Below are 69602 nucleotides of genomic sequence, written 5' to 3'. Positions count from 1 at the left end.
GAATTCATATTAAACATCTAAATGAAAAAGAAATTTGTCTCACCATCTCAGACCCTTGCTACTTGAGTTTGAACATTGCCGTGTACGTAGTTCATAACAACCCATTATGATGTTGAGGCAAGTAACTTTTAAGTTCATCTGCAATGTCGTACTGAACCATATCAATGAGACCTTTGTGTACAGTCACTGGTCTCATGACAACCTTTATCGATAAATTCTAGGGGGTTCTCTCATATTTTCTGTTCATTCCGTGACTTTTGAGACCATAAACCTCTCTGATTTTGTGGTTTGAACACGTTGCTTTCCCCTGATTATATGAATTGTTCAAATAACCAGTCATAACTGTTGACATTTGCGTTTCAAATATTTTATTCGTTGCGGCTACTCGGCAGAATTCACTGAACTCTATAGAGGTTCTTAGCGTGTTCACACGCGTTATTTTAGAGGAGGAGGAAATAACTTTAATGTGTCCTGAGGAACCCCTCCCCACCCACTCTTGCTTTAGTGGGCGGCAGGGGTCGCGGGCCGCACCCACGTTGGGACGGGAAGCCCGTGAGCCTCCGCCCTTTCGTGAGCCCTCTGGACGGCCCGGAGCTGGGTCTGGTGGTCGTCGCTTTGTAGGGCGTCCACCCAGTCTTCTTCTTTAGTGAACACGGTGCCGCTTAACGCGGAGCATTGCCAGAGCATGTGCGCTAGCGAGCAGTAAGATTCGCCACAATCCGGACATTGCGGCTCTACTTCTGGTGAATAACGGCTCAGTCTGCCTCTCGAGGGGAACGACCCTGTCTGAAGCATTCTGAATATCGATGATTGTGGTCTAGTGAGTTTAGCGTGGGGGAGCGGGAAGGTCCTCCTCGACAGCCGATAGTGCATTGTTATTTCGTTAAAGGTGAGCAGCGGGTCTCGGTGCTCCCCTCCCTACCCGCCACCTCGCTCGCCACGATCGCCGCGGTGCGTGAGTCCTCGCGCGCGTCCGTGTTGGCCAGCTCGTTGGCGTTGGGAAATTCGGGGTGCACGTCGGCCCCCATGTGGGCCGGAAACCATTTGACGATGTGCTGACCCGCGGCTCCCTCGCTGCCGAGGACGGCCGCCGCTTCCCGGGATATCGAGCCCGAGGCGAATGCTCTTGCCGCCGATCGCGAATCTGTGTAGACGTAAGGACGTTCGGGGTCTCTCATTGCCATGGCTATTGCTACCTGTTCGGCCACTGCGGACGTTACCCCCTTGACCGATGCTGCGTTAATTATCGTGCCATCCCAGCGTACCGAGACGGCCGCGTACCGGTCGCTGCGCCCATACTGGGCCGCGTCTACAAATGCCGCCAGGCCCGGGCAGTTGGCGGTCGATTTCAGCAGTGCTCGGGCCCTCGCCTTTCGGCGCCCCTCGTTGAATTGCGAGTGGACGTTTCTCGGAAGCGGTTCTACCTTGAAAGTGCCCCTCACCGCCGCGCTGAACGCAATCTTGTGTGCGTTGCACTCTGCCTCGGCATTTATCCCTGCTTCTTCTAGGATGCGCCTGCCGGCCCTGGTGGTCGACAGCCGCACGACCTGTGCCTTGGTCTGCGCTTCGATGATTTCTGATAGTGAATTGTGGACCCCTAACCGATCGAGCTGCTCCGTGTTTGTAGTGATCGGAAGGCCTAGCACCCTTTTGACGCTCTTGCGCATCAGTGTCTCTATTTTGGCCGCGTCTCTCTTGGTCCATTTTAGCGCCGAGGCTACGTAATTTACGTGACTCATGAGGAAGGCGTGGTAAAGTCTGATGAGATTGCTCTCGCTGAGCCCTCCTCTGCGGTTCGTCACCCTGAGGATCAGCCGGAGCATGTTCTCCGTTTTGGACGTGAGTTTCATGACAGTTTGTGTGTTACCACCTTTCGCCTCAATTAGCAGCCCCAGGATTCTTATAGTGTCCACTCTGGGAATCGGCTGGCCGGCATTCGTATGTAATTTGATCGGTATTTGATCGATCGGCGTCAAATTCCTCATGCCTTGTTTTGAGGGCCTCTACAGCAACAGTTCCGATTTGCTGGGTGACAGACGGAGTCCCGTTTCCTTCAGGTACTCTTCCGTTGTGTCCAGCACCTCTTGAAGAGCCTGCTCGACTTCTGCGTCTGACCCTCCCGGGCACCACACCGTAATGTCGTCTGCGTACAGGGCGTGATTGACGTTGGTCACTCTCGTCAGCCGGTCAGAGAGCCCTTTCATTGCCAGATTGAATAATAGTGGGGAGAGCACCGCCCCTTGTGGGGTGCCCCTCGCGCCCAGCGTGTACCAATCGGAAGTGGTCTGTCCTATTTTGATCGTGGCTTTCCTGTCTCTGAGGAAGGAGCCTATGTAAGAGTGGAATTTCCTGCCGAGCCCCATCATCGAGATCGTTTCCATTAGAAATCTGTGTTTGACCGTGTCGAACACAGAGAGTTTAGGTTTTCCATATTATCTATTACCATTCAAGTAACATCGGGTTACCGGAGACGTACGGAAGTAACAACGCTAGTAGCGACATATTCTCATAATTTTTCCAATCACAACATATTCGACACGATTTTGTGTTACGTGGACCTTATTGTTTAATGAACATTTTAATGAATGGCTCAACTATCAGAGGTCAAGTTGCTGCAGGCACCCTACCGCAGCGCATAAACCGCGATCTAAATAATGTTAAGTATGGCTAAGTAGTTTATCGAAGTTAGCGAAAAAGTAATTGAACAGCGTAAATCAATGCCATAATAGCCAGCTATGTGACCTCTCCGCTTAAACTCAGGATGGCAAGATGGCGCTACCAACTTTGCTACCACCGCCCATGCATACACAAAACCTGTATAATGTAGAAGTTAATCAGCAAATTGTGCAGATGGTGGTGGTGCCATGCGCCATGCGCGCGATTGCTGCGTTTCAGGGAACAGGAAGGAGTGCTAGCGGAGTGCCTGTGATTGCGATAAATTAAGCAGGGAGTGTTAAGTGAAAACAGATACAGCATATTTGTTAGAACTTCAAACATTATAAAAAAAGCACTTGTCAATCATAGGGTGAGGCAAAATGAAGCCGCAGGCTGCTAAAATGCGCAGTGCACCACGCATGCGCAGTGGGTCACGCAGTGCGCCAGGTCGATTTGTCAATGGTCCACGTTCAACATTCTCCTCGCCTTATTCCGGCGTCTTAAGCGGCCAGAAAGTACCGTTCCTAAAATCTCCCAGCACAAGATTTCCTGCAGTCGCTGCATTCCCGTCTTTTATCTACTCCCTACCCTGCCTCATTCATTGTTCTTTTGTATTCCTCAAAGCTCTAATCAAAAAGAAAAGGAAGACTAACAGCTAACTCTTTCTTTATACCTACCACTTTTTATTCTGTCCGCTATAGTTCACTTATTCATACCCTGACAGCAATCGACCAAGACTAAACTAAACGTTATCAGTGCTATAGTGTGCAGCACAAGTGAAAACACATTCTACCGTACTTTCAAGTATGTTTAGATGTTTCGTATTTACCCGGGCTGAATGACTGATTATTTCGCGCACTGTGATAAGCTCCGATCCAGGTGTCCGTGCTAATCTAAGCCACAGACGGATCCGTTTGCAGCACTTGCACGTTTGCCCAAGTGTTAAATACGATGGCACTCATACTTTAGGATGTTTCCGTTATGACAAAATCTTATTGCTTTACCAGCCATGAAATAAAATATGTCTGAGATACTCTGCGACGCAGACAATTTCGTTCTTCTCCAGGCGTGCATGTTCTAATAACGTTGCGGTCATCCCAACGTCCGTTAAAAACAAGTTAAAAAATGTATGCCTGCGCAAAACTTTATTTTCATTGAAAGACAATGCATACATATTGAGCGAACCGTCTTCTGTTTCGTTTTTCACGTGTTTTATTTGCGGTACCGTCATCTTTTGCGTGATGTGCTTTGAAATAGTCGCTGCCTAAAGGCATACCCTTTTTGAAATAAAATTGATTGATTGATTGATTGATTGATTGATTGATTGATTGATTGATTGATTGATTGATTGATTGATTGATTGATTGATTGATTGATTGATTGATTGATTGATTGATTGATTGATTCTGATCGCCTTCCCATAGCTAGACGATTCTCACATTTTTCTTACTGACAGGCTGAACATGCAGTAAGAACAAAATTCGTCACAGCTTACCTGATGATTTTCCGCATGGCATGAAGTCCAGTGCGTCTTGTTTATATTATACGTGGAGGGTATCTTGTAGGTAACCAACTTTGTCATTACATCGTACGAGTAGATTTCTCAGAAATGACACGTAACTTTGCAGCTGCTTTCTTCGACGTGTATCGGACGTATAAACAAAAGAACTGTATTGGGGTATTATTCTGTGACTTCTTACAGCTGAAGACATGTTAGCCCTAGTGCCAAAGAAGGCGAGGAATGCTATCGATAAAGATAAAGGTTTCTCCCAATTACGTAGTCAAACCCCCCCTTTTTTTTGTCGAAAGGCAAAACCTTGCAGAATGCTTCAAATCTTACTGTCATCGCTGGGGCGGAGCATGCCTCCTGGATGATACATTCCCGCATGCTTTTCTGGCAACGCTTAAATTCGGAGAACACTTGAGAAAATGCAGTGATGAAAGTGAATAAAGATCATAGATGTGGGGCTTATTAGTGTGTGTGAATTTTGTTATATTTATGCTATTATGCACTATGTTTATTCTCTACCTACTCCCATCTGTAATGCTTCGGCCCTGAGGGTAATAAATAAATAAATAAATAAGTAAATAAATAAATAACTAAATAAACAGGGTGGAATTATTTGCTTAATGCAACAGATACATATCGAGAGCCGCATAATTGCATAAAATCGTCTAAGGGCCGCACATTTTTGTTCAATTTTGATCAGATGGGCATGGGCGCGGCCCTTAATCGATTATATGTGGTATATCTGCTGCACTTGAAATAGCCGCCCAGTCATAGCGAATGACCGATTTGCAAGGAAACCTGCCGTGCAGTAGCAGTGGATGAGGTGTTTTTCTGCGTGGCGCGAGGTCACTGGTTTGAATCGCGGTCATGGCTCCCGCGTTTCAACGAGGGAAAATGTAAAAAAAGAAGGACGCTCGCATAAATGATATAGTTGCACGGTACAGAACACCAGGTAGTCACAATTCATCTGAAGACCTCCAGAGTGGTATCTCATATCTCTTAATTTGCTTTGGGGACGGTACATTTCACGGCCCAGAAAATAAGTGATTCATTCACGAAACGTAAACTTGAAACAATAAATTTCAGTGCCAATGGCGTTGTGCTTCTGAGCACGAGGTCGCCGGTTCAATCGCGGCTGCAAGCGCGTCATTTAAACGGCGGCGAAATGCAAGAATGCTCGTGTGCCTAGATTTAGGCGCTTAATAAAGACGCAAGCGGTCAAAATGAATCCGGAGCTACCGACTACGACCCGCTTCATAATCATACCTTTGTTTTGGAACTCAAACCCCCAGAATTGACAGTAAAATTATTTAGCGCTCTCTCATGTTAACTCCTCTTTTCGTGTTTGTTTTTCGTGTTTGTTTTTCGCACTGTTATACCGAAGAAATAAATTGCGAGATAAATTACTAGGCAGTCTGGATTCGGCGACTTCTATGGTCACTCCCGCCCCCTTTTGTCCTCTTCGCCACCTCAATCCTATACAAGAAAAACAAATTCAAACACACCTATGCATCTCTCATCATATCTCAATGCGAAAGCATTAATTTCCAGTTGAATGGCGCTGAGCAGCCCTTCGACTTTTGCGCTGTGGGTAAAACATCATAGCGGTACTGGCTGCCCGAGTCAGCATGCCTGTGAAGCCAATGCCGCATGCCACCGACACGGCGATGTCCATCGGCCGACGCTTCGCGGCGGTGCCTTCTCTCCTCACGCAGCGCCTGGCGTGTTATCATGGCAGCAGATGTTCCCATTCGCCCGCTCTGCCAACGTTTCCTAGATAGCACTAGGCCTGTGCACTTCGATTCATGACGTCATGCTGCACTGCCCGAGTGCCATAGAATCTAGTTGGGATGCTCTCGCGTACAGGTACGTCCTCACTTGCGGGAATAAGCGCGCGCAAGATGGTGCGCTTAAAAACACGCGCCGCGAAAGCCGCTTTCGTGGCAGGGATTCTCTGAAATATCAGCTTGAGCTTGTTGGTTTTCCATCCTGGTGTTACCAGCGCAAAACGTAGATGGGACACGAGACGCCTTGCGCGCGCTTACTTCCACAAGTGAGAACGTACCTTAAGCCGCGGTGATTTGGACACCATCGCTTTCATTGCCCCGGGCTTGAAAGTGGAAATTTCGGTCCAAGTAGCACGACTTCACAAAGCAGAGTGCACAGGCCTGCTATTTAGGAGGCGTTGGCGCGACTCCGTTGAGGAGCGCTGGTGCTGACAGCGACAGCGAAAATGACGTGGCGTCGCGGCGATCCCCTCTTCTCTCACACAACACCTGGCGCTCTATAGCAGCACAAGGTGTTGCCTTTCGCCCGCTCTGTTCTGTCGAAGCGCACTCATGACGTGGCGTCGCAGCCAATGGGAACTCCACCGAGGTGGACTCATGACATGGCGTCGCAACCAATGGGAATTTAGGTGTCATTTCCTTAACTGCAAGAACGACCGTGTACCGTGCGTCAGGCGCACGTTAAAGAACCCCAGGTGGTCGAAATTAATCAGCAATCCCACACTAAGGCGTGCCTCATTATAACGTCGTGGTTTTACCGCTGAAATAAATTATATTGGTTGACCCTTACCCTTTTGACTAAATAACCAGATGGGCCAATCATGGAGATGGTATGATGCATCATTTACTTGCGATTATATTGGCACTAATTAGGTCCGCATGGTTAATTTTGCTTACTCTGCAAATACTTATCGCTTCTTGTGGGCGTCGCCGAAGCCGCCTTCCAGACTTCGTTTCCTCGCGCGAGCCCTTAGTCCAAGCCAACTCGCTCGGTTTCCTGAAAGTGTGCCGTAGGTTAGCTTAGCCTCAGTATGACTATATTTAGGGTGGTGCACCCTTTACAGGGGCAAAGCTTAATCTGGTTAATTTTTATTATATTGGCGCTAATCATGTCGGCAACGTTAATTTTACTTACTGGTCGACTGGTTCTTGCTTCTCGTGTCATTAGAATCTATATTTTGATACCTTTGGTGCCTCACTATGACGCTTTGGAGACGCGACAGTGCCATTTCCTTCTGGAAGTAGTAACAAGATCACGGGCTCTCACATATACCTACTCCGTGTGAAGTCAGCTATGGAGACCTTGTCTTCACGAAGTGTCATGGTGTAACACATCACTGCAGATTATTGTTTACATATTGAAGATATTAGCGCATTATTGATGAATTTAGTCTCGTCCATAACATGAAGATCGACAGCGCGTTTCTGGTACAGTACGATGCTTCGATGTTTGCCGGAGACAACGAAATAAGGGTATGGTCTTACATGACCGCATGTCTTAGTTAGCTTAAGGTGCATATTAAAAAAGTGTGATGAGCAGGGCCTATGCTTATGTAGATCATGATGCGTCCATCTTTCCTAGGGTACATTGCCCCACCAGCTGGGGTATAAAGTCTAAGCCATACACATCATGCTTTTTACCCAAGCTTTACAATATACACAAGGACGAAGAGCGTGACATTAAGCGCATTAACTTTGGAAGGAAGTGACATGATTTTAATCAAGAGCAATGCATTCAATTGTTTGGTTAAGTGGGAATTACTAAGTGTATTTCTGTCGCTTTCACAATTCCGTACAGTTAACAGCTTGCGCGTGCGGAAATACGCTGCACGAGACTGAAACTACAACCTGCAGACGCTTCTTTTACGCGACATAAAAACGTTGACAACGTACGAGAGAGAAAGAGAGAGAGAGAGAGATAGTAAACTTTATTCAACATGGCATCCTATTCGGTGCCCAGTGATGGAGCCTTTTCAAGGTGTCTATTTATTATTATTTTTTTAGAGCGAACCGCAGAACTTCGTGAACACAGTAGTGGAATAATGACTTTGCTTGCTCATTGAACCATATTATGATAGAAATACATTCTTGACTGGAGGCCACCAGCTGATATACTTCGGTGCTAGTGCCACGTATGATACAAATGGTGAAATTGTGCTTTGGAGATATGAAAATTGTGTTTAGAAAATCACAGGCCGTCAGCGACGCTATAATTTTCCTTCGCGCACTTCAGGACTATTTAACCTTTTTGACAGGAATGGACACTACAGTGAAGTACATTTCTTCTGCTCCGAAAAAAAAATGAGCAAGCTTTCCAGGATGAGAACCCCAATGATAACAGCCACGGCTACTTCAAGGAGCAAATCGTTTTACAATGCCATACCCCTTCAAATACCACTAATCTGATATACTAGAAGCATATACAAATCTCTTGCCAGATCAAGTTGTCATTTTCAATTCCACTTTCATAAATTTAATAACTTTATAACAACTTAAACTAAAGACATAACAGTTCAGCTTACGGCGCTGCGTCATCCTGCAGTTCCAAATCTTTGCAAACGGCGTGAATGAACTAGCTTTTTTGGCTCCAATACATATTTGAATAACAGTTAGCGTGATAAAATATTGTCATCACGTACAGTTGAAACTGCATTCAACGAAGAGATGACCACGCTCGAATTATTTCATTAAATGGGGAATTCGTAAAATAAAAAAAATACGGCCCTTCGAAATCTAAAACTGCATCATCATCATCATCATCATCATCATCATCATCATCATCTTTATGTTCACTGCAGGACGAAGGCCTCTCCCTGCGATCTCCCATTACCCCTCTCCTGCGCCAACCGATTCCAACTAGCACCAGCAAATTTCATAATTTCGTCACACCAACTAGTCTTCTGCCGTCCCTTCAAATACCAACTGTAACGTAGCGGCACGCAAAGGCAATCGCGGCATTGTATTGCGCGCTAATCCAGCCATCTGTCGCATAAACCATGAAAATAACGAACGCAACGACCACCTCACCTACCAAGGCGGTGTTGAGTCAGCTGTTGCGTGCATGGGCGCGGCGTGCAGCCTCGTCAAAGTAAAGCTAGGGATGTGACCATATCACCTAGATGTTTTAGCGCGATAGCTTTAGAACGCATGCTCGAAGAAAAACTATTTTTTGTCAAAATAATAAAGAAATCACCGATCTTTTGTAATTTATTCCAGGAAAAACTTCGTTAAATAGAGATCGGCCAAGTTTGTTTCGTTACATTTAGTTGATAACATTGAACGCTATGGGTACCTACCGGGGAATATAAATTTCTTCGTTAGATCGGCAACTTCGTAAAATCGGATTTCATTAGATCGAGTTTTATCTGTAGTAGCAAACGGCATAAGCGGAGATGTGCAAGAGCGTGGTAGTAGAAAAACCCCATCAATTTTCGCCATGTCGGCAATAATGTCTTGCGCTCATGGACTCCGTATTTTTCAAGGGTAATTTATCAATAAAAAGAGAAAGGGAATCAAACAAATGCGGTAAGGTTAACCAGGCGGACGTCCAGTGGGCTACCCGTCACGCGTTAAAGTGGATAACGGATTTAAGGAAACCAAAAGGCAAAAGAAGATAATGTAGTAGAAAGAGTATCTTATAAGCGCCTTCTCGAATGCGTTAATTTTTGGAAAGTTTTAAGTTTTCTAGTTTCCTTTTTGGTGCGTTGTTTTCTAGGTTTATGACGCATGAAGCCATGAATCCACGAGTTGTTTTTGCAAAGGGTCGACCATCGAGTTCACTGATCGCACGCCGAAGAGACTGACGTTGTGCTTCTAAAAGGACGCCCCTTAAAATGTGAAGCACTATTGATGAATTTTCAACGCAATGTGCGTTCCTTGAAATATCATTGAGATAAGTGATAAAGTTCATTGGGCCAGCCTTGTTGATTATTTCTTGAATCACCATAGGTATCGCGTTGCTAACACATTGAGGATTTGCTTTGACATCATTGAGGCCGATTGGAAACCTATTGATTATTGGCCTTCGAAATTTAAGCGAAAATCTATTGTTGACTTTTCCTTGAGCCACCATTAATACACCACTCAAAGCACAATGGCCTTTCGATGAGATTACATATAATGTCTCTTCTAAATTCCCTGACATATAGGTGAAATTTTATATCGGTGCATAATTCATGTTGCTTTACGGCAGAAAATTCATTCACATTCCACACTTCTGCGCGCTGATGCTGATTTTTCTCATTATCTTTCTTAAATTATTATAAGCTTGTGCAGTGCCTCTGAGAACTCTTCTAGCTAAGAACGTTTTTGGCTATACCAACCCTGACGATTCTTTCCGTGAAACCTCAAGAAGCACCAAACTAGTAGGTAAAGGGCACAAAAATGACAAGACAGGGGTATATAAGTCACAAGTACAACACACATGAGCTGTCAAAGTGCCAGGTATCTTGATTGAAGGTTTGCATCAGGTGCAACGATGATTCTCATGGTTCATTTTCTTTTTTTGCTCTTTCGTGTGTTCAATGAGGAGGCGCAGCTTTCTTCATCATCTGTCTTTATTTGTTCAAAAATATGTAACGAACCCTATTGCCGATAGAGACGAAGTGCCCACATTAGCTGGTGCAGCGCTTGCGTAATGAGTGCCTGGGGTGAGTCCTACCTTAAAAACTACGAGAAAATATATATTAATTCAGCAAAGCTGCATATAGCTAGCCGATTCATCTGTCCGACCGTCTGTAGCTTGCGCGCCAAAAACTCCTCCGGTGCGACCCCGTGCCCATGCGCGAAAAAGAAAGAAAGATGCGCGATTGGCTGTGCCAGTAGTGACATCATTGTTCTCCTCGCAGCCGTGCGCGGGCGCAGCAGTTTCTCTCCGGCTCCAAAATGCGTAATTCCTATCCAATCCGAAATGGAAAATTCCTGTCCTCCACATGTATTGTGAAAGCTTCCACGACGCAGATCACCACAACAAAATTACCTTACACAACAAAGAAACGGAGCCATCCCCGACGGCTGATTTGTTGCTTTACAAGGAACACCACGTAGAGGTGCCGCCACTGCCGTCCGCAGACTCCGTTGCGGTGCGCTTCGCGGTAGCGCTAACGCCAGCGCTAGCGACGCACTAGGCGAGGTAGCCAATGTTAAGGAACACTACATTTTCACTTTCACTGCTAAAGAAATCACTCAATTCGTATGCTGCTTGTAGCACAACAGCGGGTGCGACAGCTGGTGATTACGCCGCAGTTGATGACTATGCGACGATGTAATAATGATGGGGCGAGCAACGACATTTGCAAAGCTGTCTAGGAAAGACGTGTACGTTCATGTTTCTCCACGGGGCATAATGTGAACCACGGTCTATAAGGTCGGCTGCAGTCGTACATGCCATCGTAGAAAATGTGCAAAAGAAATTAGCGACTCAGTTCACTCATTCTCTATTCAATTAATGGTAAATAAAGGTTTTCTCTTGTTGAACATGCTTAGCATGCTCTGTTGTGAGTAGCATGGTGTGCGATACTTAAAACGAAGTGACCTGTACAGTGAAGTATTTTAGAAATCCCAAGCACTTCGCTATAAAGGAATCTTACCGTACAAATTGTCTGCAAAGTGAAAAAGATAACCTTACCTTAAAAGGGAGCACAGACCTCACACTATAAGAAAATTGAGAGAAAAGGGATTACACATCAAGGTGACTGTGTACGTCCCTCCAGCTTGGTAGAAAGTAACAAGTAGCGAACGAGTCCCACACGCAAGCTGCAGTCTTGGTTTCCACAGCAGTTCAAGGTCATCGCACCAGTTGCTCCACGGACACCTCCTCCCATCTATATCCGCAATTCGAGTGCGTGCAGCATAGCAGTTTCGTCAATGCTATGTCCGTGGTCACAGTGAATCATGGCACTCAAGGAAATACACTATAAATGCGAGAGCAACGAGCGATGATGCAGGCGCGTCACACCGTGGCAGTAACTGCATGTCAGTGCTGCCATCCTCCGAATCCAATTTTCACCAAAATTCCATAAAAAAATTCCTAGATTTCCATAGATTAGTGCAAAACGTGCTTGTGGATCAGTTTGTGGGTGATTTCTGCAAATATAAACATTTTGTTTGTACTATGAAAATACACGAGCAAACTAATATGTTAAATTTATTTTTGAGGTTATTTTAAAGGATTTAAGTAAGGAAGTCACTGCACTCAAGATGTCACAGTGGAAGCGGTTATGCTAAAAAGAATGTCTCTTGCTTAAGTCGTATTCACAAAAGTCAGTATGCTTATACAACATTGTTGTTGTTCAAACTTTCTTTGCACGGAACTTTATCCGGATTGTAAGAAAGTTGGCTGCCACTGCACGACAGCAATGCAGTAGACGAGAACACTTTTGTTTTTGCATGCGCGCACTGACGTAACACCACCAAACTTATGCGCTTATATCCCATTTGAAGCGAAGCACGCAGATATGCCACGAACTTTTATCTTTCTTCTAAAGCAAAACTCGCCCGAACAGGTGACCAGTGGGATTCAGCCCAAGGTTGCTTTGCATATGGGCAATCCTAGGTGAATTTTATTATACAGTTGCATAGACATCCGTAGCACTGCAATCGCACTGTCGTGCTTGGCGCCAGGTGCAGGTGCCTTCTTACACCCAGTTTGCCCGAGCTGCTTTGTTTGGCGTTCCAGCATACGTTTGTTTCGCCGGTTACTGAAAAAAATATCTCATTCAGAGCGCACAGACATCGACTGCACAGCCAGACGTATAAACGGCTAAATCGGGGTAGCGGTATCTCCATAAACCGCCACGGGCATCGGCACCCAGTCGTTTACTGCTGTTTACAGCCGGTCGTTACGGGCTGCACTGCGCTCCAGTTACTTTGGCATCCCAGTTACCTTTTTCAAGAAAATGCTTTTTATGCGTTAAAGCACAAACGTAACTGGAGCGCCAACGTATCTCGTTGCACACTTCGAAAATTAACGTCTCAAAACTAGTAAAGTCCAGAAAATTTGTTGCAGGTAGATACGTCTTGCGAAATCACTAGCTACAATTCCTTGATTGTGCCGTAAATGAATTAACGAAAATATTAATTAACGTAAAATTTTTTTACTTAATTAGGTATTTTGATTTTTCGTAGAAGTAATGGCCGCTTCATTGAGCCATTTATATAAAGGTTTAGAATCGTATTGTCCGCCACAGCCAATTTTTAAACGAATTTGGCGCAGCAAAAAAGACCTATATCATGGATGTCACTTCTTTGCGTTGCAGCGGTTATTTCAGAGACTGGCTAAGCGTTCTTTGCGGCGTCCGGTGGGCTTAGGTCTTATCGTCGGTGGTGCAATTTGAGCCAGTGCCAGCAGACGAGACCAGAGGTACCAGAGCGGTACACAGTGGTGAACAGAGGTACACAGACACGCACCAGAAGTAGCTTCGTGTACCGGCGCTGGTCGCTCACTTTGGCAGAGTAGACGTTTCTACCAAGCCTTCATTGGCGTCATTGCCCGCTTGCTTCGTGCGCCGTAACGAACACACACGAAAGCAAGCTGGTCGTTTCGGCCATTCTTCTCACTAACACTCAGTAATTACACGACAATAGGTAAACATTATGTTGTCAATGTTTTCAGGTTGAGCAATGCTTAATGTCAATAAATATAATTATATAATTTTCATATATGTTCAATAACAGTTGAATTACATATCATCGCTGGGGCATGATGCGGCCTGATCGGGCTAGCCTCATGCACTGGATCTGACCGACTGGAGTAGTGAAATGAGCGCTTCCACTTTGATTTTTTTAGCTTCACTGCCTGCTCCCTTTGAGGGCTTGTAAGTAAAAGAACATGAGCCCATTCCTTGGGCTATTTTTCACGCTCATAAACTTACACATTATATACACCGACGCTCAATAATTACTCTGCAATAACCCAACATAATGTCGTCAACAGCTTTCTGTTAAGGAATGAATCACATCATCACTGTTGAACACATCTTGCGTAAGCTCAATAACTGTTGAAACGTCATAGAAAACATATTGATTCTACTTTCCTTGAATGATATATAAAGAAAAAGTGATTAGTTATTTTTGTACGGGGCAGTGGCAGACCAGATGATTGCTCCATGATCTCTTCACAGTTGCAATGACATATGAGGGAGCCAGCCATCCCAGTGAGGAAGGAGTAGGAACATGTAAATTCTACCGGCAATTATAGGCGCATCAGAAGTGTACTGTCACACCGGGAGAGGGCCGATGGTTATTATCACTACTGCTGCGGCGGACGAAGCATGAAGAAATGGCAGTTAGAATTCTCCGGAGTCTTGCAAAGAAGCAGCATAATGTCGCGAGCGATTCGGCGAAGTCCCTTAGCTGCGTCCGTTCTTGATAACAGGACAAACGTAACAGGATAAACACGGAGACGGTTCTCAGAAAAATTAGGTCAGAAGTATGCTCTCGCATACTTCTGACCTAATAGCATACCTGGATTGATAGCATACCTGGATTGTGATGATTTGAACTTTCGACAGCTGCGCCCGCATGTACCAGTGGGCGACTTGCACGCTGTAACTTATCAAAGTGACGTTTCCGTACTTCGAATCTGTTACGAACATTGCGCTGCACTGTGACGCACTCGCGCACGCTCAGCCAATTTTGAGTTTTCTATTGTGTACCTCCAAACCGGGTGAAGTTTACGTATAATGCTATAAAAATATATGTGACCGATTGCGGGATTAAACCTGTCTTCCCGTACAGCATCCCAACGCTCTAACCACTAGGCCATTATTATTTTTTCACGCTTTATTTAGGTAGGATACTGACTGTGAAACATCAAGCCGTGATTTGACGCATGCTCCCCTCATGGTAAGATTGCTTTTTGAAACATCTGGCGCACACGTCACGTGCCAAACGCACTATGATAAACAGCGCGAGAACGAAACTAGAATTAAAGAAACGCCAACAACTTCCGCAAAAAAATATAAGACTGCCCTAATTAAATTCACCAGTTTTACGTGGCAGAAGCACCACATGAATATGAACCATGCCGTAGCGGAAGACTGCGGATCAGTTTTGACCTCCTGGGGTTCGTTAACATGCACCCAATGCATGCTACACGGGCGTTTTAGCATTTCGCCCAGTCGAGATCTGGCCGCCGTGGCGTGAATTTGATTCCGAGCCCTCTTGCTTGGCAGCGCTATGTCACAGCCAATACTCAATCACGGCAGCCTTAGAAGGCGTCATATAGAGGAGTTGAAAAAATGACATCATGATGTTCTAACCTAAATCAAAGGTATGGGCTTTTACCCCGAAGCAGAATATATCATTTGGGGTGCTGTTGTATTATAATATTTATTCTTTACAGACTGTGCATGATTCACATTACAAGTGCGCGCACTGATTCCACATTTGTGTTGCCAACGCGTTGGTCAGGGCCTATTTGTCCTGTGCCGCAACCAGAACCTTCGTCTTGTCGTAGATTTTGTCGTCGGTATTGGGGTTGTTTCTGCATAAGAGGTCTCAACGACATCAGTCGATATCTGTCTTTTTGTTGTTCCCTCAACGTCAGAACTCTTTTTCACGCACACTCCTTGTATGCAAACCTGCAGACAAGACCAATAACCGGTTTAATGCCTTCTTCGTGAAAGAACAAGCGCCAAACTCACCAAAATTTTCGTTTGTAAGAACTGTCTTAAATATGTTTACGGCAGCGCGAATAAAAGACAGAACGAAAGAATACATACACCAACTATCTATTCCTGTCTTCTAATCCTGTCTTTTAGCAGCGCTACTGAAGCCTATTCAAGATGCGTTACCAACACGCCCACATTGCAACCCTCATGTAAAAACGCTTTCTACAGCGACTCTGTTAAGGTCTACCACTCTCTCCAATATCGTGTCCCCGTGTAGGAACAAATCCTGAAAGTAGTGCAATGCCGGGCCGACGCAGAGAGGAGGTGACGCAGGCGTTAACCAATCCCCATACGTGACACCTGCACAAATGTTTACTGTGGTCAGGCAGTGCGACTTACCAAAATCTAAACACATTACTTGCGCATCAAATTAGGGAAGCGTGAATGATGAACATCCAGTATCACGAAAGTGATGATGTTACGCAAAACTGTAGGCTTGCTAATTATTCATAAACTTTACAACTGGCTTTGGGGGCCGTATGACACGCATAGACTTAGATATCAGATTATTGAATAAATAAAGTTTACATGTCCGCTCTAGCGAGTGCAGGTGCAACGAGAGAAAAAAGCTCATCTACAGAGTTCGCCGTTTCACGAACCCATCAAGTATATTTCTTATTTATTTTTTATTTATTTCCAATACTGCTAGCCCTTGCGGGCTGTTACTCGCAGCGTAGCTGCGAGTAATAGTCACGTACTTTCACGAATACACGACATTGGGCTGTTCAAAAGGCATGTTGAATAGTCATAACTTAATGACACGCAAGCTCTCTGCAACCAGTACAGCTAACACAAACCAAATCACATTAGCCATGCTCCAAAAGAACTCGCAGTTCCGCACGAAAGGCGAAGCACCGATTGCGATAGCAAATTAGTAGATAGTTGCACGAAGTAAGGACAGTAGCTTTAACGGCCGTATAGACTTGTAAACATTCGCTTACTAACTAAATTAGCAATTATGGAATGTGTAAGCGTGACTCAACGAGAACGTAGAAAGAAGCAAACACAGAAAGACAGCGCTGCTTCTGTGTGTCTGCTTCTTTCTACTTCCTTGTTCAATCGTGCTTGCCACATTCTATCATGGATTCAAACCAGCTAGCCAGCCAGCGTGTTTTAACTAAATTAACCAGCACGGTGTCACGCACGCACACGTAAACATGAACACATCTCGCTCAATGAGCACGGAAACTCGCTGTCAAAATTCTAGAGTGAGGAATCGTGGCAACCACAAGCGAATTGACCTTCATGCATCTCTCGCTTCAACACGAACGAAACGTCGAAAGCACAACGCATACGAAGGGACCGGCACTACGCGCATCTACAAACATCGCAGATAACTTTGAAGATGAGGCCCGCGCGGGCGCGCACTTTTGCCATGTCGCGGATCGCTTTCAAGACGACACCAGCAACGCCTCGGAGATCGAGGCACCCTAGCAGCCGCCAGAGAAGAACGCCTCTCCATCTCGCCTCACCCCCCTGCCTCGCGCGCGACAGGAGAGCTAGGGCACACATCCGGCCGCGTTCCTTGTTCGAGCACGCGAGATTGAACTGAGTTCGCCGGCGCACCATCGCACGCTTCCACTGTTACGGAACCTCACGGCGACGCCGTCGCAGAAATGCGACTGGAGTGTCCATATAATTGCTATCGCAATAATAATCACGCAGACCCACTTAAGACTGCTTAAGTGTGGGAAAGCGAAAGCATTATATTATGCGAAGCATACTAGCCGCACAACCACGCTCTTCCTTGCTGCGCCGCGCGCGGCCGCGTAGCTACCATATGACGTCATCACAGCTGCAAAAGCGGAGGCTCAACTCGTGCGCTCGCTTGCGGCCACGTAGCTACATAGCCGGGTCTCAGCTCGTGCGCTCGCCTGCGGTCGCACAGATGGTACTGCGGCCTAACTCCCGCTCCTCCCGCTAGGGCACTGACGTCACAACAGCTGCAAGCCGGGCTCAACTCTTGCAAGATGGGCGGGGTCGGAATCGAACCAGGGTCTCCGGAGTGTGAGACGGAGACGCTACCACTGAGCCACGAGTACTTTTTTTTTCTTTATTGCCTGTTTGCAGCACAAACCAAGAACACATTCAAATGCTAAAACATGTCAACCACACTTTGGCTAACATTATATATTAAAATCGCTTCAGCTTGATCAGTTCATCAAGAATAGCCACCCACTCGGGAGGCTCACTCTGGGCACGATATATTTCCCGAATATACGCGACACTTTCGATGAAGTTTATTCTCGCCGGACGGGTATCGACATCCGAGTGTCGCACTGCCATTCTCGTTTTCCACAGACTGTGGAGGCCAAGGAGCATAAACATATCGTACGGAACTCCTCCTTCGTTATCGGTTGGCAAATATCGAATACCAAGAGGTGTAATCGGTAGTTCTTTTTTAAGTGTACGTTGTAAGATATCCCAATGAAATGTTGGGTCCCAGCAATCGATGAAAACGTGTTCAATGGTCTCTGGCTTTTTACAAAGTAAGCAGTTTACTGTCCATGGCACATATATTCCTTTTTCGTCTAACCATGTTTTTACGGGTAGCGTGTTTGTGTGTAGCTTAAAGAAAAACGTTTTTTGAGAGGGTCTAACTGGCATTTTTTTCACCCGTTTAAGTACATCATCTCCTTGGCCTCCCCAGTTTACAGACCTGTACAATGGCATTGGCAACATTGTATCAACTAAGTCTTTATACTTTCTACGCACAGTAATTCAAGTTCGTTTGGGAAAAGCACTGCCGCAATATGTTGTAACGACCAGTGATGTGAAGGGAGGAAGTATTAGGGGATATCTGCGCGAAGTGGTTGATTCACTTCGTATGTTGCGTGTGCGGTTTTCCATGGAATATCTGTGCTCTGTGACAAGAAAAAACACTGAGCCACGAGTACGATGATTCAAGGCGGTACAAAAGCGCCTCTAGTGAATGCGGTGTTGCCTTAGAAACGAGCTGTTTCTAAGGCTCAGGCGTGCGTCGCTTGCTCAGGCGCACATTTCGTTGCCGCGCCGAACGCTGCGTTGCTCGACGCTCACCGCGTCCAATGCGGGCGCGTAGTCGCTGCGCCGTAGCCCATTGTCTTACACCCCTTGGCGGGTCGACGGAAACGCTGTCGCGTTCCACTCTTGAAGGCGAAGCAGAGTAACGCATGAGTTGTTTCTTCGTCTAGCCGAACCAAATATAGCCAAGCAACAGCAGTTCACCAGGCTAAACAGTGGTTCAACAACTAAAATAAAGGCTAGTATGCTTCGCATCCTGGGCTTAACCTTAGCTAAGCCACAGCCAATTTCTTGTACACATCGGAATATCAGGAACGCGCTCATTCTATATACTCATTACATGGCGCCATCTTGACCCCATTGACTACACCGTCACGTGCCCAATGAGGCACGCACTGTCACACCTTCAGTAACCGTGGAGCCACTGTGGCGTCAAAGAAGCGTGCTTGTCTCCCACCCTGCGTGCTCATGCTTGATTCCCACCCAGATGAAAATGTACAACAGTTTTCTTTTGGATGGCTATAATTTACTTTGTTTACAGGAGCCTCCCTGAGAAACTTGACATTAATCCAAGCATTTTTTCACGGGTTTTTGCTACTTGGGCAGTAGGCCATTTCGGAACCATCTTTCGGTGACGCCGACGGATTTTCTCGTAAAGAGGCATATGATGATTTCGCATTAAAAAAGCTATAAGCGCGATAAATATCATCTCAGCAATAATGTTTCGCATGGTGCTGGGAAATACTGAGTGCGCCAAGTGTTCATAACTGGAACTTTATTCGCTTCGGTTGCCACGCGGAATAATGTCAGAATTAAATTGAAAATAAGCCTGCGGGTCCGTTTCATGCAGATACTGCAAAAGCGACTTATAAAATGTATTAAGCTGGTATTATTACTTATGATGTCTACTATTAGGCTATTTTGTTCGTACTGGCATCTAACACACGTTTTCTGTTAACATTCTATAACTTTTACTAAAAAAACTAAAGAAATTTTGATAGATCACGAGAACTCAGCTACCAGATAATTTGTACCTTTCAACAAAATTTAAACGTCAATAAGAGAGCGTCGTATTGTATAAATTCAAGGAAATGTGGAAAAGCGTGAAACCTAATTGTTACTGCAATGATGTCTGAAATTAAAGTTTTGTGGGATATTGGTGTGGTCTCATGTCCGAACCCACAACCTTATATTGTTAGTTTGTCAACGTCTTTAGCTGATATTTTGTTTTCCTGTACGTTGGCAAATAGTACAATTGCTGGCATCAAGTTGACATGTAACTTCGTGTTTTCATTGCTTGAAACGTTTTCTAATTAAGGTTCGTGCCACTATCCTTCGAAAGTTAACTATGTGTTTACTGCCATTCTTAGCCGAAGATCCAAGGGCAATCAACATGCCTTTTTCATGTGAAGGGCTGATCCGAAGGGTGTTTTCGCTTTGTTTGCTCTCTTTGCTTCTAAGTATATTACTGTTCGTGAGCATCTGCACTTTCCCTGATGCTACACGATAAACGATTTTAGTTGTTCACCTGTACACATAACGCCTACGAATAAATGTTTCGAGGCAAGCACAAAGTACAACTTAAGTGCAAGGAACACAAACTTGTAGTTATTTGGTTGCTTCTTATCAAAAGCAATATATCATTTAAAAAGCATCACTAAGTTACACATGAAGCTTCCTTTTTTTTTTTTTGAGAAGCACGTACAGGTTTCCTTCGTAATTTTGTGCTAAGCGCTCATGTGCATGACACCGATTCCCTTGCGTAAAATTTCCTCAATTTGCAGGCATCCGCAGAAAATTTGTGTCAAATTCTGCGTGTCTGCGCTTCAGCTTAGTTCTGCAAGTTGCTAACTTCCTGATTAACTCATGCAGATTGTAGACCAGAAGCACCGAAAATTTGTTGGTTCCGGATTCCGTCATCGGACAAGTGCTTCTTTTTCTTCAACTGCTGTTTTTTATTCTCAGAAATTTGTATGTGTTTCCTTTCCTGTTTTGTCATTACTCTTGAGGGATGACTACATTACCCTTTCTTGAAACTGCCTCCCCAGCGAAGGTTTTTGCCGAACTGATTTGCGAGACAACAAATGTGATTCCAGGAGTAGAGCGCCAGAGTTCCTCCTATTAGTACGGTAGCCAAATGAGTCAAGTGATAGTGAACCTGCCTGCCTTTCTGTGATCCTCTTGTTACACTTTACAGTCACCTTAGTATAGAATTGTCTTCTGCCTCGGCTCCTTTTTTTACAATGCTTCTGCGGCTTACCTACACAATTTTCTGCGCTATTAACAACGCCTCTGCTACTTGCACTTGCTCTGTAAATATTAACCCCCACTCCATTTTGATGTTCATCACCTGAGAGCTCCTTAATTTTCAAGTTCTTTACGCTGACACGTGCTACGCATGCATAAATTGTAAGTCTGCCGGCCAGTGCTTACGCGATTGGAGCCACATTCCATGAAGTCCAGCGCGTCTTCTTTTATGGTGAAGGATAAACTGTAGCGTTCCGGTATTCGACCAGCAAATAGATACGAGATAATTTTCGAAAAATGACACACCACTTTACAGGAACTTTGTTGGACCTGCACGAGGAGCAAGAAGATAAAAAAAAGTCATAAGGTATTCGTTTAGAATGGCATTGTGCGCGAGCTTATTTACACTCCCGATATAAATACGAAATATTGATACAGCAGACATTTTATTCTTACGGTGACGTATTCATACGTGGAGTTTTCCTTGTCGGTTTGCAAAGCCTTGCAAAATTTTTCAAAGGTCACTGCCATTCCTGGGTATACGCTCTTCACAACGCTCCCCGCTGATGACACCTTCCAGCACGCTGGTCCTACACGGCTGAAATTCAGAAATGGCAAAGCAGTTGCAGCGACGGAAGTGATTGAGATTTTTTTTTTTTGGAGGGGGTACTTTTGTTACTTGAAGCGGTGTACTCACGACAGTACAATCGCAGACGAAAAACACATGGTGCGTTAGTAGCTATACAGTATGCTATGGTAAAAAAATTACCGCCCCTGAATGTAACATTATGGGCGTGCTAAAAGCAATTCTTGAGACCGCATGGAATATAATCGAAAACTGCAATAATCGAACATAATTGATTCAAACAGCGAATAGTTTTACAAAAAAAAATTCCAACAATGAAAATTCGTTTTCACCATTGATCTTCATATCCCAGTATATTAACGACGATAGGAAGTTTCTGTTATTACACTGAGCGTCGTAAACTGCTGTTTCTTAAAACCATGAAGGGAACCTTAGGAGCAAACCCACACTCTATTGGTTGGTGTGAATGATGGCTGTTTGTTTGAAAAATTCTGCTTGCCTAAGCTGAGTATAGCCTTTTCCACAATGTTATAACTTCTCGTGTTTTATGTCTACAATGTGACCGCAGGGATTGAATCATCGCACATTAGCGATTTCATGGATTCCTAGAACTGTACCCAAAATGTCCGTGTTTACAATAAATGAGCGTTCGATTCGAATAACGAATCGAATAATGCAATATTCGGTTCTGTATGCAAATTTTTCAAATGTTTGCCCAGCCTGAAACATCACAGCACTGATCTGCGGCCCAAGATGAAGAAATTGACAGGCACGTGTAGAATCAGCCGTTGCTTGGTCTGGACTAGCCTGTCCCCGCCACTGGCCTATGCATAGCTTTTAATCTTTTGCAATTTAAATAGGTTCATGCCTTCGCAGACACTTTTTCGCCGAGCACATTGCTAAAGTGAGGTTTGCTGCACCTGTGAGTTACACTGGTGCTAGGAGTTTCTGAACGAAAAGTTGTGAAGTAACACAAAACTTACAACTATCTCAAACGCTTGTAGAACTAACAAAAAGTTTAATTGATACCAAGCGACCAGTAGAACATTGCGATTTTGAGGATACAGTTACTAACAGACTGGTGAAGCAGTCAAGATTTTTCATGTCTCAAGGGCACCGCATCAAAACTAAGACTCCGCACTCCAGGGATTGTCTTTCGATATCAATTACTCTGAGTAGTGGTTCTAAGACCCAACTTTGCACTTCTTTTCAGTGACCCCACGTTACTTTGACAAAAACCCCACGATATAATACTGGAAAATGTTGAACCAGCTCTAACGGGAGCAAGAGAGATCTTGGTAAGTCTTGGATAGTAACACTAACACGCTCCCCCGCTACCTGCATAACTCCTGGAAGGTGAATAAGTACTAACAGCCATCGTGCAAAGATACTCCTTAGCATTAGACAGCATTTACGAGTACAATGATTCACGCTCAATATACAGGCGCAAGGCAAGAGCGTTAGTGAAATACAGGGGGTGTGAGCGAAAGCGAATGATAGTTAAAGTGAGCACAAAATAAATTTGGTGGCAGTGGGTTCTACATGGTGTGAGGATCAACATGAGTCTCGGTGGATGTCAGCATGTGCGCAAGTGAGCACCTGCGAGTGAGTGTAAACGTAAGTGCCCAAGAGTATGAACGCAAATGAATGCGAGCGAGTACATAGTCTGGCATTATAGTGGAGAATTAGTATCCGCTTACTATATGCTGAGCTATGCTTGTCAGGCACTTCAAAAAATCATCTGAAATTTTCTCTCGCTACTCGAATGGAAACGCGATTAATCGTGACTTTACTGTTCAAATGTATATGTGAACGACGGAAAGAAATACGAGCACACATGTAAACGCGCATATCGAAATGCACACAAAGGCACGAAACTGTTTGTTTCTTCAAGAAAGCATTTATATATCCTGCAGTCGCTGCAAATATGCTAGTGTCAGCTTAAATGATCAAGGTTTCTTTTTTCGATAGCAGTGCGACTTCAGCGTAACTGTGTGAGTGGCCGTTAGGTTTGAAAGATAACAAAATACGAAACGGGCACGAATGAAGCAATGTAAACATTTGCGAACGAAAGGCTTGCACAGCTTTTTAATGATCTATAATATGTTCGCCGATTCAGCTCAGAAGCAACACTAAAATCAAATGACAGAAATTGAACTGGCACGTAGCAAATACAGTCAAATTTAGAACATCGGGATACACATACAACGCTTTGAACTAGGCAGTATAAGTGACAAGAGAACATGTACATAAACAATAATGAACAATACCCTGAATCATGAGCAAACTTTTTAGAAACGTAAACCAGTTAGTTCAACTAAAATTAAGGTTCTAACTTCAATAGTCCAGTAACAGCATGTCAAAGACAACAAGTATCATTAGCCAAATATAAAATGCCAGAATTAAATTCAGTGCGGGTGAGTGTATGATGTATATGGAGATTCAGGAAACACTTTCAATAAATTTTAAAACTTGTCTGTGGCAGATAGCACAATACTACTCCATGAGAGGTCTACTCGAAGAGGCGGACATGCACAAAAATCGAAATGCACAGTCGATTAATTAACTAAAATGCACAAATTAGACTTCTAACTGATTAATACGGGGCACATATTATAATTTACAAATTATAGCGGGTGGCATTGCAAGGCATATCCACTTGAGAATAACTGTGTTGGTGACACCATTTACAAGATATGCGCCGTCAAACCTGGGGTAAAAATGCACTGTTGTTCCAATTACTTTCTTAACGAGACGTCGCTCTATGCAGTGAAGCAAAAAAGTAATTGGAACTCCAATGCATTTCTCGGCAGCGTTCAGGAATAAATATTTTGGAACTCGTGTCATCCTGATAATTCATACCAAGTGGATCCGCTTCCCGAACTCCCCGGCTAGAGTTTGTAAATTTCAATGTGTGCCATAGGGTAACAATTAAACACTTAACTAATGAACTGCTGTTTATTAGACGATCATTCATTTCTAGCAAGTTGTGCCCCCCTCTTCGAGTACCGCAGCTCATGGACAACAGTTGAGCTATCTGACTCAGGCAATTTTTTTAGGTTGATTGGTTGAAACAACCGGAATCTATTTGTTAAACGTCAAAATTCTTGATTGAAAAAGTTATCAGAATTGTGGCAGCTCTATTTACTGCAGAGTAAATGTTATGAGTTTAATGCTTTCCGTTTTTAACTTAAGATTTACTGATCTTTAGTAAACAAAATTGAAGGCGTAAATAAAGAACTACTTCTAGCATTCGGCAAAGGTTCTCATGTAGATACCAAAACCCCTTACGAAGTTTGTTCTGTGGATGGCGAAAGAAACGATTTTACCGTTCACACACATATAGATAAAAGCTTCCGAGGCGAGAACTTCAGTGCTTAAGGGCTGGGTTTCCGCAGCTGTTTTTGGTCTTACCGTATAACGTGCCGCATTTGGTTCAAGCTGCACAACGAAAAACGGTGGAATTCGGGGCCTTTGTTGACGTAGCTCATCATGTATCCGTCATTCCAAGGACACGCTTCTGCACCAGGGTGTCCTGGGATGTCCGCGTCTGGGCCGTCTCCGTCGTGTTTTGCTCCCAGCCTTTGCAACATGCACAAGGATGGCAGGCGTCAGATTTGGAATAGGCCTATTTATTTATTTATTTATTTATTTATTTATTTATTTATTTATTTATTTATTTATTTATTTCAAGTACCTGCAGCGCCCGAGGGCATTATTTCAGGGGGAATCCAGTGTTAAATCAACTCGACAAAATACAGAACTGATCAACCAAATATAACACAGCAATAGAAATGTTCGCGCCGCTACAAATTCAACAGAAATGCTCTGAATGATGCTTCAGAGCGACAATAAGCAATTTCCTGTGCTAACCGATCATACTGTGATATTGTGTGTGGAAAAACGAGTGCTTGAAGACGTTAGTTCTACAAATAATTTCTCTTATTTTTGAAGACTGGTCACTTCTGTGAGATAAGAAATGAGGGGGTAAAAGGTGTTTCTTTATATATTTCAACCACACCGAAATAAATTTTAAAACGCATTTCTAATCTCACATGTTGTCTACGTGTGCTTATTAATTCCCACCCCAAGTTATCCTTAAGTGCAGTAATAATAGAAGTAAAGTCATAATTACTACAGACAAAACGGGCTGCGTGGTATTGTACATGCTCGAGTATATTAGACAGAGTTTTGGTTTGCGGGTCCCAGGCCATACAGGCATACTCTAATATGGGTCTTACGTTCGAAAAATAAAAGAGTTCTTTAATTTTGGGAGGAGCTAACCGGAAGTTGCGTTTAACAAAATTTAGCATTTTACAGGCTTTCGCTGTGACATATTCAACGTGCTTAGTGCAAGTTAAATTCGATGAGAAATAAACACCAATATACTTATACTCAGTTACTCGCGATAGCAGGACATTCTCTAATGTTTAATGAAACAGATATGGATCTTGTTTACATGTAAAGGAGATGTACTGACACTTACTGGTGTTCAAGGACATTTGCCACCTAGCACACCAGCGTATTATACAGTCCAAATTGCGTTGCAAGTACTCGTGGTCAGTGGCGGACCTAATGCGGTGATAAACCACACAATCATCCGCATACAGACGCACTTTGCATGACACAACCTGAGCAATGTCATTGATGTAGACCAAAAACAGCAATGACCCCAAAACAGATCCCTGTGGAACTCCCGAAGTAGCAGCAATGTAATAAGATTGTGAGCCATTAATAGCAACCCGTTGCATGCGTTCCTGCAGATAACCCTTAATCCAATCAAGCAATGAAGGAGATATACCGAGGGATGATAGCTTATGTAGCAGCAAAACATGGGGAACAGAATCAAATGCATTTCTAAAATCTAGAAATATACAGTCAGTCTGAACACAGAGATCGAATGAATGAAAAAGATCGTGGCTGAATTTTAAGAGGTGTGTCGAACAGGAACGACCAGACCTAAAACCATGCTGATATTCTCTAAAAAAATATCGTTTTCTAGATGTTTTGTTATGGCACTGTATACTATGTGCTCCAGTGTTTTACTACACACACTCGTTAGGGAAATTGGCCTGTAGTTGGAGACAATATTTTGAGGCCATTTTTATGGATTGGTACCACGTTTGCAAGTTTCCATTCCTTAGGTAAGCAAGAAGTACTTAACGATTTCTCAAAAATAATAACCAGATAGTGGATGATTATGTCGGAACAAGCCTTTAACACATAAGAAGGTATACCAGCAGGACCACTTGCAGAAGAAGCATTTATATTTTTAAGTAACTTAACTATACCACTGTGTGTCAGGACCAGTTACGGCATAGGGTCGAACACGTAGTCGGTAATACGCGGTAATTTATTATGACATGGAGTTGTGAAAGAAGACTAAAAAAAAACTGGAAGCAAGACGCTTTATCGAAGTCCTCAGTAAGAAGTACACTGCCGTTTTTTAAGCTCGGGATACCAACTGATTCTTTTCTAATTGTTTTTAAACACTTCCACATTTCTTTCGGGTTAATTTGTAACTTTGGGCCCAATGCTAAGAAATATTGCTAATGCTATGCTAAGAAGTATAGCAACCTTTTTTTTCACTTTAATATATTTTCCAAGGGACTTTAGCATTACAAGTACATAAGGGTTACGGTGCTTTCTATAAGCACTCAGAAGACAATGTCTTTTAATAAGCAATTGCTTGACCTCCCGAGTAACCTAAGACTGATCACTACGTTTTTTTGCAGGCAAATGTTTACATGGATCATGTGTATCAATCAACTGCTTTAGTGTGCAAGAAAATGTATCCCATAGGGTATTGCAATCTGCGGACTGAGCTAAGTGACTGAATTCCAGCAGGAATATGGAAAGATCATTAGATAATGAAACGTAATTGCCTTTCTCAAAAAAATATACCTTCCTTGGGTGATCATGCGCAAATGAGAAGGGAACGATCTGAACATGCGCCACAATGCAGCCATAGTCACTAATACCGGGAATTACGGCGTTATCAGACACAAGCAATGGCTGGTTTGAAAAAAGCAGATCTAAGACAGAAGTGCTATTCGGACCACACCTAGTAGGTTGAATAACAAACTGATAAATATCATTGGTAACTATTACCACGCGGAATGCTATAGACAGAACGGAAGAATTAACAAGGACAGACTTATTGTGTACCCACCTCACGTCAGGCATACTGAAATCACCACCAATAAGATAGTCATTATTTTTTGTAGAAAGAAACTCGGAGGGGGCTGTAAAGATCTTAGGTGATGTGGAAGCGGGGGAACGGTAAAAGGAGCCAACTGTCAGCAACTTCCCAGTTTCAAATCGGATATTGCACCAAACTGACTGGGGACAATCAATTGGGACTAATACGGTAGGCGATTGCAAGCACGAGTCAACAAGTAGAAAGACTGTACTTTCATGCGCATCGCGATCGGAACGGTAGACGTGAAAACCAAGCGGAAAAACTTAGGAACTACCAACAGATTCGTCGAGCCAAGGCTCAGTACCTATAATCACGGGAGGTTTGACTGAAGAGGTCAGAATATCAAATTCATCAGTTTTGTTTTTTTAAGCTTCTGCATTTGACGACTAAAATGGTAAGCTCTGAAAAACGGTGGAATTCAGGCCCTTTGTTGACGTAGCTCATGATGTGTCCGTCACTCCAAGGACAAGCTTCCGCACCAGGGTGTCTTGGGACGTCCATGTATCCGTCGTGTTTTGCTCCCAGCCTTTGCAAAGTGCACAAGGATGGCAGGCGTAAGATTTGGAATAGCCCAATGTTTTTTTTTAATCTTCAAGGCTGCTCGTAGGTCTCGAAGGATATACAAGCAGCCTCTTTAATGCATACTGAGGAAGACGGAATTACAGGAAGATGAGAAGGAAGTTATGAACAGTGGAGAGAACGCGAGGAGAGGAAAGACCGGGAAGTGAACCTGGCGCTCGTCCGGTTTACTTCCTAAGTGGAGGTAAGGGAAAGGGGAAATAGAAAGAGCAAGAGAGTCAGCAGTGAGCGCACGTGGGAGGATGTACAGGAGCACTATAAGTGGTCTCTCAAGCTTCCGAGCTTTAAGTCATGCACTAGGGCGCCACTGGCTTATTTTGCCAGTGACAGATGTGGCCGTGGTCCCAGTACTTCTTACTCAAAAAATGGTCTGGAGTCCAGTAGATTTAATGTTGCCCAGAAAGAGAGGCGTTCGATTTCATAGTGAGGGCAAATACAGTAGTCAAACAAGAAATGTCGCATGGGCGAGCACTAAGCTGGAAAACAACGTAATTACCTGTGAGAATTTAAAAGGAACTACCATCGTTACCACCTACAACAAACAAATGCCTCAACAATCATCGGATAATTCCAAATGGAATCGCGATCAAACGGCACATGTGTTAGCACACTACCCCTAGCACAAGATGACAAACACAAATCGATTTTATGAGCACACAAATTCGGGCGCATACGACTTGAAATGCCATGTGACAGCCTGCATCTTGCTTACTCTAGATTTATACACTTCTTCCGTCGTTTTCATCCAAGAGTTCATAGGCTGCGCTTCATGGGGGTCTAGTGTCCTAGTCCATCGCGTCCTTGTCCATAATATTGCTTCGCGGCGCAGTGGTTCATCATGTCATCGAACCAAAAAGCTCACTGCAACACATTAAGACATTTCGCCTCGTTTAACTTACCCCCATCCCTTGTTGCCATCGTCCGCCGGGTGCGGAAGACGATAACTTCATATAAACGCTTTCCAGGCAATCAGCTGTATCGCTGGCCATGACCCGTCCACTTGTGGAAACGTTGGCTACAACGAAATCTCTTGTTCGACCACTGTTTACTGCTTGCATTGTTGTTTAAATTTAAACAAATTAAACATGTTATTCGGTTGCTTCGTGGACTAGTGTTTCGCAGTCAGACTCATGGTTCTTGTGTTTTTTGCTCTGCTTAAGGCAGTTCTCATTCAGTATTTCGGGCTTTCTTGAAGGCTACCAATGTTCATGCCCAGCCAAACTTAGTTCATCCTGTTATTTCTTTTTTACGCGGCCTTGTCTCATGCACAAAATTAATTTATTGTTTGTTTTACTGAGCGTCCAGTTCTCCAAAACTACTCGTCCTCTGTTAACCATTGAAATGTTTACATAGATTTATTATTCACGCCCTTCCAGCCACAGCTAGTCTCTAATATTTATGGAGATGTTTCATCCCGAACCGGTGACAAGTTATCTTTTCGACCACTTTCATTTTCTTTCGTTATTCTCCCCATTACAATTTTAACCACAGCTATTACCCCTATCCTTCCTTGGCTTGATTGCCTCTAGGCTTTATGTGGTTGTGATTAACAAAAATAGAGCCCCACTGTTTCCATTCTTCTCATTCATTAATAGCTGGGTCTCGAATCTTGAAGCCTTGTTGCCATTAGGTAGTGTACGAGGATTTATCAGCCATGTGCCAGCTCTCCTAAGATCATGTGTTACGTGACACCATCGGGCAAAAAAAGATGTTCCTCATTCACCCATCATGGCACCGAGTGAGGCTGGCTAACACTCGCCGGGTTAGATCTAGTAGACATAAAGCCCCAAGCTAACGAAAGAATTGATGGCCGTCGCCGAGTCAGAAATGTTGGTGCAACGCATTGGGAGGTAGTGGGCTTGTCTCCCATCGGCAACAAGTTATCTTTTCACCCATTTTCATTTTCCTTCTTTTTTCATTGTTTTCTGCATCTAAATTTCACGTCCAGCTAATTAACTCTTTCATTCCTTGGCTTCATTGTCTGTTGCCTTTGTATATATAATCTTTGAGTAAAAACTCCTGTATCCAATGATACCATACGATATATGAGTACATACGGGTTTTTATATAGAATCCCTTTATGCCATAGTTTTTCGATGTTTTTGCAGTATAAGTAAAGTTAAAATGCAGAAGACGACGCATCCTGTGTCGTTCCTGTCCTAATTAAAGAAAGGTGCATGCGAAAGACTTATCTTACAGATGAGCAATTTCGTGGGCAAAAGTGTGCGTTCCACTGAAAAGTCCCGGGTTGTCTTCCCCGAGTGCGACGAAGTGGTTTGTGCAGACACCGGAAACGAAGCCGATTCCTAGAAAGAGCAGAATGGTTGTAAATGTGCACGTCACTGAATTTGTTCAACTGATACAATGATTGTTTCGCTAGCACGTTTCTTGACAATTCATACTGTTCGTTGTAAATCTATCCTATGCTAGCGGGCAAAAATTTGAGCCATCTTATAACATTTATTGCCATGTTGTAAGTCATATTATTATAGGTCAAAGTTGTGTTTTGTTTCCTTAATGCATTTTGCAGCATCAATGCTAAGAAAGCTGGCGCTGATGATCGAGATGGAAGAAGACGAAGTTTTTATGTGGACATAGCACAATGAATAACTTAATGCACCGCACCGGGGTGGGGGGGGGGGTGGGGATAGGTCGGACATTTTACTGTAGGCTTCAGTTTGGCGAAGAGCATTATACAGCATGCTGCCATAGCTTGACAAAGTTAAACCAGTTTTATGTGAACGCAGCCCTTTATAGCAACGAGGAAGTCATCCAGCATGATGACTATAATGTCATAAGTTCAGATCATAAAGTACAAAGCAAGGCTACGGCAAAAAAAAATTATTTCTGTGCATACATGCGTGTTCGTCTCTGCGTGCCCTGCTTTCGCCAAAAGATAGTGAAGTCCCTGGGATTCACTCTATATAAAAGCGCTCTCTACAAGTACCGCATGACATGCGACGTGATAAAATCTTACCTACCTAAACCAGCGGCAGTCATTTCGCCCTTATAGAAGGTAAACACGTCAAGCCTGCATGAAATACATGAGACATTTTTTTCTTAACTGTAATAAACACTATGCCGTCGGTTCGTAGGACAGAGTGTAGAGAAAGAAGAGTACCCCGTCATGAGGAAGACACAATCTGGATTGCCATACTCCTTCTTGTGTTTTAAGGCGTGCAATCTGAACATTGTTATTGTTAGGTCGTCGAACAGGTAACCGTCCTTCGGCGAGACAATGTAGTCTTCCTTCTGCAGACAGATGAAAAGTTAACACAGGTTCAGCGCCAGTAATTCTGGGCATTAAAGCACGCGGAGACAATCGTGAAAGGCTCACCTGACTTCTTTCAAGGCCTGTAAGCAGCAGCTTCACCTTTGGATTTGACATGGCTTTATACCTTAAGTTTGCCTAAATATAACGAATGCGAAAAATAAATGTGCTAAATAATATTTCAGGAGTTCATTAATTAAGACTAATTATGTAAATAGGTGGAATGCAATAAATACTCTATCTCCAAGCGACGGCAAACAACATTACCTAGGTTCTGTTCAGTTACGTGGCATTTGCATATATTTAAATCTTGGTGCATGATACTTGGTACACCCTGTATATACAAGGTGTTCATGCGAACACTTTCATAAATTCTGAAAGGTTGCATATGACAGATAGCGCGCTTCTTGTTCATGGGGTGGTCTACTGGAAGGGATGGACACTACTTGCACAAGAAAATGAATTGAATAATCGACTAATTAATTAACATTCACTAATTGCCTGTTAAAATAATTACCTTATGGCCCATATTGCAGTTTACAAATTCTAGTCATGGAGTTCGCTTGGAAAGAATTCTCAGGTTGACACCAGTTTCTAAATACTAATTCCTGAACTTTGCGGAGAAATGCAGTGGGATTCAAGTTACTTGTGTGCTTGAATGCATAAAGCGACGTGTTGTTAAGAAAGTAACTGGAATGGCAATGCATTTCTCCGCACAGTTCGCGAATTAATATTTGAAACTGGTGTCGTCCTGAGAATTCTTTCCAAGTGAAACTGCTTTGCGAACTCCCCGGCTTGAATTTGAAAATTGCAGTATGTACCATAAGATAGTTAGTTAAAAACTTAATTAGCGAATTTTCGTCATTTAGCCGATTATGAATTTCAGTTTTTTGAGCAAGTAATGTCCGCCTCTTCGAGTAGACCAGCTCTTGAACTAGAATTATGCTATCTGCTATAGTTAACCTTAAGAATTTTTTAAAAGTGTTCGCTGAAACACCCATTACATACACGGGACGTTTCACGTCAATTGAACCAAGGATTTAAAAGAAGTTGTCAACCGCGAATGGGTGAAACCAATGGCGGATGGTTTGTAGTCATGGGCTTCTCAAAATATATTTATCTTCTGCTTAATCGGTTAAATGACTGACATTAGTTATTGAAAATTTTAAATATTCTCTTAAGGGCCAAGTGCGTTTCGTTACACGTTGTAGAGGGGTTAAGGAACGACCGATCCATTTTTTTTTGCGGCAAAGTACATGTTACGTGGTGATTTTTTTTCGGCGTTTAGAGAAATCCCGCGAAAAATGAAAGAAAATTGGCGATTTGCGATAGGAAATTTGTAGAAAGCTGCACAAAGTAAGGATAGTAGATTTATCGCCCGTATAAACGTGGGAACGTTCGCTTACTAACTGAATTAACAAGCATGGCGTCAGCGCGCACAGGCAAACAGGAACACATTCCACTCGATAACCACGGACACTCGCTGTCAAAACACTGGCGCGACCAAGCGCGGCAGCAGCAGCGAGCGAAGTGGCCTTCGCGCTTTCTATCGCTTGAAACGAAAACAGCGGCGGGAAAACAGCGTGCACAAAGGTATTAGCCGTGTTCAGGACGCTTTGAAGTATTGGCGCGTGCGACCACGCGCTGCCGCACAAAGAACGCTGTAGCGGCGGAGTAGAAAACATCCCCCCTCCCTCCCTCCCGCCCTGCCTCCCCCCTTTCCTCCGTTTCGCGAACGAGATTGAGCCGCGATCGTCAGTTACCTTTGCGCCCGGTCACGAAATACGCATTGCTGCTGAATCCCAACACCGCCTTCTCCCTCCCTCACCTCCCATGCCCTCACAGCCTTTCGCGTGCGGAAGACGGTGCCTCTGCCCTCCGCCTTCCTCCCTCGCGCGCGCCAGACTTAGCAGCGATCGTAGGCTCCCCTCGCGTGCGTTCACCCGCACGTACAACATACGGCGCGCCGACGGTATCATCGCTCTTGGACTTTATACGGGAATTCACGGCGACGGCAGTACTACGCCTGGAGTGTCCATATAATTGCTATCGCAATAATAAAACCACGTGAACTCGCTCACACGCTATCGCATTGCAGCAACCTCAACCGTACTTCGAGCCCATCGCTTATTAGGGACGACGGGGCTCCCTTTCGTGGGTCGCCATCAAAGATGTTGATGCACTGTGCAGCCGATGCTCAGAGTCTAGGCCACTCACTTAGCCACGGTCTGAGCGCGCGGGTCTTTCGCTCGAAGCATAATTGAGAGTGCTGCAAGACGACAGAGCACGAGCGCAGTGACGGGGTTTTACTTCATATTTCTCGGGCTTTTTTAAAACGCTGAAAAAAATTATCACGCAGCATCAGCATTTATCACAAAATTTGTAGGCGACCCTAATCATTGAGTTGGGTGTCTCAGTGGCACTCGCACCTCGGCGTTGGTGCTCTTCAGGTTAAGCGAGCACGGTATGCAGGTGAGGAGTGAGGGAGGCGAGGAGGAAGCGCAGCGCGCGCTACCTTAACGCTACCTGGCCGGGTGTAGCCCCCTAGCGAGCGGCGCACGAAGCGCCCCTTACCCGCCCTCTCCAGTGCTGACGTCAGAGCACGTAAGCAGCGAGCGCGCGCAGCTGTAGCGAGCAAGTGAGCGAGGCGGTTCGCGCCGGGAGAGCAGAAGCGAGAGAGCAGGGAGTGATGTCACATCCGCTCTGCTAGACACATGTTCTAGTCTATGCCAGGCAACTGTTTTCCATTTATTACCCGGCTAAATATCATGCCACACTATTGTGTGTCACGTCGTTAGTGACATCCTTACTTCCACTTTCTACTTCCGGGTTTCCAGCAGTTTCGCCAAAGTCGTGCTGACGTGGCTGATCTCTAAAGTCTACGAGTCTACGCTTTGGTACGTGGTTATCAGTGATTTCTAATTATTTCTAATTATCCCAGGCACTTCAGTAACTCAACGTGTAACTAAACTTGTGCTCTCGTATTATATCAATAATGAAGTCCATTAATTTTGCACTGTGCTATGTTTTCTACTTTTTTTCTTATTTATCTTTATTTTCGTCCCCGATCGTCTGAGGAGATTGACGGGAAATAAGCGCACAAGAAGACACACACGAACAACCAAGAAAGACGCAGGACAGGTGCTTTCTCCGCTGTTCGTGTGTGTCTTTTTGTGCACTTATTTTCCGTCGGTCAGCAGTGCACCATCTAGCCCGTCTGCAGGTGTTGTTAAACGTCTCTGGAGGTGAACCGGAAGTTCTGCACGAGGAGAAAGAGTGTCACTCGATGCTCGTGCCACTAAAAATTGCATCGGTCTTTTCTTCATCCCCAATACGATGTAACGCAACGCACTGGGCCTTAAAGGGACTATTAGTTAATTTTCACTTAAGCAGTATATTAACTAATCCAGCAAAACATAAAGATACTGTAAAGAGCACCACATGACGGCAAACCATGTGTCGTTGGTTTCATTCAACAGTGGTTAACCACTTTTTTATATCCTTGGTTCAAGTGACGTGAAACACCGTGGACACACACACACACACACACACACACACACACACACACACACACACACACACACACACACACACACACACACACACACACACATATATATATATATATATATATATATATATATATATATATATATATATATATATATATATATATGTGGTAATTATTAACGAAATAAAGCCCTTCAGTTCCCCTTCTCTCGTTTATTAATCGCGAGGGTCTCGAATTTGGCAGCCTCGATGTCATCAGGTGGCTTGCGAGGGTTTATTAGTCATGTGCCCGCTCTCCTAAAATAACATGTTGCTTGGTGCCATCGGGCAAAAAAGGATGTTCCACATCCGCTCTGAGAGGCGCTGGCTAGCACTCCTAGACAAGATCTAGTAAACAAATACCCAAGTTAGTGGACGAATTGATTGACGAATTGACGAATTGGCAGTGCGGCGCACGCGTTATGCGGAGGTTGTGGATTCGGCTCCCACAGACGGCAAGTTATCTCTTCATGTGCTTTCATTTCCCTTTCTACATTGCATTTTCAGCTACACCTAATTCCCTGCTTTCCTTGACTTCATTGTCTGTTGGCACCCCTCTTCTCTCGTTCATATATATATATATATATTGATATAAGGCAGAAACATTTAAACAACGCGCGCAGGTTCGTGCGCCCCCTCAAGACGACAAAGGCGTATTGAAGGAAAAGACGACGAAATAATGGCACGTGTTTTCACCGCACGCACTCGCATCGCAGGTGGCCGTTGTCGGCGTCTATAGAAAAAGACGAGGTGAAGCGACGCTCGAGAGAGAAGAAGAAGGCCTTCCTGATCTCCCGTTTAGAACGCGGCAGTGTTCTTTATTTACCCCAGGGCACAAGTTCGCCCGCAATAAATAGTTGTATCTGGATTCCCTTAACTGTCCGTTACAATTCTGGTGGAGGTGCGGGGTAATGATTTCCAGCCCAATTCGAGTTGGAGAAAGCAGCCCGGAACCACGCCATCTCAGACCCAACGAGCTTACGCCCGTCCACCAGCGCACGAGCCGTCGCCTACGGCGTGAGCCGCCCGAGTTTCCTCTTTTGCCGGAGCAGACTATAATAGCAGCAGCAGACAATACAAAAATGACATCCCAGACAGCCTCAACCCGCATCGTGGTTGATCAGCCGCGAACGCCCGAGCCTTTTCACGGCGACACCTTCGAAGACGCCGAGGACTGGTTGGAAGGCTTCGAGCGCGTCGCTGACTACAACGGATGGGACGAAAACCGGAAGCTCCGCAACGTTTACTTCGCGTTGCAAGACTGTGCGCGAACGTGGTTTGAAAACCACGAAGCTGTCCTCCGGTCGTGGGATGACTTCCGACGGGAGCTGTTGGCCACGTATCCGAGCACTGACCGCCGGGAAAGAGCTGAAGCCACTTTGCAAGCAAGAAGCCAGCGAAACAACGAAAGCGTGGCAATGTATCTCGAAGATATGTCCCGCTTATTCCGCCGCGCCGACCCGAGCATGAGCGAGGACAAGACGCTTCGGCACCTGATGCGCGGTGTGAAGCAGGAGCTTTTTGCTGGTTTGGTTCGCAGCCCTCCACGCACCGTCGCCGAATTCCGCTCCGAGGCGACAACTATGGAAAGGACTCTTCAACAGCGTGCGAGACTCTACAACCGCGATATGAACGTCGCCTCTATGGATGCGATGCCGGCAATGTTCGGGAACAGCGTCGACGTCTTACGAGAACTCATAAGGTCTGTGGTTCGAGAAGAACTCCAGAGGCAACAGCGGAACAAGGGCCCCACAGAGGTCTCTTCGTTAGCAGAAGTGGTTCGCGAAGAAGTGAGACAAGCCGTCCACGAACAGCACCCACCAGCACAGCCGCAAGCGTCGTCACCGGTATGGCCGACGGTATCGTACGCCGAGGTACTCAGAGGATCTCCAGGACGTACTTTCGTCGCGGCAACTACGCATGTACCCGAACCTCGGTTCTTGCCGTCTCCGCCGGAGACGAGATTCCGGAAAGCTGACATATGGCGCACTCCTGATAGAATCCCGCTGTGCTACCACTGCGGCGAAGCTGGTCATCTCTACAGGATGTGCGAATACCGCAGAGCGGGTTCGGGGGTTTTCCATAAACGCTCCTTGCCCAAGAAACGGTGAACGCCCTTTCGAGATCCAGGAGTAGTTGTCAACGCGCCCAAGCCCGCAGACTTCACAGCAACACCAACCACGGTCAACAGTGCCACTGAGGTATCGATCACCGAGCTCGCGTCCATCCTTAAGCTCCCCAAGGCGACGCCCCCAAAGCCCACGTCGGGAAAACTAATACCGGCGACCTGTGGAGGTGAGGCCGCTGTCGACGCAAGAACGGAGCCTCCAGCGCTGATTCTGAAATATAACGACGGACGCGAGAGCAGTTGCGAAAAGAGTGGCGTAGCTTCCGATTTATGTGTGTTCATAGACGGCTGCGAAATTACTGGTTTAGTATACACAGGCGCAGACCATTCCGTTATGAGTAAAGTACTTGCCAGAAGACTGAAAAAAGTGCTGACTCCTTGGAGAGGACCGCAAATTCGAACCGCCGGTGGACACCTTATCAACCCGGTGGGCAGGTGCACTTCTAGAATCGGAATACGCGGCTTTACATACGTCGCCAGTTTCATTGTCCTATCAGAATTCTCAAGGGATGTAATTATAGGAATGGACTTTTTGCTGGCGAACGGTGCAGTTATCAACTTGCAGGAATCCTGTGTGTCGTTCTCAACGAAGCACGCCATCGCGACGTTCGAGAGTGAAGAACAATTCGATGCGCTTCAGATTATAGACGACGACGTCACGATACCCCCAAGATCCAGCGTAGCTGTCGCCGTAAGAAGCACTGTATTCAGCGACTATGAAGGAATAGCAGACAGTAACACTGGGCTCTTACTCGAAAAAGGAATCTGTATGGCAAGGGGTCTGGTTCAGCTGCGTGACGGGTGTTCGAATGTCTTCCTGACTAATTTTGGAAATGAAGTCCGGCATGTTGCGAAGGGAACTGTCATTGCCCACCTTAATGCTATGAACAGATTACGGATTTGAGCCCTTCCGATGCTGCACTACTGGATTCTGACAACGTAGACTCCATACTCACATCTGTCAACATCGAAGCGGCACTATCACCGAGCCAGAAGCAGCAAATAGAGAACGAGAATTCGCCTCGTGTTTCTCAACGACATCGAAAGTCCAGAGAACATCCATCGCCAAACACCGTATCATTGTCGACGAAGCTGTCTGACCTATTTGCCAGCATCCCTACCGAGTGTCACCGAAGGAGAGAGAGATCATCAGCAAACAAGTCGAAGAAATGCTTCGAGACGACGTAATTCAACCATCGACCAGCCCGTGGGCTTCGCCTGTGGTGCTGGTAAAGAAAACGGATCAGACTTTGCGCTTATGCGTTGATTATCGGAAGCTAAACCTCGTCAGAAAGCGGGATGTCTATCCACTTCCGAGGATCGATGACACCCTCGATAGACTACGGAATGCGAAATTATTTTCCTCTCTCGACCTCAAAAGCGAATACTGGCAAATAGGAGTGGACAAACGGGATCGTGAGAAGACAGCATTCGTGACACCAGACGGACTACACGAATTCCAGGTACTTCCGTTCGGCCTCTGTTCCGCATCTGCCACCTTTCAGCGGATGATGGACACTGTGCTTTCCGGGTTAAAGTGGCCGTCCTGTCTAGTTTACCTTGACGATGTCGTGATTTTTTCTACCACCTTTGCTCAGCATGTGCTCAGCATGTGGACTAAGGACTGTGCTCAAAGCTATTAGTTCAGCAGGGCTTACGATAAAGCCACAAAAATGTCACTTCGGCTTCCATGAGCTCCTTTTCCTCGGCCATGTGATTAGCTCCGAAGGCATCCGTCCTGACCCTGAGAAGACCGCAGCAGTAGAAAAGTTTCCTAGACCAACCAACAAAAAGGCCATTAGGCGATTCCTAGGACTTTGTGCCTTTTACAGGCGTTTCGTCAAAAACTTTTCGAAGATTGCCAAGCCGTTAACGCGATTAACGAAAGAAGATATGCCTTTCGTATGGCACAGTGAACAAGAAGATGCATTCAATGAGCTGCGACGGCGACTTCAAAACCACCCGGTCCTTGCGCACTTTGATGAGGAAGCGGAAACAGACATCCACACAGACGCCAGCAACTTAGGACTTGGTGCCGTCCTCGTTCAATGGCAAAACGGAGAGGAAAGAGTGATTGCATACGCTAGCCGCACTCTTTCGAGGGCTGAAACCAACTATTCAGCCACCGAAAAAGAATGCCTCGCAGTAATATGGGCCATAGGAAAATTCCGACCATACTTATACGGTAGACCGTTCCGAGCAATCAGTGACCATCACTCATTGTGCTGGCTTGCAAACCTGAAAGATCCTTCTGGACGACTTGCTAGATGGAGTCTGAGGCTGCAGGAATACGACATAATGGTCGTGTACAAGTCAGGTCGCAAACACAGTGACGCTGATTGTTTATCACGTGCTCCGGTCGAATCTGCTCCTGTGAAAGATGCAGACGAATTTCCGTTTCTTGGAGCCGTGACCACATCTGAGATGGCCAAACACCAGCAGTCTGACGCCGAGTTCCTTCTACTCATCAGGCACCTCGAGGGACACCCCGTTCGTGTTCCGCGAGTTTTTTGCCGGGGATTGTCATCGTATGTGATGAGAAATGGCGTCCTGTACAAAAGAAATTTTGAGCACAGCAAAGAGAAATTTCTACTCGTTGTTCCTTCAGCTTTGCGATCGGAAATCTTAGACGCCTGTCACGATGACCCATCAGCAGGACACCTCGGAGTGAGCAGAACCTTCGCCCGAATTCATGCTAAATACTACTGGCCAAAGCTATTGAATTCAGTACAGCATTATGTACGAACATGTCGGGATCGCCAAAGACGCAAAACGCCTCCATTAAAACCCACAGGCCTCCTTCATCCAATAGAACCCCCAGGAGCCCCGTTCGAACAAGTAGGAATGGACTTGCTTGGTCCCTTTCCGACATCGTCATCAGGGAAACGATGGATTGTAGTAGCGACCGATTACCTAACCCGATATGCCGAGACATCCTCTCTAATCAGTGCAACGGCCGTTGAAGTGGCTGAATTCTTTGTCACCAAGATAGTATTACGACACGGTGCCCCTGCAATTATTATCACGGACCGAGGAACTTCGTTCATAGCCGATTTGACGCAATCCATCATGAAATTGACTCATACCAGCCACAGGAAAACAACTGCCTATCATCCTCAAACAAATGGGTTAACCGAGCGATTGAACAGGACGCTGACCGATATGTTGCCAATTTACGTAGACTTAGAGCACCGTACATGGGACAAGATCCTACCCTATGCGACATTCGCCTACAATACCGCATTGCAAGAAACCACTCAAGTAACGCCATTCCAACTTGTTTTTGGCCGAACAGTTACCACACCCTTGGATGCAATGCTGCCTGCCAGCGACAGTACAGAACAGAACCCTGACATCAGTGACTTTACACAGAGGGCCGAAGAAGCACGTCAGCTGGCGCGACATCACATTCAACAAAGGCAGCGCATCAACGCGGACCGTTACAACCTGCGGCGAAGGGAAGTCGAGTATGCACCAGGCGACAGAGTATGGGTATGGACCCCCGTGCGGACGCGCGGCCTGTCCGAAAAGCTTTTGCGCCGTTATTTCGGCCCTTACCGAGTACTTCGCCGCATCAGTCCCCTGAACTACGAAGTTACGCCAGAAGGACAAGTGAGCTCATCACGATGCCGGCGTCGCACAGAAACTGTACATGTGGTCAGACTGAAGCCATATTATGACAGGCAGTGATTATTCGACCAAACATCTTTTCTGTGCCATATACCACTTTAGTATGGACAACTGCTTGTGAACAATTTCGTCGCTTTACGCATCGGGACGATGCGTTTTGTAGGGGGGATAATGATATAAGGCAGAAACATTTAAACAACGCGCGCAGGTTCGCGTGCCCCCTCAAGACGACAAAGGCGTATTGAAGGAAAAGACGACGAAATAATGGCACGTGTTTTCACCGCACGCACTCGCATCGCAGGTGGCCGTTGTCGGCGTCTACAAGAAGAAGACGAGGTGAAGCGACGCTCGAGAGAGAAGAAGAAGGCCTTCCTGATCTCCCGTTTAGAACGCGGCAGTGTTCTTTATTTATCCCAGGGCACAAGTTCGCCCACAATAAATAGTTGCATCTGGATTCCCTTAACTGTCCGTTACAATACATATATATATATATATATATATATATATATATATATAGCGGGTTTCTTCAAAGTTCAGCACGCAGGACCCAATGTCACATATACAGGAAAGGGACGACGAACCTTTTGGAAGACGTATTGACTGAATGCAGCAGGTGGATCAACCGAGAACGTTAAGTAAATGCGTCTTCGAAAAGGTTTGTCGACCCCTTCCTGCGCACACACACACACACACACACACACACACATATATATATATATATATATATATATATATATATATATATATATATATATATATATATATATATATATATATATATATATACCTAGAAATGTTAACTTTAGCTTGCCAGGTTATCACACTTACAATGTCGTTCGCATTGCAAAATGAAGCACCACTTCACACGACACACAGCTTAATTTATATTTCATGCATCCACACTGAATAGGTCGGTGCACGGCACACGCAATAAGCAAACACTTACAGCATTTATCATAATGCACAAATACCGCAGTTGGTACTGCGTATCTCTGAAGTGGCTGTGATGCCTTTTGTCCGAAACTATGAATACTTCCACAGTTATGGAGTCCGGAACGTTGCCTCCATAGATCGATGCTCTCTCACTGGGGACGTCTGCAGTTGTAATGTGAAATAGTCTTGTTACGTACACACCTCGAACAGAAGTGCCTACAGCACACAAAATAGTTATCTTGGATGAAAATGATTGGGAAGCGACTCGCCTAATAATTGAAGCTGAGCAAATTGACCATTTCTTTGTCACATGCATCGGTAAATCTTCCCTTACTTTGATCGAAAAAGATTAAAAGCTTCTGGGTATTACGCGACGGCCTTCGCGTCTACTGGATTTATTTTTGTTCTTTGTCTGGTTCACTTTGTTTTTTCGTTATGAAATGTTTCACGTGATCTGTAATGTGGTTTCCTGAAGGTACTTTAGTTCGGCTTCGAGAAGAAAGCAAAGACAATGGTTGATTAGCAACGCCTGCGTGCCTACCGTGTCTTATGTCGTTCTCGTGTTTCTTTGCACTTGACTCACTTTTGTGTGGCAAAAATACTAAGCGCAGTTGCCATGTTTCGCTTGGATTTGCGCAAGATCCTCAGATATTTTTACAGAGGATTCCTATGGAGAGACATGCTTGAAAATTAATATTGATGAAGGGCGTAAGCTTATCAAAAGTAAAACAGTAAAGAATACTTCAATTGAAATGTTATGCACATTCAAAGACCAAGCGTAGCAACAAGAAGACTTTTTTCAGTGCTTCATGGGAAAGCTTATCTTTGTAGAACGCATATTTAAAGAAATAGCGCTACGAATAAGTCTCACCTTTGCGTTTGTAAGTGAGAGTTTTATCCAACATTTCCTTCTGCTCAATTTCGTGTATCTCATGAGGCACCACGCCATCTTCCGATCTCTCAGAGATCTGCGTTGGCTGGATCCTGTGTCTAGGTCCCACTAGTCCTTCCTTCAATGTGTAGGAAAAGAATAAATCAAATAATGAATCGATCATTTAATAAGTTCGAGGGCTTTTACGCGCAAAGAACTCCCAGCTCATTATGGCGCGCGTCCTACTGGAGGACCACGCATAAGTTTTGACCTCTTGGAGTTTTTTTTTTTCAAGATGCGCATAGATCTAAGAAAAAGAGAGTTCTTTCATTTCGCCCCTATGGAAATCCGGCCACTGAGGCAAGGTTCAAACCAGCGACTTGGAGCTCATCAATGCAACGCCATACATATTCACATGAGACAAGACGGCGAGCAAGATAAAGCTAAGGCCGCCGGATATTTAATTAAGTTTAAATTGCTAGAACAAACTATACAGCGGACGGCATAGGTAATCATCGTTTTAGCGGATATATCAAATTAACTGCTACTTACTGCATTGTCTGCTCGTAATGCAACCATTTAACAGGATTTTCTTGGTTGAGTGTAGATTCAGCTAGTCGCTTTATTATAGCGCTGGTTCAATTGTAGCAGTCGGAGCCGTACGAAATATGACTTTTTTTACCCGAACTTTTTTTCCCAATGGCATAAGCATATTGCGCGGGAAGCGTGTATGTTAGAATATGTTGCGGCATGCATTTTTTTTTCTTACCATGCGGACACCGTTTTCCGTTGTGGTCAGCATGACAGACGCAATTTTTTCTTCGTCTTCGTAAAGATGTTTCTCAATATCTTCCCCGTTGTACTGAAATCAGTGATGAGCTTGCTTGAGAGAAAGCATGAACAGAGGCTTTTCCGTGTTGTCGGAAATAAAGAATCGAACATGGCAAAGACGGAAAGATGCGCTACTTTGTAAGGATTCCTGGTTTCGACATAAACATATGTACAAGAAACATTTAGTTCATCCTTTTCAAACCTTCTTTGTCTGTGTTTTTACAACAAACATTTCAAGTTTATAATCATCACCCTTGTGCAATTTTTCGCAAGGATAACTTCTAGTTACAAGGTTATAGCACAAAAGCTAATATTGAGTGCTTACTTTGGAGACTACTAGAAGGGTGACGTTCAGGTGTGCGCGTGTATTAGTGTTTCATTAGGCTTCAAGGGTCCCACATCAAGAAAAAAATAGAACACCATTTTCATTTTTATATCTGACCCTGAAGACTACATATGTAAAGAAATAATAAAATATTCTTTGATTTATAACTCTAGGAGTGTGCGAAAATTCGAAACTTGTAATAACAAATCGAATATTGTCCTGCTTGAATCGAATATTTAATCGAATAGGAGAATATTAGATCCGTATATGCGAATACTTTTTCGAATACTTTTCAAGCATTTAAAAACCTCCACCGCATCCAATTAATCGAAATCTTAACAAATGTACAGTGCATTTTCACCCCCGTGGCCATAGCACAGACATGAAACATAACTTGCGCAGTGGAGCAGGCGACCTCGCTTAGGTAGCCGTACTTCAGAGGCTGTACTGCGACCATTCGCGCTTTCTGCAGAGTTCCGTGCACGCAAAGAAACAACCTTTTTTCTCCTGATCCTCCATTTGAGCTTTTAATAAACAACGCTTCATAACGTACTATGCAGAGACAGAAAATTGCTGAATTTAAGAAGATTAGGATGTGAACATTGCTTATTATATTATATAGTATACTATTGGATATTCGATTCGATTTGCTTCTTTCACTATTCGGTCTCACAAATCACCATTCGCAAAGCTCTCGAACTCGTGACTTAACCTGCATGTTAACAATAATGCGTAAATAGACTAGTAAACTATCGACAGCTGAACTATATATATATATATATATATATATATATATATATATATATATATATATATATATATATATATATATATATATATAGTTGTGTGTGTGTGTGTGTGTGTGTGTGTGTGTGTGTGTGTGTGTGTGTGCGTGTGTGTGTGTGTGTGTGTGTGTGTGTGTGTGTGTGTGTGTGTGTGTGTGTGTGCGTGTGTGTGTGTGCAGTGCTTTCCTGCGAAGACGCCCGTCTAGTCCTCGCGACAATATTCCGCAGCCTGAGTGCACGTTCTTCACTGTATTCTTGCGCCTCGTCACGGCTGTTGCGCCGGCGGTCTTTGAACACGTGACCGCTTCAGGCTCACGAATAAAAAGCTCTGAACTTATAAAAAGACTTTCAACAATTGATTTAGAGCTCAGAGGTTCACCACTGTATGCGTTCACGTTTGGAAAGTTTCAGAAAGTGGAAAATTTCAAAACAATAATGCTGAGCGGTTTATTTGCAGTAACAATTCCAAAATCTAAAATTCGAATGACTCCCCGAGGGAACCTTCTAAAGGCTCCGACGGCCTTTCTGGACTCCGACTGTCGTGTACATTTAACTTCTCACTGCAGGAGCGGTTTTTCATTATTGATCGCTTCTACTTCAAAAAAACTGTACGTCATCGTGGTCGGCGTGGCCCGACAAGCCTCCCTGCAGCCATTTCTGCCCCATTTGTCTTGCTGGCAGAAAGTGAGTCCTGTAGACATTAGTAAGCCTTCGTTTCACATGGCAGCAATGTTGAGGCGTTATCTCGACAATATTCTTGAAACTGCTTGTCAATATAACTAAGGAAAGCTTAGCTTATGGTTACATGGCAGGAGCCCTGTTATGGTACTGGCGTGGATTAGGGTTGTTTGAGACAGCTGTATACTCTCATCTTCGTTCATGCTACTCGTGCTACAAAACCACTGGAGTACTCATAGACATAAATAAGTGCACCAGTGGGTCAAAACGCTTTATTTTATTTACTCTTGAAAAGTAAACGGCGACATGCCCCTATTGCCCCATACGCTTCAACTTTGCACATATGTAATTCATGACATGTTCACCATGCCCTTTAAAACTTAACGCTCCAGCTGGAACAATTTTCTCAGTGAACTTCCGTCGACATTTTGCGTGGACGTTTCGAGCGCATGATCCCGATAACATCTTGTCGCTAGAACAGCTGTGTTTTAAAATAGGCATCTGTTGCCTTAAAAATGCGTATGTATCTTTCAGCACAAGTGACGTAAAATGTTCGTCACCACTCTCTTGTCACAAACACAATAAGTTAGACCCTCTTAAATGTTTTGAAATTTCTGACCATCTGCCTTACCCTCGCCTATAAGCTCAGAATGCAAAAAAGAACGAGACTTAGTAAAGCACCATGAATATAATACCAAAACGGCAGTTTCTACAGTAACTAAGCTATAGCTAGTGTGACTAACATTGTCCTGTTTTCTAGCGAATGTTCATGAAAAGAAAAATTCTTAATCGAGCATGAAACTACAAAACAAACCTATACAGGTTTCTCAGAAAAACATTTTCGCAGTTAAAAATAATTTGCCTTGGTCCCGGGATCGAATCCAGGACCAGCGCGTTTTCGAGGAGGTTACTACATCATCTGAGCTAACCAGGAGGCCAGCGCATCGCACAGCTAGGCCGCATTGATTGACAACTCGAAGAACAGGGACACTGAATACGACAGGCATATCAGTGCCACGGAAGCCCACAGGGATGTTCATAAAAGAGAAAAGTCTCCACCATCTGTCTGTAGCGCTTAGTTCCCGTTCACAAGCGTTCCTTCACCTTGCGGGCTTCCGCAGAACTAAATCGCCGTATTTGAGTGACTGTTGTCACTTGTATACACGTGACATTACATAAGTTGAAGGCAATACGCATGCATTCGATCTTGTATCACAAATATAAAGTTTACTCGCTCAGGCCCACTGTATCGAAGTAACACCGACGGAAATATCCACTCAGAAACGTATATAGTGATTTGTTGGTCAGTTGTGACTTGAACACAGGAATAGCCGCATAACGGAAAACTATTCTAATCCGATTTCATTTAGCCTCCGGGTCTCAAGTTTACTGAACCACCGGCGGAAGCATCGGGCGGTGACCCACAGCATCGTTTGAACACCGCAGTAAAACATTCATAAGACGTCATTTCTGTGTGCTTTGAAAACAGATATTATTGGCTGCCTTAACAGGTGTTGGGTACATATTTATATACATATGCGTGAAAGAAAGCCCGCAAAATATGAAAAAGTGTCGCTTCACTTTTTAGTGATTTGCCGGCTTACTGTATGGCTTGCAATATCCTTTGTTTAGCACGTATTGAGCAACAGAAAGCTGGATCGGCAAAATTTTCGAGGATAGTCTAAAATGGAATAAAATTTCATTTTCCATCAATAATACAATAGGATGATGTAGGTAACGAGCAGAACATGCACTGAGTATTAACCATAGACACATATTGCACCATCTAGGAATTACAGGCAAGTGAGTAAGACGATAAGATGTTTTCTGCAATCTTTGAAGGCATTTTCCTTTTTCTTTGTTTAAAGTATACTCGCTGGTCTTTTCAATAAAATGTCGCTTGAAATAGCGCTCGTGTCCTTTAGACTTTTTAAATGTGTGGACGTTTGAGCGACATTTTGTCCTTGTGTCTGCACGACTATGAACGTGGCAATATTTAAGCCATTACAGAGTTTTAGGATAGGGGCCTCACACGTTTGGAGCCACTGCGCATGCGCGACACGCAAACTGCGTTTGGGTTTTGCGTCGAGCATGCATTTCGCTGATTGAGGGGCAGCGCCAAAAGTTGCCCCAAAAGATTTGCGTAAACAAACATGGCGACACCCATCGAAACGAAGGCTCTAACCTAGCACCAGACTGGGTTTGATTCGTGGTAACGCGTGAAGTTCGCAAGCTAGGAGAAGTGACTGCCGTTATTGCTTTCTGTCAACTAGGGTGTGTTATGAAGATTGATTCATTAGACGCGGCTGATTCCGAATTCGTTTGCGGATATTATGGATAGTAGGCCTAAGACGGCTTAGCTTGGCTGGTGAAGGCACGTAAAGTTGGTCACTCAAAACTAAGCGCAACTAATTCTTTACTGCTATAAGAATAACCTCCAAACTGTAAATAAATGCGAAAACATGAGTCAATATTACTATTCTTATTATAAAATGGTATATTTTATTTAAATATTCTAATAGCTTTTTTTGATGCCGTAGGGCCTCTGTCAGCGCAATACGCTATCCCCAAACGCAAAGCCCTATTCTAAAGTTCTTCACTTCTGCGGGCCCCAACGCTAACACCCGTAGAGCTCTTTGGGGCCCCTATGCTAAAACTCTGTATTGTTTTGTATCATAGCGGTGCCCTGCCGTACTTGTTGCAAAGAGTAGCGATCTTTAGAACTCCTGAAATCAATAATATAATCAGGATCTATTTGCCCTACTATCTGTAATGAATTGTATTATTCAGGTTTCATTTTGTAGTTGCGCTTGTGCACTTGATGGATAATATAGTTATTGTTTCTGTGGAAGAGGTACTGGATTTCACAAGTGTTGCTCAGCCATGTCTAAGGAGCCAAATAAATTTCGTGATTCGAGAGGTAAGAAGACGCACCTTGCGACCGTGTTTTTCATGTTATTCAAATGATTTCACTTAGTAGAGTCTCAACAGTGATATACCTTGTTTCACCCCACCGGTGTGAAGGGTAAAAGTTTTTAAATTTCAGTTGACATAATAAGGATACTTCTGGCAAAAGAAAATGGTGAGCGAGGGCATCGATTATAGTCTAGCAATCGAGAAAAAATGGCATAAAACATATACATTCTTAAATTTTAGGGTATTCTTCAGTTCTTGCACTTGCCGAATCGCAGTCGGGATGTACCCTTAGTAAAAAAATCATAAACTTGCTTCTATTACTCGCTCACCAAATGCATTGGCGCTCCACTTAACTTCGTCTCACACTTTTTTTCGGAAAATACTCACCTTGAAAACCAGTTCACATTTCCGAGAGCCTGAAGGCTGCATATCTCGGAGCTGCTGCTATTTTCACAATTCCTACTTAGCACTTAGCAAAGACGACAATAACTTTTGCAGCTTGAACATGTTCGACATAATAATCAACTTAAAGCGTTGCAAAGAAGAAAAATTACGAGTACTTCAGTGACATCGCCAGAGCCTCCTGGAAGCTAGTGGAACTGATGGACGGTAGTGCTGGGCACATTTTTTTATTCAATTTTTTCTGCAGCCTCACTTCAAAATAATATACTTAAATAAGCAAGCAATTATTTATAAAACTATATTTATTAAATAGAAGTAAATAAATAAATCGAAGTCTATTGCAGCACGACAATATCAATGTCTTGATTGAAACAAGTGACCGCTCTAGCGTGCGTCCTACTCGTTTTAAACAAAGTGATTAGTGAAACTTGGTGAGATGTTTACTTATATAGTAACTATCAGACCTTTACTGATGTCTGCTGTCGCTAGTACTGCGTCGCAGTAAGGCAAGAGGTGATTATCTCAATTACACATCTTTAAGTAAATGATTTCTGGCTCTTTCTATGAGAATTAGGCGATATGCCAACGAACATAAAGAAGTCGTGATACTGGTGTGCCCTGCGGGTCAGTATTCTGTGCGATTCTTCGTCGTTTATTCTTAATAGTTGCCGTTATTAGCGGCGAGAATTTGGAGCGGCGCCCTCTCGCGAGTGACGTCACGGCCAGGACGCCACTCGCTCCGGCTCGCTCGGCTGCCGCGCGCGCTCGTTTTCTTGGTGCGTGCTTGGGGTATTGGCGGATTGAGCCGTACTTACAGACGGTTATTTCGGATTATTTATGTTGCCATGCGTGGACCGAAGTTTCTTCTTTGAAACCGCGTGAATCATGAAAATTTGCGACTTGGATATCGCAAGCTATGTAGCGCTGAAGGGGTCTACTGGTCTTGCAATGTATATATGCGCCCTATATGTTCATAAATTGTGCTTAAAAAGAACGTCTGTAGTTTCAACACGTCAAGTTATTTATGATGCTCCTCTAAACGCTTAACATTCCCTTATTACTTAAGTATGAGAGACATAGCAATTTACGTGGAAGAAATACCTCGATATTTGGTGTCAACATTATACAACCGTGTTAGAAGGACACTGCCCAGCGAAGCTTTCATCATAATTCTTATCACTCTGGTGAGTTGTTTTAGTCAAATGTTGCAACTGTATTAAGGCCTAAATGGAAGGGATAGGCGCGCATTTTGTGTGAAAAGGTATGGTACTACTTTCGCCGTTCTCTGAAATAGGCACCCAGAAACGCATTGGCTGTTAACACGACAGCGCATCGTACTATATAGTACACACACACACACACACACACACACACACACACACACACACACACACACACACACACACACACACACACAAACACACACACACACACATATATATATATATATATATATATATATATACGTACGTCACGAGCACCATAACAGATATCACATGAAAGAAAATTTCGTGGTTAAGATCGAGAACCATGCAATCATCAGCAAGCGATGAATTGTGTCATAGTGACCCTCACTAGTTTTATCGACGACATGGCACACGCCTCCCGTAATGGAAGCAACCGACTGTCGTTACGGCGAGGCGCGCTTTGTTCGCGAAACCCAGCATTTCGCTACAACTTCAAATTGAAACCATGAAGCAGCTCGTTACTGCTCCAATTACAATGCCCATAGCATACTCGAGGCACTACAGCGCAGCTTAGGCTGCATTGAAATGGAAAATGCAAACACATCCTGCCTCAATATCTCTCAGTCCTTCGTTGTTTCATTACACAGACTGAAAACTATTAGCTTCATCAGTTCATAAAAGAAAACCTCGCGTACCCTCCTCTTAAAGAAGATACCACAAGTCTGACATGAACACTTGACCTTAACTGGCGAACAATGATATCTTGAATATGTGCAACACTACTAATGAATGGGCCTTAGGCTTCCTGCTGCCTGCAGCGAACCGGTCCAAAAGGCATATTTCACTCGAATATTTGGCCACAGCAGCCTGTGTAAGTTCTTCAAACACATTCATCATGTTTGTTTCTCAAGCGAGAAGCACCAGTAAATTGCTCAAGTGAGTTGAACGTGTAGCACTGAAAGGGCATAAATATTGGTACATTCCTTTCTGTGTGCTACAAACAGCTGTAAACCTTAATCAGCTTTGCTTCAAGTTATCGCCACTTAAATTTAACCGTCGAAGAATGGCCTCATTTTGAGAACCAGTTAAAAACGCAAGTGGTGCTGGCCGAATCTAAACTGAAGTGGTAGTTAAGTCCTCATGTTACTGCCGAAGGTTTCTGTAAAGAAATAGAAACATTCGATATTATACCGTGAACTATTCGTTGTGAGAAAACATGTTTTAGCGGGTTGAAATCAAGGTAAATGTTGCAGAAGTCATATATAGTCAGCGTTTATTTGTGGCACGCATATTGCACCATGGTTGGTATGGAATCTTAACTAGATTCTTACGTGCTGTGCTTTTGACTCTACGCTTTTTTTATTCACGTGAGCTACCACTCGAAAGTGTAGATCCGTGCATGAAAAACCGTAATGGCCTGGTCTGTGCTCCCTCGGGTGGCATTACAGCGTTACTTTCGAGAAATATATTGTCGTCTAGGAAATAAGCTCCTTGATTACATTTTCGCGAACGAAGACATCGTAAAATATATATTTCAGTCTCCCGTCATACGTATAAAAGCATTGGGAACGAGAGCGAACAAACGGAAACACTGCAGAAAATGTGCGGACACCGCCCGAACTGCAGCAGACGACAGGCGCGAGTCCGTGCCCTGACGTCACGCGAGCGGCTCTCGCAGCGCCCCTCTAGGTCGCTCTCGGGGCTAATAGGGCCTCCTTACGATGCTTCAGAAACAAGTGCACATCTCGGGAGATCAGGGCAAGTTATCATAATAAATATTTCGCTACAGTAACTTTCATAGTTTACCGACATTCACTACATGTCAAACTCACGAATCGCGTGACCCGGCGTCCGTCTTCTTCCGTCAGCACACGGATTTCACCGGCTGCGACTGACGATTTCCTGAGGTTCAGCGTGAGGTCATCGTGCACTTGAACCACCATCCTCCCGTCGGAAGACCTCTCCTCCAGAAGTCTTGGGTAAACGAGCCTCGCACTTTCCTTACCTGCATGACAAAGCCTGTGGTCAGGGTCTGTTGATAATGATGTGCGAGGTTCGATGGCGCAAGAGCCCATTCTATATAAAGAGCGCCGACCCTCGGTGCGTCCACACTGGGTATATATGTTCTGCAGATATTCAATGCGAAACGAAATTCGCTGCGCCCGCGACATGAATCTTGTATCGTTCAATTTTTGACATTGTGCGAACGAAAATTCCCTTCGCTTGTTTCGCCAGCTGACATAGTCAAAGACGAGACCTGGAAATCTGCGCAGTTTCTCCCGCTTGTCGCGCCAGAACGACTGAATAATCAGCCACGTCTTTCATATTTGATATTCATTGAACCGTGCTCAGCTTTGCCTAAAGCTGTAATCACGCATCGATCACTGATATGTCTCATACTGAGCAGGAGGAGACTGGCATGAGGTGGATCAATTTCGTCTTGGAAAGTCATGCCTGCAATTAATCGGCCCGAGGATTTTCTCCCGACTTACAACAGAATACATTTGCCGCACAGTTAAATGTAAAGTATGTGAATGCAAAGGATATGTCGCTAAGCACTGACGCTGCAAAGTGGCCTGAACAATGCTATTAGACGCAGAGAAAATGAAGTGCCTCTCCTCTGTCAAGTCAACCCACGTCCACTGAGCAGCCAGTCTTAAGACATTCAGTGGCTTGTGACGAGAAACAAGTGCTGCTAAACGTATCTACTCAATGAGAAATGTGACCTTTCTTTAAAAAAAAACTTATGTAAGAGGCAAAATACCTGACTCCCGGAAATGCCTTGCTCCTGCGGGGAGACTTAGGTCCTGTATGGTCAAACGGAGCCGTTCTAAGTTTCAGGACGCCAACGAAAACCCATCAAATGTCGACGAACTCTGGGCAGCCTGATTATTACTGTTTTCCGCCACTATGATCGTGACAAAGCAGTATGATCTTGTGATCTTGTGTTACACGGCCAACATATACGGGTTGTGAAGCTCGACAAGTCCGTATGTGGCGAGCATCTACTGCCATGACTGGAAAGGGCCAGTTTAGACAATGCATCCAGTCAGGTTGTAAGAGAAAAGTGATTTAGGTGAGCATATATGTGAACCGATCCGTTAATAGCAGGTACGCTTTGCACCACGGAAGCTCACTTAGCAGTGGAGTGAGCTTCGACTGACGCGGAAATGGCCTGCGCGTCAGGGGCATCGATCAGTGCCTCCCTTCACTAATAGGGAATTAAAGTACGGGTAGATGCAAGATGAACACTATACTCACGTGTACTTGCATTGACAGTCGTCCGATGAGCCCAAGAAGTAACCTTTGTGGTTTGATAAAGTACTTTGTTACTAAATCAGTGCCTACGCTGCCGGGCTAAATGGTTAGAATTGTTTAAAAGGTGCTCTCAAGAATATCTGCACATGCGTCAAAATATTCAAGAGGGTAAAATGTGTTTTTGCTTATGTATTCGTATGCATGCGCGCGCGCAGGTATGCTTCTCTATTTGAGGTCCATTAAACACTTGATTTACGCTGCCGGGTCGCTTTACACAAATATGAATCGAGAAAGCACAATGTAAAGCACACTGCTTTTATGTCTGAGGGACACGGAGGCACTCAACACGTGACTGTAAAGAATACCAGAGTAGCCACGACACTCCACCACTATCGCGACGACGAAACTAAATCCCGATGTCTAGCCTCATTTGTTAGCATTAATTATTGCACCAGCCGGTTAAATAAAGAGAACCACGTTACCCTCAACTTCGAGTATAGAAGGAACCACAAAGATCATATGCATCCTGTAAAATGTGGGACCACCTACGCTACACCTAAATGTCCTTGAGTATTAGCTTGTGATTCCTACTCCCAACTACAGTAGTGTGAGAATGGTGAAACAGACTTCAGGCTTGCCTGAATCTTTCCAAGTGCCTGGAAGTGTTGCAATATTTCCAGACATGAGACGCTGCCGGGCGTGCCAGTTTGGAGTGAAAAGCTCACTTTTGTGTTTTTTATACTTAGCCTGAGTCAATACTTCGCTTCTCTTTCATGGCAGCAGAATACGAAGTGCGGCAAGCAGTATTTTATGACCACTAGGTGAGGCACACAAGATGTAGGTGCCGATCCTCACTTATTACGAAGCACAAAAGCGAAGGCCAAACTGCACTCTTTACCCGCGCGATTCAGGCAGTCACAGTCAGCAGTTGACCTAAATGTGAAAAAAAAGCTGTTTGCATCTGCTCAAAAGTGATATTTATACAAGTAAATCGCACTGTGCAGCTTGCTCCGTGAAAATATGAGGAAGCTGCAATTCTCCCAGTGAGGTCGCATCTGCCAGCCGTTATTCCTTGACAATTAAAAGCCGCTGTCAACGTGCAAGTTATCCTCGAGTCAAAAATGACACAAAAACCTAGCATTTATACAAAACTTGTTTCGTTATAATGGCAGAACATCGTTCAGCTGAAGCTGCTGCCGTCGCGCACTTTAAGCTGATTGCAATTTTTAAAATTTTTCTTTCCTTTTAATAGGATTGTTGCCCATATAACAATCTCAACTAATATAGGCTTGTGGTGGAGTTCCCTTTGTTCTGTTCAGTCAAGTATGGATTCTTACTAACTTGCACAAAGTTCAGTTCTTGTTCTGTCACTTGAAGGTTGGTAACAACCAACGTTCTACACAAATGGGCTTGCATCATGTTTTGATAGCCAGACCTAGAATTTGACATGCGATATCTGCTTCGCTTAAAATCTCAGTTTTGGCTACTATACACAAACGCTTTCGCTGAAATTAACGCTTATTTGATTCAGAAAACAGACCATGTGTTGCCAGCGACATGGCTACTGAAAGTTTCTCAATGCGATGTGCCGCAGTAGCAGTGCAGTTTATAGAGTACACTGCCATTCTGCTTCAAACAATGAGCAATCTTTTGAGGACCACAGCATGCATTTATCATGACAAGGCGCTGGCCACTACCGTCAATGTGCTTTCTGACGGCAAACCAATCACAGATGCACCCGTCTGGCGCCTAATGAATGGAGAGAGCATACTGAATATCCACTGTGATTAGTTGTTTATTCTGGAGCTCTACTTAGATGAGCGTGCTTTCCATTCGAGAGGGCTTAAACAAATTTGTTATTTCATATTTGTGTTAATCTTCATGATTTGCGATATATCGCCTTCGCCGACATTTTACGCGTCTTGGCTTATTCGCTCCTGGTCAGCCGAGCTAATGCTTCAATCCATCTAAAAAACATATATTTTTTTCTTGCATTATTTACTTTGCTGAGGTGTTCGAGTGGGATGATCTATGATGTTATGCAGTATTCCGAGCTAATAACGGCTTAGCAAAGGAGGAATGTGTTGAGCAGAAGCTTATTTATTATTACTAATAAATTTCATTGGGCATAGACAATCGAAGCATTCTCCCACCCTATGGGGCTTATCTTGTTCCCAAACAATTATCGCCATCAACCTTGTGCCCTGTTCTTTTATTTAGCGCCCTGCCCACGCTACTTTTCTGCCAAATCGCTATGTCACATCTACAAGCGCATGACTTAAGGGGCCCGAAAGTTCCCAGATAGGAAATTCACGCAATTTAGGTGCACATTATTATTCGTGAGGCAAGATAAGCACCTAAGGCTGAACATTTTTCAGAGTGCAGCTAAATACGCGTGTGAAATTTCGCAGTTCCTAAATCAGCAGTGAGTGAAGAAGAGAAGCCTCTGCCCAGTGCCAGTGTTTTTTGCAATGGAGCATGTCTGCGCCCGGACCGAGGCGAGCCTCCTTGTCTAAACGTTAGTTTCAAGCTGAGGCTTTTCATTAGCTCACTGATCATCAATTCAAATTTTCTTCATCATGGCACTCTCATTTGTACTTAATGTAATTCTTAATGTCAAATGCCATTAGGTGTAAGGCTATGCTATATGAAACAAACATATATAATTTGCATAAGGCCACGGAGACCTTTTGTCATAAGAGTGACTACACAAAATCTTTTCAGTGCAACTGCAATGCCTTTTTATACATGTTACTTATTATTCAATATATTTGGAACGTTGTGACAAGTTTCCCGTATGAAAATTGTATACCTTGATAATATAAAAGTAAATAAAATAAGCAATTTTAAAACGTCATATATGATATAATTAAAGTATATCATTTAAAAAAATAAGGATGGTACCATTCTTGATTATTATCTGTGTAATGGGAAGCATTTCTCAGAGGTAAAGAAGGTATAGAATCACCCGTCGTGTTTGATTATAGGCTATAGTGTTGAGCTGCACGAGGTCGCAGGATTGAATCGCGGCCAGGCGGCTGCATTTCTGTGGGGGCGAAATTCGAAAGAACCCTACGTGGTACAAATCATTCCGGAGTCTCGCACTGCGGCGTGCCTCATAATCAGGTCGCGATTTTCGAATGCAAAACCCCATAATTTAAGGTATAGAATGACGACGATGGTGTAATGATGTCTGCGTGACGAACGAGTGATGATGAAACTGAAGTGACGACAATGGTATTACTACGATAGGGTGGCGACAGTGGCGTGACAACAACGCGGGGACGATGCAGAATTGATGCCGATGGGATGACGGCGGTAGTCTGAATACGTCACAATAGTATAACATCACAAAAGGTACGTTGCAATAGTATAACGACATGGACGGCGCGTCAGTGATGTCATGACGACAAAGGGGAACCACGACGGCGTGATGACAAAACTTTCTCGACAATCGCTTGATGACAGCGCAATCGTGACGACAAAGTTACCTGTGATAGAACGACTCCAACGCCACGACGGCGAGATTGTGATGGCGCAAGGTCGAAAATTGCATGTAGACGATGGAATGGTGACGAGGGTGTAACGACACCTGCTCGAAGACGGCGTCGTGTCGGCGATGTGACAACTCAGGGGCAGGAAGGGGATAAAACGATGGAAAGATGACGACCGCGTGACAACGACGGTGCGTTGCTGTAGGAGCTTCACGCCTGCACTCACATGCATCGCCTCCCACCGTGGACCGCGTTAATTCGCACTGTAAACTGTGTTTGTTGGTGCCGTGTCCAGCGGCTTTTCGAGCTGCACGATCTTTGGAATCGGCCCACATTTTTCGGAGACAAAATTGGCGCATCCTTGCACGGGACCGTGATCTTACGTTGACTCTAAATGGCCAAAGAAATGCCTCTCATTTAATAAATATATTAATGAAGCGACAGTTATTCAGACATTGTCGTGAAAATGTTGATGGCGAGGCGAAAGGTCATGACAGGACGCAGTTTGTAAACGCTAATAACTGTAATTCTCGGTTTTCTAACGTACCAGCAGGTGTTCCTCAAGGGTCAGTCCTGGGTCCACTTCTCTTTCTAATCTATATTAACGATCTTCCGAACTGCGTTCTTTCCTCTTCCATAAAGCTTTTCGCGGATGACTGTGTTCTTTACCGTAAAATTACTAATCCTTCAGATTCCCAAGAGCTGCAGGACGACCTTAACCGCGCAATTGAGTGGTGTTCTAATTGGTGCATGCAACTAAATTCAAATAAATGCAAGGCCATGCGTATATCTCGTAACACTGCCACACACACCTACTTTATTAATGGTGCACCTGTGACGTCAGTTAGCTCTTACAAGTATCTCGGCCTTCACATATCAAATAACCTTTCTTGGCACTCGCATATTGACTATGTTACTAAAAACGCTAATAGCATGCTTGGTTACTTACGCCGTAATTTTAGCTCTGCCCCTTCTTCCCTGAAGCTAACTCTTTATAAAACGTTAGTTCGCTCCAAATTGGAGTATGCTTCAGCCATTTGTGATCCGACTCAGTCTTCATTAGTTTCTACTCTTGAAAGTATTCAAAACCGCAGTGCACGCTTTGTATTATCTAATTATTCTCGCTATGCAAGTATTTCTTCAATGAAACGAACTCTTAACTTACCTGATCTTTCGTCACGCCGCAAATCTTCCCGTCTCTCCCTTTTTCACAAAGTTTTTCACTTGAACCCCCTTTTAACAGAGACCCTTCTTGCCCCTCCGTCTTATATTTCTGCCCGCACTGACCACAGCCTTAAAATCGGGGTGCCATTGTGCCGTACTAACCGGTACAGTGACTCATTCATCCCCAGGACAAGCACGGACTGGAATCGCCTTCCCGCCTCAATCGCACTCATCACCGACCCTACTAACTTCAAGACCGCTGTTCAGAATGCCTTTTGTTAGTATTTTTTGTTAATACTTTTTTTGTATTTTTTACTGCATTACTTCTTGTTTTGACTCCACTCCTTTCTGTAACGCCTTCGGGCCTTGAAAGTACGTGAAATAAATAAATAAATAAATAAATTGTCATCTAGCATTGCGGCCAGCATGAGAGGTTGAAAGTGGAAAAGGTTTCATTATTATTTAAAGAGAAATGAATAGTAGCGTTTTTTTTAGTATTTACCTCTTTTGCTATTGTTTGATACGGCTCGCTGGCGGACAGAACGCATTAGATTTTTTTACTGTCTTCGAGAGGGTGCCCAGATTCCATTCCGCACTGAATTCAATTTTCAAGACATTTAGCGTGACCTAAAATTATCCAACTAAGTATATTAAACAAACATCACTCAATAAAAATGTAATTGAAAGGTTGCTGTTTGGCATAAGTATTACCACACATCAGTTGATTCTTACCAGACACAGGAGAATAATGTTTAACTTCCCCACAATAAGGTTCATTGTTTATCTGACATTCACCTAGCAAGACCGCACTGATCGTCGAGTACTTGTTAATACTGTCGACAGTCATATACGCCCCGTAAAACTGACGACATATGGATCTTAATTAGGGTGTTGTTCAATAGGTTTCGCCCTTCATCAAGTAACAAAGGCCGCGATGAAACTGTCAGATCATTCGCGAAGAAACATTCGTCGAACCCAGAGCATTCGGCCCCTACCGGACTCTGACCGGTCTCCTGGATTTTAAAAGAGTAGCGACAGGCATTTTGTTCCAGAGACTTCGTCACACGTGTATCGCGTGTAAAATCATTACAGCGGTCAAGTATAAAGTGTAGGAAAAAAGATATTTTAATTCTATACTTAAGTTCGTCTCAAGATGCCAGACCTTACGTCACAGATTTTATCGTCACGCCATAAGGTGAGATAATGGGACGTTGCTAATAAAAGCTTAAACAAGTCTGCTGCACTTGGGTCTTCCGGCTGGGGAAAGCACAGTGACTTGTGCAACAGAGCGGGCGAATGTGTCAGGATGGCATGACCCATCCAGCTTCTGGGTTCCGAAACCGAGGTTCCATGATTCGTAAAAATCAGTATTATAGCAAATGTCTAGGGCACTCTGACGGTAGACAATATTTTTTCTTGAGTTTATAACTTTTGACAATCGCTTAATGCAATAAGAAATGGCAAGTAGAAAATATCATGTCCTCTCTCCTCAAGACACTGCACAAGTGCAAAAAAAAAGAAGAAAAGAAATGAAAATGGGATAGATGGAGGGCACAACGCATGTGCTTCACTTGCAGTATGTAGTAACGAAAAATGCGATATTTCTACCATTTTAATGTATTATGTTCTACATATGACAATGCAGCGACTGCCTGTCCCATTATGGCCTCTTCTGGAACCGAGCATGCGCAGACGGCAATCATGGCCAAGAAAATCTGTAATCTCTACAAAAATGACATATAGTCTAAGTGAAATTACTTTAGCCACTGAGTCAGCATGCTCGTTGGTTATGAAGTACGTGTAGCCACTAAATACGCAAACCTTTGCCGTCTGGTGGAAATCGTGGAGGAAAAAGTGAGAACAGAAATTGCACGAGTGTAATAAACGGCAAAATGCTCTATGGCGTTAGTTTACATCATCTTTTTTTTACAGCGCATGTTCATGCAGCGCCTATATATATATATATATATATATATGAGCCATTTGCACGAATGTCAGGTCAGTATGGCATCGAGCAGCAAGGAGAACTTTTTTTTGTCTCGTTTGATTTTTTAGCGTAAAATGAAGGCGCAGAAATCGCTTCAAGCTTTCCTGTGTTTGTCCACTAGTTTCTTGTGCGTTCTTGTTGGCGGGCATGAATGCTTTGACCCGTCTTGCCAACAAGGCCGACCGTGTATAGTTGCGCCCTTTATACACAAGACGGGATGGTACAAGAGGACGGCCTTCACAAGTTGGCGGCCTCATTCAGTAAGAATAAACACCGTTTAACCTTTATTGACTAATCTTAATCCTTTAGTGGGAAAAAGAAGGAGATTAATGAGTGGCCCTCATAGCATGATAGACTGACAACGTCGTCTTGTTCCCACCGAGGTGTCACGTGATCCTTGATAGTATATAGCTGCGTCAATTTGCGGACAGATGTTGCCAACATGGCCTATACTGGTTCACCTCCTATGAGAAATGGAGAAGTGGCGACGTGCCTGGCAATTATATTACTTGTGTGGAAACCAAATCACGAGGAATCGTTGACAACTTCAGTGCCACTTGTTTCTTCAAAACAAGCAAGGTTCTGGCGTTGTCCTGCAAAATAAAAGTTGACTCGCCAACCGGTTATGTTTTTGTTATTTATCGAAACGAATGCCGTGATGTATGTTGTATGCGTGATACCAAAGAATGTATACACCTTTCGCTTCAATAACTGAAGTAGTTTTTTCTGTGAGGACGCCGCCGCAAAAATCCCTACCAACCAGAAATTAACCGCTTCGCTGTAAAACATTACAGGACACCTAAGCACATCTTATGAGGTGTGAACGCGAAATCATTAATGTCAAATTCAATGCCACTGAGCGGTCCTTCATGTTACGAGCTCCTCGACAACTAGCGAGCGCTTTTAGACGCTTGGCCAACATATCCTAGATAGCACAAGACCGGCGCACTTCGATCTCAGATGTCATACTGCCTTGCCCCACTACCCCAGAGTCTAATGGAGACGCTCTTGAGTGAGGTGTCGTGATTTTGACGTCATCGCTTTCGTCATGCTGGGCTTTACAATGAAAATTCCAGTCCATGAAGCACGACGTCATAAAGCAAAAAGCACAGGCCTGCTATCTAGGAGGCCCTAGTTTAGCCCAGTGAATAAGGCACTCTGCTTCTGAGCGTGGGGTCTTAGGTTTGAAATTGACTATCGCCAACCTTTTTCCTTTCGAGTTTATTCTGTTTTTTATACATACATTATTTCTTATAGTGATCACCGAGGTGCAGTTAGAACGCAGGCAAGAGCTTGCGCGAACAAGGAAGCCGCGAATGACACAAGCAACAGCTTGCGTGCTGTCGTGGCTGCAGGCATACCCTTTCGTCTGCGTTGCTTCATAGAGGCGTGCGCGTGATGTGGCAATGCAGCCAATGGGAATTTAGGTGCCGTTTTTCGCTTGTCTAGACAACAGGTGCCGGCTTATTCACTTAGCGGACCATTTAATGGTTTCCCATCATAAATTCATCGACGAAGCGAAATTTGAGCGCAGCTGTATATGTGTTTTCATCTCCCGATTTATTGGCTGGCGCGGACAGTGCTGTGCGGCACGTTGAAAATGGAACGAAGTGCGGCGAGACTGCCTCACTAATCTGCAGATCGCCAGAACCAGCGCGTAGGTGATGCGTGGACGCGATTCTCACCCGCCACCGCCAAGAGACCTCCCTGACGACGCGCGCTACTCTAGTGCCATCTCGTAGCCATCGTCGCCGCCCTACGCTTTTCTTCTCACGCTTTCACCATATCCTCCTTCGCTTTCCGCTTTATGGTTCTGCTGCACCCTCCTCTCCACTTTCCTCCCCGAATCTTTCATGGCCCGCTGCGCTCCGCGTTCGCTTTCATCTTTCACTGGGCTCGTTCGCACGGTTACGCCACCGGCGGCGCCGACACCGACGCTCGCCGCAGGAACAGGCGCGCCTAAGAGCTGCGCTCTATAAAGAAAAGAAAGAAAAGGAAGTGCAACTAACGATGTAATGTAGAGCTTAGCCCGTGGCGACTCGTACCCAGCATGAGTATGATGAGGCACACATGAAGCTTTGGAAAACAATACACTTTGCATTTCTGATGGCCGCAAAAAAACCTTTTCCCCTTGATGGATAGCTGGAATGCGTGATCGCATTGCAAAAAATGCTCTTACTCTGCCGCTAAGTCTGAACCACACTTAACGCGAATCCGATGTATGATCGGCTCCCCGGCATAACGTCTATTTACGCACCCCCTCCCTACCCCGACTACCACGCTACTCGTGGATAAAATAAGGTTCAGGTGGTGTTATCTTTGAGTGAGTTTAAAATGACATGCAATTCAGCTTTATAACTACATCACCTACGTGGCGCGTTTACAAGTTTACGCTACAATTGCGTTCTACGTGGGTTCTACCTGCGCCGAGCACCTTCACACCTCCACTGGTTTCATCATTAACGTTTCGTTGTTTCGAGGGCGCTTTACGTCCAGTGGGCAGATACATTTGTGTGCTCGCGAACCATTCGAAACTCTTCGACCTTCTTGGGGAACCCTTGGAAACCAAAATGAAGACGCATCTGCATTTCAAGCACTGTTGTAGCCATTGTTGTCAACGTTCATGTGTCTTTGGCCCTCTGTCTGATGTTGTTTCATTAACCAGTGAAGTAACACGAGCACAAAAGATCGACGTGCCCCACACGGCTTTGTTACCAACGGCGCTATTTTGAAAAGTTGATGATGGCCAGCTAGAGCTCCGTGCATATCGTAAGGCCAACCAGTGATAGTTACATGTAATGTAACAATAATAAAATGAACAATCTAACTTTTCGCGTCTATATACTGAAATTCTGCTTCCGTGAGACATGCTGATTAAAAAGAGATCACACGTAAGGAAGCAATGAGACTACTTATTAAACGAACACCATGAGAATAACTAAACCCAGTTCAGTTCCTCAAGTTGTTTATGTTTTCTTTGATGCTGTCATTCATCCTTTCATCTCCAACAGCAATAAACAGGATATACAAGGGCTCTCTTCCGTTGGCACACAAATGGTGCGCCCCAATTGTTTGTCACATTTATTGCAGTCACGTGATGTTCACCCGTTGTCTTAGCTGCTGTGTGCACCTCGGCTTTCTTTCCTCGCAACGACTGCCGTCGTCGACCACAATTGCTCATTAGGATCGAGAAGACGCTACGAACTACGGAGCATCACACTTTGGTGCGAATCCTCTTGAGAAGACTGCCTCAATGGCTCACTCAGATAACGTCTAGTCTTACCAGGTGAATTATCAACATGGTTGATACATGCTGTGTGCATTTTGTCTTGTAAAACCTTGTCAGATATGATAAAAATATCCTGAAAGTGCCATGTTGCTTTGAGCGTCATCTTGATCTTGTCACTCAGTGTTACCGAGAAGACGCTAAGCCGTTAGTGCGAACGCTTATCGTTAATGGTAAGCCGTACACCACCAGCTGCGTCACTAAGGTCAGCAGCACTTGGGGCAGTAGCCTGGTGCCTTATCGCTTATTTGACAAATAATTACACACCCCTTTCACTACCCAGCCTTACTCTCCTGAGTGCTGCACCCAGGGCGGTCCGGCCGACCTACCTCCTCCCCTCCCCATCACTATCTTCCAGTGGCGCCATCGTAAATGACTCAGCAGTGCGATCAACTAAATGGAAATCGTTTAAGCTCATAAATAAATGAACGGATCAATGAGTCCGTCAGTCAGTCCGGCTATCCACCTACCTTCATATATTTGCAAATAGTATATATACATCAATCTGCCTAATTTATTCATTGTAGTAAGGCAGGCAAGAAAAAATAAATAAAAGAATGAAAACAGATTGGACGGTCTCAAGGGCCCCAGAGTACTGGAAGAATGCGAACATTATACTAATCCACAAAAAGGGACACTATAAAGAATTGAAAAATTGTAGGTCAATTAGCTTACTTCCAGTATTATATAACATATTCACCAAAATAATCTCCAATCGTATGAAAAGGAAACTTACAGAAGAATAAATATGGATTGGAGCGCATACGGCCGCCATTGTCGGTTCCTGACTGCAAGCTTACCATTATGATTAAAAAGAAAGCTGTACAATCAATACATTCTACCGGCGCTAACATATGGGGCAGAAACTTGGAGACTCACAAGAACGCTCTAGAACAAGTTAAGGACCACGCAAAGAGCGATGGAACGAGGAATGCTAGGCATAACGCTAAGAGACAGAAAGGGAGCGGTTTGGATCAGACAGCAAACGGGTATAGCCGATATTCTAACTGACATTAAGAGAAAAAAATGGAGCTGGGCGGGTCATGAATGTGTAGGATGGATAACCGGTGGACAATTAGACTTACAGAATGGGTGCCTAGAGAAGCGCAGTCGAGGACGGCAGAAGACTAGGTGATGTGACGAAATTAAGAAATTTGCAGGAGCTAGTTGGAATTAGTTGGCGCAGGACAAGGGTAACTGGAGATCGCAGGGAGAAGTTTTCGTCCTGCAGTGGGCACAAAATAGGCTTATGATGGTGGTGATGATGACGATGATGATGATGAAGATGATGATGAAGAAGAAGAAGAAGAAGAAGAAGAAGGAGGAGGAGGAAGAGGAGGATAATCACAGGCTTCCCCGTCACTGTGGGTATGTGCCACGGCCACTCAGGACAACAACAACAACAACAACAACTACCCTTGTCGAGTGCGAAAGAGATTTGCTTGCAAATGCTTAGGTGTGAGCACTTGCATGAATAGGTTTGCTTTTTTTCCATTGTGTTGTGTTCTTGTGAAAAAGATTTTCAGTGTTAGCCGACGCTTATCCTGTCTGAACTCTATTTTGCGTTTATGTCCTTTTAATGCTGCAGGCAATGCGAATGACACCATTTTCGCTGGTGTTGTTTACCTTTGCTGTACTAATGCACGCACACGTTAATTTTTCTTTTTGTATTCCTAAGCACTGATTTCTTAATGTAACTAAAATATGCCTTATAGATGAAGCCTATTTAAGTTGCCACTATTCAGCACCAGTATAGCGATTTCCATAGAGCAAGAACCATTTCTCAGCAATAGTGAATAAAGAGACCAGCTTACCTTCCACGTAGAGTATCACGGCAGCCACGAAATAGACAAAGCGCTGGATGTTCCAATTCGCCGACCAATAAAAAGTTCTCATGGTTCTCTTTATCATCTGATGAATAAGAGTTTGAACTGCAGACTCTTCTAACCGGCCCGCAACAGATTATTTATATCCACAAGCGGCAAGCTTGATGGCGTGTCATTTGAGGGAGAGGTGTTTTTACCGATGTGTCAGCTTATGTTAAGACACGAAAGGTTGATCCTCGTGCGTCACCATTTCCGCAAACGTGAGTGCGCAGAGCACAACCTTTATCAAGCGCAGATTTAGTTATCACAGTTCAGATACCTTTTCGTCTATTTTCAGGTCGCGGATAAAATAAATGCGTCAAGAAGAAAAGTAATATCATGTGGCCAGGGGTGGCAGTAAATGTTTCATTATCATACCCGCTTGATGCGTGGAAAACACGGGAAGGCGGGAGGTGGAAATTCAAGACGATGACCAAAACGAGAACAAGGTAAAAGCAGGAGCCAACGTTTCGACAAGTGGACTTGTCTTGAAGAAGACAGGTATACTTGTCGAAACATTGGCTCCTGCTTTCACCTTGTTCTCGTTTTGCTCACCGCTTGATGCATGAAATTGAGGAATGTTTTAATATTTCCTTATTTACATGAAACACAGACAGTACAATAGCTACCTCTCGAACTTAAACACGAACCTGCAAGCCAAAGTTCTGTATTTTTACTTACGTACGGAAGATACTGATTTTAAGCTCCCCAAGTAAAATCGGATGTTTAATCAGTTCACGTCGCCTCTTGAAATAGTGATTCAGAAGTGAAGCAGACGCAAGAACTGTAGCAACGCCGCACGCAAAAAAAATAATAATAAGTAACTGAAATGCTCTTCATGCCTCCTTTTGTCAGAATTTTTCTCCATGAAGATTGACTCGTTAAAAGAGAATATGAGCAGCATTAGCATTACTACTAAAACACGCAAAAAAGAAGGCCAGTTTGTTCTTTCCGTCAACGGACAAGCACAGAAAGAAAAAATAAAGAAGTAAAAGGTCCTTAATATTGTCCTTAATATTGTCAATAACACACGTTCAGAGTCTTTTTCAGAAACGTCGAAATCTGCCTGCCTGCGTGCCTCTGTCGTGGCGTTCGTCGCGGCCGTCTGAACACATATGTCACCGCGCTTGTCAAAAACGTGCATAAAAATACAAAACTTCCGCATAATTTTTTTCGCAGTGGTAATCAAAACGAGTGAAACTAGGTTCATTACTTTAGGGGTTTTGCGCTCGCTATCAGTCACTGTAATAGGCGACATCTCACGACGTTACATCGGCTACGGGAGCATAAGCGAAGAGCGCACGCCCAGATGTTGAGGAAGCTTCGTCATCGGATCTCAAAATAAAGGGAACGCAAAAGTTTTATTGCTTGTCATTCACAGAAACAAGTATAGTGTAAGTTTAATCATGTAAGCAATGTCAAACGCAGCAAATGGCCAATGGACATACGTGCAATATCTTTAAAACCATAGACGTCACGTATTATATAGTACTTAGAACATAGCAGAAGGCAACTAGCCAACAAACACTACTATGCTACCTCATATAGCAGCCCACCATGCCACAATTTACACCCTCGCTTCTCAGTGAACGAGACGAAGGCAGACCGAGGTGTTCTAGATAGTTTAAAAAACGTTCGTGTAACTTCGGAGTGCACTGTATACAGACGTGTGAGTACTTCTGTTGCATATTCACAAGTTTTGCAGATTTACTTATGACCTAGTGATTAAATTACGAATTGAACTATGTCCCTGGCGTCTATATAGCCTGTCTAAATTCTGGTCACCACATTCATGAATGATGTATATTTAAATGACATCCCCCCCACACTTCAACGGCTCTTGGAGCTGTGGGTACAGCATAAAAAAAAGGAAATACGATGCCCCAAGTGTTTGTCTTTCCGATGCACTATAGAGGAGCACTCAAAATCAGCCTTACACATGAGCCACTTCGTGTGTGTATGTGTGCGCTCCTGTGAACACTCCTGGTGTATCTTCTACAAGGACAACGCAGCAGTCAGTGCGGAGACCGCAGATAAAACCAGTTTCTTAAATGAATGGACATCCATGAACGGCAAACACTGCATCATGGAAGGTAAAGACGAAGACGAGTGGCTACAACCATTGAGATTTTATATATTATTAAGGTAAAGGTTTACAAGTATTGTGGTGCGTCGTAAAAAGTGTTCCAGAAAGCCAATGTTCACACGCAGAACTCGAATGAAAGAAAAACTTCACATCTGAGTATTTCTTTGTATCACCTCCGAGATTAGACAGTGCCCCGACGCACTGGATAGCTCAGAGGCGATGTGTTGGAAATTGCATTGCACCGTGAAATGCACGCATCGTCTGCTAACGTGCTTTTGAAATCTGTTACAAAACTAGACAACTACTATACCTGCGGCTTCATCGTGATTGCGTCAATGGTAAATACTACTCATTTGTAACCAATTTAGTCAAAGTGATTAAGGGACGAGGAAGGATACGTGAGGTGAAGGGTGTCGTCTGTCCTTTTAACGCTACTAAATTTAGCAACGCAAAACACCAATTCATTCTGCCAACATTCTGATAATTTTTGATGATGGCTCCTAATTCACTGTGAAATAAGTGTTATCCTAAAATAGCGTACAATACGATTAACGAACAAGAACATCACCTGCACGTTTGCGAAATTCGCAAGTGTTTCTTTTCTAAAAATCTAGACCGCCTTTCTTATGTCTTGGCGCATCGTCCGTACAGGTGACAGCCCAATTTTTACAATAAGTTGCCACACCGCTTTTCAATGTGAGTGTCCAGGTATAGACTTACAAATGATCCTGAGGTTAGCTAGTGCCTTCATTGCCGCAATCTAAACCCGCAAAAGAAGTGTCTGCTTATCGACAGATGATTTCGCATGACTGGTACAATTGAGCAAAGTGGTTCCTTGAGTCTTGTTGTTCATTGATCATAGTGAGTGAACATCTCCCCCCCCCCCCGAACAAAAAAAACCGGACAAGGACGCAGCCAAATCGAAGACCATACAGCGCTGGCCTCGCGTGGAGGTTTGTTTATTAGATACGCAGAATTTGTACAGTGCTGTGAAAATGGCAATAACAGAACACATTTCATTTGTCAGCAATTCAACCGGTATAAATTTAAGCGAGAAGAACATCTATCGTTGCGATCAACCAAAGTTTTATTATAGTGCCCAGGAACAGCTACGGATCCTTCATACTGGTGCACTTAATATCGAATACGTGAGACAAAATGTACAGAGAATACAAATGTGGTAGATAAAAGAATGAGAGAGAAACAAATAGGGAAACGTAAAAGGAGGAAGCGGACGTAAAAGGGAGTTAATCATACAACACTATAGCCTACACATATACAAAACACAGGAAATTAACTCTGATAGTCAGTCAATCAATCATGTTTATTTAACACGCGCAAGAACAGCCTAGAGATCTGAGTGCTGGCGCACAGTATAAAAATACGTACAAATACAAATACGGAGAAAATACCTAAAATACCCTACGACAATTATGAAAAGCAACAGTTTAAGGTCCACAAAAGCGAAATAAGAATTCAAAGACGGAGAAAAATGAGCAATGCGTGAGAGTCAGAAATAAATGAATTAATCCAGCCTTTAGATTAAGTGCCCCCCCCCCCAAAAAAAAAACAAAAAAACATGAGGTTTTAATACTGGCGCACAGGTAATCTAACGAAGAGATGGCGTACAGCTTTAAAAATATCGTTGATCTCTCGTTCATGGGAATTGTTAGAACATGACAGTGAAACCTCTTCACTGAAGCTGTTGCATAGTTGTTTCGTGAACTCGCGGTCCCCTGCAGCGAAAGGCGCACAATCTGCGGGTCGGCGACCGCATCGCAGGCTTGCTTGGCGCGTGGCGTCCTGCTGGTAAGTCGCTTCGGTGAAGGTACGAGCATTTTGGTCCGCCTCCGTAGTGCCTTGGGCAGCCAGTTGAGGTGTGACGTGCTCAGCTTCAAGAACGCGAGTGGTAGAGCATGGGTAGAGTTCGCAGCGTGCGTCGCCAACGCACAAAGGCGTCCTGCTTGACGCTGGCCTGTCCCACGCCAGACCAAAGCGAGATTCGCTCGTCGACGTCGTTGCCTCTCTGCGCCGCTTAGCGCAGCAGTTTCCTCAGTTGGGGTTATTGCAAGCGAAGCAGTAGGCGGCGTGTGAGAACTGCTGATGCTTGTTGAAGCTGCACTCCGTAGGCGACGAGGTGTCACAATCCAATCGGGCGCTAAAGACAAACCGTGTCCGGAAACTGCGTTGTCACCTCAGCGGAAGGCCTACGCGGCCTACACCAGGCTACACCTCGTTGAAGCCTGCGCTGCGCTGAGACTACCGAAACGCTAACTGCCGACATTCGTTAGTGTCATTATGCAGTACTCTACTTCACCGCTCCTAGATAGCGGCACTATCCCACCAAGAGAGAACATATTTTACACGTTGTCTAGAAAGGGAGAGAGAAATAATTAAACTGTATTGGAGCTGTAGATTAGTAGTTGAGACCCTGGCAGAGGAGCTAGCTTGGAAGCCATGTGGCTTCCAAGCTAGCTCGACCGCGACGCGCTTAGCCTGCGTCGCGGCCAACGCGACGCGTTGTGTAGATTTTTTTTTTTTACTGACACTTTTCATGGGCACACCACTGTTACGTTACACTAACGTCACTGTTGTGCTACACTCAAAACGAAGCAGTAAATTTCGCTAATGAGGAGCCACCCAAGAAGTGATAAGTTCTTTATTCTTCTTTTTCTATGGCCTTTACACCAGATTGTGTAAAGTCTATGCATTTAGT

General features: G+C 44.3%; 1 protein-coding gene across 1 annotated transcript; it reads right to left on the bottom strand.

The window, feature by feature from the left end:
• Window positions 1-15268: 15268 nt before the first annotated feature.
• LOC142564954 (venom metalloproteinase antarease TserMP_A-like) lies at window positions 15269-64903 on the bottom strand. The gene is made up of 13 exons (XM_075676168.1): window positions 64750-64903; window positions 51579-51751; window positions 43392-43484; window positions 42623-42761; window positions 41765-41913; window positions 31578-31649; window positions 31362-31492; window positions 31222-31271; window positions 30438-30546; window positions 24874-25041; window positions 21330-21471; window positions 21060-21203; window positions 15269-15533 (listed from the first exon to the last, which is right to left on the bottom strand). Exons 1-13 carry the CDS (start codon window positions 64844-64846, stop codon window positions 15360-15362), a joined length of 1641 nt encoding a protein of 546 aa, XP_075532283.1. The 5' UTR covers window positions 64847-64903; the 3' UTR covers window positions 15269-15359.
• Between the last annotated feature and the right edge of the window lie 4699 nt (window positions 64904-69602).

The sequence above is a fragment of the Dermacentor variabilis genome, chromosome 11 (genome assembly GCF_050947875.1).
Source record: "Dermacentor variabilis isolate Ectoservices chromosome 11, ASM5094787v1, whole genome shotgun sequence".
Taxonomy (NCBI): domain Eukaryota; kingdom Metazoa; phylum Arthropoda; class Arachnida; order Ixodida; family Ixodidae; genus Dermacentor; species Dermacentor variabilis.
The sequence above is the reverse complement of the archived record's forward strand: the minus strand, read 5'-3'. Positions and strand labels throughout refer to the sequence as shown.

Coding starts and splice junctions, on each gene's coding strand:
- LOC142564954 (XM_075676168.1), bottom strand. CDS start 64,846: ATGATAAAGAGAACCATGAGAACTTTTTATTGGTCGGCGAATTGGAAC. Junction 25,042..30,437: donor GCCCACGAAATTGCTCATCT/GTAAGATAAGTC, acceptor CATGTTGCAAAG/GCTGGGAGCAAAACACGACG. Junction 21,472..24,873: donor CAAATGCGGCACGTTATACG/GTAAGACCAAAA, acceptor TCTGAATTTCAG/CCGTGTAGGACCAGCGTGCT.